Below are 72,089 nucleotides of genomic sequence, written 5' to 3' on the forward strand. Positions count from 1 at the left end.
ACTTCAGCCTCATCGGAGTATTCTTGCTCAGTGGCAGGCCGCTTATATCCATTCCACTGGCCCATCTGAATCTGTTGATTTTTATATCTAGTGAGAATTACATAGTGTGGCAGTACAAATTCATTTCATCTTACTTAGAACTAGTAAGGCAAGATTAACTAACTTCGTCAGATTGATTTATTACAAGGATATTCTATAAGATTAAACAGAATCTGTGAAATTGAGTATTTGATCAAAATGTTTCAATGTTATGGTTCCAAATTTTCTAAAAAACAGTAAGTTAAGCTAAGAAGCCAATCTATTGACAAAACAAACTATAACCCAGCATCGAAAAGTTAAAGACCAAACTTTTGACAGTGCTGTCCCCAAATATGAAATGCAACTAAGATCTTCAGGTGACCTTTTTAAAGTTTGGTAAACTCAAAGAAAACAAACCTTGTGTGGTTGTTGCCTTGGAGGCTTCTTCTTGCCGACAGTCTCCCAACGATCCTGATTTTCCTCTTCGTCCTTCACCATGGATAATCAAATATAACGAAAATAGCCCCTCTAAATTATAATTAAACAGATCATTTTAATAAGACAAACCTTCCTGCGCGAGTAGTTTTGGTTATAACCATGTTGTCCACCATCATTATTCGTTTCATATCCTTCATGCGAAGCCTGCATTTGAGATATCATTGAGAATAGGACATATCAAGCCTTAATCACAAAGTCTTACTTTATTGCCACATCAGATGGTTTACAAAATGCGATTCAAAAAGATGGTTTCCCTAGCATTCTCCGATTATGAAACTACGAATAAAGTCCTCTCATTATATATCCGTAGAATTTCCGATGCAGAAGTCTATATTTTTTTTTTTTCCTTACGCATCAGATGTTTACCTTTCTAGAAAATGTTGTCTTGAGATTTAAAACAAATGATGAAAAACAAAATTCACCTTGTGAGGTCTCCTTGAAGGTTCCGAATCCACATTGTATCCCCCTGTGTTCCCCAAATGACTCTGTTCCTGCAACATCACACAAGCAAATCACATCAATTACACACCAAACCAACCGCGATAATCCAAAACCCCAAAACCCCAATCCAGTCCAATCCAATCCAAACCTGTCTATTCCATTGATTTTGGTTTAACCCATGTGGGCGATCACGATCACCCTCATCCTGCTCCTCCCCGGACACAACCTGCGAATTTTAGCACGCACCAGCAGCAAACTTCAACTCTCTGACTCTTAATCAAAATTAAGAAATTCAAAAGGGTTTTGTTTTGAAGAATACAAGGGGTGGTAGCTAACCTGCGCCCGAGTGGATCTGGACTGTTCCTCCCGGTCCCGTGGAGGGGGTTCTTCGTCCCTATTGTCATCGTGACCGATCACCACGTCGATCAGACCCTTGATCAAACCCTCCATTGAATACTAGAGAGAGAAAGGATTTCAGACAGAGAGAGATCCGAAAAGTTGAAGAAGATGAAGAAGGTAGTTGGGACTGAAAGAGTGGCGGGTAATGGCAAACTTTGTAAATAAGGAAATTGTAAAGTTTGATCGATTTGATTGGATTGGATCGCGTATGACGTTTTTACCAATTATTTAAGGATAAGGATTGTCTCACATCTCACTTTCAATGTCCTCTCGTACCTTCCTTTTTGTATAGTTACGATTAAACGACGTTAATATTTTATATTACTATTTATTTTTGTTTTATAAAAAAATAATATAAAATATTGACGTGATTTAACCGTGATCATACAAAACAGAAGAGCACAGGAGGACATAAAAAATGGGAGGGCAAACAATCATTGTCCATTATTTAATGCATTGGATATATATTTCAAATAATAAACAAATTTTTAAATGCCAGTCCAATAAAATATTTCTCAAATCATTATTTAGAGAGATTTTAAAGTGCATTTAAAACATAGGATGTTACAGTTTATGATGTTATATAAGTGAAAAGAAATTTTTTTTATTTAGCTATCCCTCCATTTTATAATAACATATAACGTATGTGTCCGTATTCTAAACAAATTGAAAAATCTCTGCATTATTCATAACAAACTTAGTTACAAAAAATGTAAATGCTCCTTCAATACAACGATATTGGAAGGACTTGTGCCAAGTTACACTATAGACTAGCAATAATTTAAAAAAAAAATATATATATATATATAAATATATATATCAGTAGACTGTAACATAACACTATAACAAAATTACAAAAATAAAGGATACAAAATTGTTTTTTTTTTTTTTTTTTTTTTGCTTTTATGATAAAAGAATATGTGGTCTACAGGAATTACCTAACTCACACGATGAGTCATCAATGATTTGACCAAACACACTATTATGCGAGTTGAATTTAAAATTTTCAGTAATAAATAAAAAAATAATTAATAAATTGTAATACTGATGACAAGTTATATACTTAATTGAATTAGACATTTTGACAATGTTTTAGATTCAAATATTATTGAATGAAAAAGAAAATGGCCTTTTGATCCTTTTTTATTCTTTAATAAATGGCAATTTTTTTAAAATTGTTTTATTTTTTGCCGACACATTTCCACCATACGAGTGTTGACACGTGCGTGGTGTAGAAATAAACACATTCTCTTTTTCCAGATCGAAGTCGAAGTGCTTCTGCAATATACTTTTAGCCACTACGATCTACGACAACGTGTTGGGTCCTCTTGTAATGAACTCTGTCACATATTCGGAGCCTTCATTTTGTTTTTTTATTTTTTTAACCAATGATAGTATCTACATTAAATAGGGGTACATTTGGCCTTATAATGAGCTAATAATAATATGATTCAAATTCATATTTGACGAAAATCGAACTTAAGATCTCTCACTTACAAGTGAAGAAAAATATCACTCGATTATAATACTAAGTGGCTTCTTTTTGTTTAAGTCTTCATTTTGGTCATCATCATCTTTTTACTTTTTTTTTTTTTAAGGATTTATTTATCATTGTTTAAAGATATTCTTAAAATTATTCATTAATTTGGAAACTGTTTAACTATGCATAGAGTGGAGCAAATCAACGAGAAATTTTTTGGGGTTTTGGTAACATTAGCTGAGCTTGTGTTCCCAGTTCATAAGAATTTTACACCTGTTTGTCTATTTTTTTTACATTTGAAAATGACTCCTATGTCATTTATTAACTAGGGTTTACTCTTGTAAATATATGCTTTTAAATTCCTACCGTCTAATAGATCAAACAAATAATATCTCATTACTATCTTACGTTCTCTCTCGAGTCTCAATGATTTTGAATCTAGATCTTATTTCTTTTGTAGAAAGACAATCTTAAGGATAAACGGATAAAATTTAGGGAACTTTAACGAAAAGCTCCCGGAACTGTTCACTTTAACTAAAAACTACATTTTTACACTAAAAAGTCAATCCTAGTACTATTCATTTTACCCTTTATTTTGTCCTTATCGTTAAAACTCAAAGTTTTCAAGCCATTTTCATTAATTTTCCTTAAAAATTATGGATTACTTTTTGGTTCTTCCAAAGACTAAAATTGCAGGATTCAGCAGTTTACAAGTTTTGTTTTTGTTTTTGCTGTGTATCAAACAACAGTTACAAATTTGGTCATTACCAAAAGTGAGATACAAAGTGAATAAGCAAAAGAAGAAAGAAAACATTGAAGCAAATGAGTATGAATCTAATAGGCATAATTTTCATATCCTTAGTTTATGTAGGAAGTTGTGGTGTTAGTTCATGTGTTTTACACACTTTGGCCAATTTTGTACGTGTGTTTTCAATTTGGCCTATTTGGTTTTGTATTTAGCTTTGTTAGCCAATGTAATCCAATCAATCTAAATTAACTTGAAAATTGTTTTGGACTATTTTATAAAAATTAAAATATTAACTATAGATATTTTTTAATACAATCGATATTTTACCGTAAACTACTTTGATTGAAAAAGTGGAGTTGGCAATACGATAGGATGAAGCAAAAAATACTATCCATATGGCAATCAGGGCCGACAGAAGTACACACCCACCTAGGCCCCCAATTTTTTTTTCTTAAAACACACACAGAGGAGAAATTTTTACAAGTGACGGGAACACCATGACACGTGGTGTTCCCTCACACATTAGGATTTGACATCTTGAATATTTTTCAATTTTATATTTCAATAAATATAAAAAACTAAATCCTAATGTGTGAGGGAACACCACGTGTCATGGTGTTCCCGTCACTTGGAAAAATTTCTCCACACACAGAGACACAGACACAGGGATATATATATATATATATATATATCTAATAGTTATAAAAAAATAAAATCATAGGCAATAATAATTTTTCACAATTTTTTTTTTATACATTTGTTTTTTTTTCTCTCACCCACATGTAACTATAGTTTTACACCTACAAGGAAATTACTATCCTATTCACTCTAGTATTTTCCTTAGCCGTCATATGTAGTCCCTGTAATCCAACTGTTCATTCATTTATTGAACGTAATAAGTAATTTTGTAACAATAAACAATAAAAAAAGATTAGAATTTGGCGTACTGGGTAGTGAGACTAGCGACTCTTCTTTTGGTCAAATCGGTCCGACTTAGTGACAACTGCTAGGCGATATCCTTCCTCTCTTACAGGTCAGGTCACTGCTTTTCTTCTCCAGCTTCCCTTTCCTCTTCTTTTTCCTTTAATTTAATTTGTAAGCTTGTTTATAAATGGAATTAGGATTTTTCAATCTGTGCCCCCTCTAGGGATCTAGGATTTGAAAGATTTTAAGGATTTAGAGATTCAATCAGGTGTTTATGATTACTATAAGGATTTAGGATTTGAAAGATTTTAGGGCTTTTTCTAACTCAATCTTTTAGGCGTTTATGGATTCAATTTTAGGGTTTTATTTTGAAATATTGTTAAGTTGGAAACATAAAAAATAAAAACTAATGATTATCAATGTCATCATCCATTCACAAATTGAGTGCGTTAGCGATGCAAGGTGCAGCGGATATAAATGAAATAAAATGAAAAATAGAATTGATAGGTAGGGTCCACTATCCCTTAGTGCGAGGAGAAGCTTGAAACCTCTATAAACTTTGGTTCTAGTACCAGCCTACAACGTAGACACTAGAAAGAACAAAACAGCAAACTCTTAAACAAGAGAAGGGTAGAAATATGAGATAGAAATCTCTCTGAATATTTCATTCACCATCTAAAATGTTCAACTCCTTCATCTTACAACAAGAAATGGTTTTTATAACCATTTTGTAACTTACATTTAGAAATGGTTTTTCCAAATAGTTTCTAGTGATGAATAGGCTTGGAAAAGTAATCCAAGCTCATAATCAAACTCACCAACTATTTTTTTCCAAGGTTTTCTCATGATGTCACGAGCAACAAAATCTTCCCAAACATAATCATGATACAAATGCAAAACTTTTACCTCTTGATGAAACTGGACATGGAAGTCTTCATCCATTGTAGTCAAAATGTTACTATGGTACTCATCATAAATTGGTGGAGAGTACCAATCAACAAACTTCTCATAGACTTCTAAATCTTCATCACAGACAAAATTATAATCAACTTTGTCGGTAAATTCCATATGTTCAACTTGTGTTTCAAATCCAGTGTCAAGAAGTTTTTCAACCTCAAAACATAAACCACAACAAATGTCACAAGAACCATCTGGACAACTATCGAACTTTGGAGGAAGATCAAGATTTATGAAGTTGTCATCTGAAAATTCCGAAGCAACCATTTCTTTGACTTTCGTTTGTAAAACATACCTAGTCTTAACTATTGGCAGCAGTGACATGCTTTAGTAAAATGAGAATATTGTTTTGCACAAATAACAGATTGGAAAACCGCTTGAAGATTTAGAAACTAAATTGGAAAGGCTTTCTAATGATACATGGCTTGATGGTCAAGTAATTTTTAATGAACTCGAAACCTTGCCCACAATACAGATGATATGCTGGCTTTGCGCATCACCAACGCTCTGTGGTGTTTTGCCAATATCAGTTCACACAAAACTCCGTTTGATGCACAGTTTATTGCATTGGAATTTAGAGTGCTTGAGCCTTCCGAGGATGTATAACTCTCAAAATAAAAGGAAAGGAAAGGAAACTGAACCAGAATTGACGACCAACAGAGATGATGTGCTAGTCTGAAGAACGTCTCAAGCTCTGATAACCAACTGATGCAGGGCGCAGCGGATAGAAACGAAATAAAATGAAAAATAGGACTGATAGGTAGGGTCCACTATTTCCTAATGCGAGAAGAGGCCTGAAAACCTTATAAACTTTGGTTTTAGTACCAGCCTACAGCGTAGACACTAGAAAGAACAAAGCAGCAGACTCTTAAACAAAAGAAAGGTAGAAGGATGAGATAGAAATCTCTCTGAATATTTCATTCACCATCTAAAACATTCAACTCCTTCATCTTACAGCAAGAAGTGGTTTTTATAACCATTTTGTAACTTATATTCAGAAATTAAAAAGGCAATCAACATAAAAACACCTAAAATTGAAAATTACATAAACAAACTCTATTACCAGCCATAAAAACGCCCTAGCTATTATAATTAGCCAAAAAAAGGCCTTGTAATTAACCTTATCAACCATTTGTATTAAAACCCTCTTTATTTCAGCACATGAATTCATCTTTCAATAATTTATGTGCTCCATTCCATATGCATCTGCTCTTTTCTTGTCCTGCATCAGTTAGCTACTTTTTCAATTGAAAAAGAATTAGTTGAAAATTAGATTTATAAACTTATTTAGTACATTTGTGTCTAAAAAGAAAGACATGTAATATTTAAGTAATGTTTACATATCTTTCTTCTTTTGATATTAATTTTTAATGATATTTGATGTAGAGGTAGATTTTTTCAAGTATTTAACGATTTTTTTTTTTTTTTTTGTGTACATACCAATGTACAAAGGTGGAATTTAGAAAACTCTACTGCCCACTTTAAAAGCTCGCCTAGAACCCCAAATTCTCAAGGCCGGCCCTAAGGATAGAATGCCCCACGAGCCCAAATCTGTGGACTTGGTTTTACTATTTCAAGGGCTGCTTAACCTTTTTTGTTACTTTCTATAATTTTCTATAGATAATAATCACACATTTACAACTTTGCCTTGCAATTATGTGGATTAAAGAAATGAGGATAATGAGATTAACGTCTTGGAAAAATTAGGTATCAAACTAATATGCACATATATGCATATTAGGAATTGAACTTTACATAAGATTATTGATTAGGTGTAGATAAGCAAATATATGCATATTAGAAATATATAAGGTTATTAAGTGTACTCAACATATCGACATAGAGATGCGCGCATATGCATATTAGGAATTGAACTTTTACATTAGGAATGAATATATTAAGTTATTGATTAGGTGTATTCAACATATCAACGTACAAATTAAACGTGCATCGAACTTTACATAAGATTATTGATTAGGTTAGGGGTACTCAAACATATCATGTGACATCCCACATCGCCCAGGGGAGTGATCCTTATATGTATATTCCTATCCCTACTTAGCACGAGGCCTTTTGGGAGCTCATTAGCTTCGGGTTCCATGGGAACTCCGAAGTTAAGCGAGAAGGGGGCTAGAGCAATCCCATGATGGGTGACCCACTGGGAAGTTGCTCGTGAGTTCCCAAAAACAAAACCGTGAGGGAATGGTAAGCTCAAAGCGGACAATATCATGCTACGGTAGTGGAGTCGGGCCCGGGAAGTGGTCCCGCCCGGGACGGGATGTGACAATTTGGTACCAGAGCCTAACCCTGGCCGTGGTGTGCCGACGAGGACGTCGGGCCCCTAAGGGGGGTGGATTGTGACATCCCACATCGCCCAGGGGAGTGATCCTTATATGTATATTCCTATCCCTACTTAGCATGAGGCCTTTTGGGAGCTCACTGGCTTCGGGTTCCATGGGAACTCCGAAGTTAAGCGAGAACTCCGAAGTTAAGCGAGAAGGGGGCTAGAGCATTCCCAGGATGGGTGACCCACTGGGAAGTTGCTCGTGAGTTCCCAAAAACAAAACCGTGAGAGAATGGTAGGCCCAAAGCGGACAATATCGTGCTAAGGTGGTGGAGCGGGTCCAGAAAGTGATCCGTTCCGGGCCGGGATGTGACATATCAACATAGAGATGCGCGCATATGCATATTAGGAATTGAACTTTTACATTAGGAATGAATATATTAAGTTATTGATTAGGTGTATTCAACATATTAAACGTGCATCGATGTTTCTCAAAAACTATTTAATTTTTTTCAATTTCTTTAGTCAAAATATAAATTTCGTAGATCTAGTAGTATTATAACAATTAATGTCCTTCTATAAATTAGTAGATTCAGATTAAATTTTAAATCTACCCCTCATTGGTCAATATTAAATACAGAGTCTTTTGGATCACTATATATACCTTGGTCATTACTGTATATATATTTCATGCATCAGAAATGTATTGTTTGGTTTTGATAAAGTTGGAGGTAAATTCTAGTCGGTCGTTGATTTACCAAAAAACTAGATAGAGAGTTGGCATCTTGACTCAGATTTCTGGTAAATCAGTGATTCGATTAGAACTTAATTCCATAAAACTTCATTTTCATGACGAAGTTACTTAGCGAATTCGAGTTCAAGAAGCTAGGACATGAGTTCCAACCTTACACGTGGTGAGATTAGTCACCTACTATAAATTATATTCTTCTAGTAAATTGAAAATTTTACAACAATTCTAGCTGAGAGCTTGTATATTTTCAACATAACTTGTTACTTCTATTGATGAAATTTAATATTTTTCGAGTAAATATATGAAAACTCCATCCCCTGTGATTAGATAATTGAAGCTTAGAGCTTATGCGTATAAAAACACTTAGTAGTACAATTTAGTTGTATTCATCTTCACTTCTTAGTAAGAAATTTTATGTTCGAATTTTACAGATGACGAGTTTGAAACCAATTTATCCCCCCCTCTCCCCAAATTGTATATTGTATATAAATGTGTATAAATAAATGCCAATAAAATTTTCTTTAGACGTCAGACATTCTAAAACAATTATTATTTTTTGTTTATTTTGCTATAATTTCTGCGAATAATAACTACACATTTATAACTTTCTTTTACATTTGTGTGGATATACATCTTCTTTGCGCGGGCGCCCGCGCGGGTGTTGGGTTGGTTGGGGTGGGGATTTGTTGGGGATCACCCTCACTGGGTAAAATGTCATTTGCCAATATACAAGGTTATTGATTAGGTGTATTCAACAAATCAATGTAGATATATTAAGATATATTAACTGTGCATCGCTAGGTTATTAATTAGATGTAGAGATTAAATGTGCATCGCTGTTTCTTAGAAACTATTTTTTAAAGTCAAATCGGATAAGGTATTCGGAAGATAGTCACTGTGCTAAAAAAACTCAGATTTAAACCCCTATGGTGTACTCCGTTAGTAAATTTAGTCCAAAAGTGATTTTTTTCGTTAACTATCTGTTAATACATGGGTAAAATTGTACAAGAAGAATTGAAAGGCTTGAAAGACTGGCCTCTTGCAGGACATGCTCAATGTTCCAGTCCTCTATATCATTGGAGTTTTTTCATGGCAGACTTTAATGTGTGGTCTGCTTGGAATTCCTCCATCAAATGGAGTCATCCCATAGTCTCCAATGCATACAAAGAGTTTAGCAACTCTTAAACACCAGGTAATCACACAAAACCTTTTCTTTATCTTACTGTATGGAAACCAGGAGTCATCTCGAGTATGACAAGAACATAAATTTTGATTTTCAAGTTTTTTGATATATTAAACCTGTGGCTTTGATTTGCAATGGCAAGAAGGCCGTAGAGTGATCATCGTGCTTTAATTAAAACACTTTTGCATTGGAAATTATATGGATGCACCAATTGATGAGACAGTATTTGATATTGAGAAAGAGATTGAATGATTTATTGCAGGTTAAGGTGAAGGAACAGCGTCTTAGTAACCTGCTCCGAGTTTTTTTAGCACAGAAACTATCTTCCGAATACCTTATGACCACATGGATTATTTATCCAATTTTGCCTTTAAAAAAATTCTTTAGTGAACATATAAATTTTATGGATCTACAAGTATGACAATTAATACGCTTCTTTAAATTAGTGTTTCTGATTGAACCCTTTGGACAAACCATAAAATATTTGAGTGGGCACTTTCCATTAGTTAATGACGATAACTTGACTTTCACAACCAGGTTACTTCAGCATGAAGGTGAATCTACCACACCCGATTTGAAAGACTGAACATTCACAGATGAGATCGCTCCCTGCAAAAGCTTGTGACGGAACAAATGATGGCTTAACAAAAAAGTCCGTGACAGGTCTGAATCGATAGTTAATTCTACCACATTCGTTTTTCTACAGAGGTCGAATTGCTGTGTCACTTGACTCATAAGCAGAAAGACTTAAGCGAAAAAATTTCTTTCGACTCCACCAGAATCCAATCGCGGTGTCATACAATAGTCGGTTCCCTTCCCAGGAGAGAGATTCATCATCACCTTGAGCGAGACATCAACCGGTAATTGTTTACAAAGAGATGAACGTGATACAAATTGCACCCAACGCTATACGAGAGACGATATGCTGTACAGTAACACTGTATACGAGAGACCTTTTCTAGCTAGAAAAATTTTGGAAAAGGTCCTTACAATATAAACACACATTTCAGTTCTCTTTTAGAGATCGCAAAAGAGGCTGCGGATCGTCGAGGATCCTCATAGGTTTCCAGTCAGATTCTTCCTTGGTTTGCCTTAGAGCCACAAAGTGAAGCGCGTCGCTTTGGACTTGATAAATGTGACACGCCCACGGGTAAGAATCTGGAGCAGACCAAACCTTTTGCGCTTCGAATTCCGTCTCTTCAGCAAGTGACTCGGACACGCAATACACTTTGTCAAGTTCCGGCTCCCTAAAACCAGCCATAGCAATGCATCCGGGAGACACATATCCCTCCGGAGCCCGAGGATGCCAAATCGATACCGGTGCTGCATAGTCATCCGTGCAGTTCCTCCACACCTGCATATGCACGTATATGTTAACCATTATATAATAGATGACCGTAGAAAGGTCATTAATATATGACAAAAAAGAGCCATCATATAAAACTTCAAGCGAAACAGGACTCATCATGGTTCAATATCGAATGTAATTAAGGCAGGCCGCGCTGACCGGGGTGATAGATTATATTGAGCAAACTTAACCATGATCCAGTTCACGATTACAAGTTTAAAACAAGTTTGAAAATGAGTAAATGGTTTATGATGAAAATTTCCAATATCCCCTACTTTCGTTCCAATCGTTATTATGTGAGAATGAAACGCTCTAGACTATTCCACACGTGATATGCCTGACATATGAAAAGAAAACATACAACTTTCTCCTGATGATGATTAAGTTGACCATCAATAGCTACAATTTGTATGAAGTTTTTCGGTACAATGAGAGAGATGCTATTAAGGCAAACCACAGATATAACACACAAAAATACGACCTCAAAAGTTCTATTAATCCTCACAGACCATCCTAACTAGGTTATAACTCTATTAGTGATTATAAATTCTTACCAGGTCATAACCAACCGGAAGTGCAAACAATCTGTCAATCTTGCGATAAACAGCAGCAACGTTTGGAGGATGGCTGCCAATGCGAGCAATATCACCAATCGAGACATAGCTGAAGAAAATAAAACCACTCATCAATTTTCCCAATGACAACTAGCAAGTTAGTAGCATCTGGTGGTGAAATGCATAATTTCAGGAGACTGAAATGTTGAACTAGCATATGAAACACGGTTCTACTTTCTTTAGAATACGGGGTAAAGGATCATCTTAACACAAACACTTGAGACATGTTTTTCATTTTCGTAAATCACATATATTAAAGGCTAAAGAGAACCACATATGGCCATTTTCGTCTTTTCCTGATTTTTCTCCTTTAATTGGGGAAGATTCGGATGGAGCCCTCGGGGTGGGGCATTAAACCGGTGATATACCATAGCTTTAGCTCAGCTAGAGAAACGTCTAGGAACAGCACTTTTCAACATGCCAGTTGGTCCCCTTAGGTTGAGCAAGAATGTGACGGAGCTTCTTGAACTTCATGAAGTTCAATAACAAATAGCTTTTAAAAGTATCCTAGCTAAAAACAGAAACAGCGCTCTAACTGTTGCAACAGAGCATTCACATGAACAGTCCTGCTCCAAACTAAGTAGGCTCTTTGACTGATACATAGAAAGATGCATTTGTAGTCCGAGACAAAAAAAATATAAAATGCAATGAACATTAATGTTATCAGGAAAAATAGAAAGTAGAAAATCGATAATAATTACCCGTCTGGACAGATGGGTCTCCAAATGCTACATATTACACCATCTTCAGGACCCTAATTATATAAAACAATGATTCATCTTAGACTGCAAAACCATAAGGTGCCAAATCTTGACCAGATAACAAGAAAGTACTAAAAATGGAAACAAGGTAAGCAACGTGAACAGTAAATCACCTGTTTTCTGCACAACGTGCATCGACTTCTGGATTCTTGTTCGCTGCTCCAAATCTTCGAAAAGTTAATACTGTGTTTAACAAATCTACCATCCAATGCAGAATTGTACGATGGGATGTCTCTCAGCCTAGTAATTGCCTTGGTCGGTATACGGTGCTCTCTCCCATCAGCTTCAGACCCAGAAAAATACACATGTCGCTGGCTTGATGGAACCTGAGAATGGTGAACCATATTAGAATTGTGTATATGTTACCTCTTAAAAGAACGAATATTTATGTACAGTATTAACCTTCAGAATTAGGCAGTTCATGTCCGACTGAGATGCTTTCCACATCTTCCGTACTACGGAACAGATCCTAACAGCTTGGGGTTCATTTCCCTCAATTTCTTCAACACTGCACTTTATCACCTGGACAAAATTTTCTGATCTTCTAAAATTTTTGAGGTGGAGGATCAAGTGAGATGGTTGATTGCAGCCTGCTTTTGCCAACTCCACAGCCATGAGCTCTTCCCAAGGTACATCCCACATGATCTTGCAAGGTTTCTTATCCATTTTGTCTGGAGCCAAACACTAGAAAGCAAAGAAAGAAGATTGAATGTCAAGCAGACAAAAACATTGGGCACATACAACAGAAAAACCTATAGGCCATTGCAACACTGCTTGACTAACCTGAAGCAGCATGACTCGCTTATTTGTCACTAAAACAATCCGTTGGTAAGGCACAACAAAATGATCTTCATAATAATCAGACCAAGCAAACTTTGATGGTTCCTTGAATAGTTCAGTACAACCAAAGTGCCGATGTGCTTCAGCAAGGTATAAAATCATCTGCCGAAAAGAAACAAAGAAAGTAAAAATAAATAGGACTTGTACATTAAGATAATAGCGACTTCTTTTTGGTGGAGCAGTGTGACTGTCAAACAAAATTACCCAAGACTCGCAAACAGTTGCAGTAAAAGGCTAATAACTAACAAATACTTTTGATTCGTATTTGAATCTTTGATACATGTATTTCAAGCATCTCAGCAATGTGCCAATTGAAGTGAAAGACTTAAAATCACAAAACTGAATTTTTTACCATCTCCTCCTTATGCATCCCGTATCCTACTCACTCACACTCCCAGGAAAACCAAAGCAAATAGTTTATTTGATCACTAAAGTTAAGAAGTAACAAATTACCTGCCCAACAGCTTCTCTCTCACAATACTCTCTAAGTACAGCATCAGCATGGATTGCTCGGGGATTTCTAATTCTCTGAAAGGTTGTCTTGCTATTGAAAACCTCTAAGCATTTGGAACAACTTGCTCCAATTCCATCAACAGTCAATGAGAAGAAGTCCAATGCCCCACTGACTGGTTGCACTATCACTCCTAGAAAAGCACGCCCAAGCCCATGAACTAGTCCTAAAACACCATTCTGTCTTGCGCTCTCTACAGGCTTTTTCAGCACTCCAGACACTCCAAAGGCGACACCTTGCACAAGTGCTTCTGTACCTTGCATAATTCCATCACCCACCCCAGTTATTCTCCTCGACGTCACCTGAAACCATTTTGAAAAACAGCCTTTCATCATAACATTGCATTACTAATTTTTATTTCTTGGTTAATATGAAAACATTACCTGCTTTGAACGCAGTTGCAGAAATTGTCCATCAGTCGACAGCTCAGCAAACCCATTACTAAGAGAAGCCAATGTTGAACTTGTCATACCAAGTACATCGACTGAAAATATCAAATGTAGAGGATTATGGATCAGATCTCTCCAAATACGGTTACCAATGGCAGAAGCAATGGAACTCTTCCGCATGAATCTGTCTTTGTGCATCACCCTTCTCAAATGCACCTGCAGCAACGACATATTACTGTCATGACTATAGCCTCACCTCAATATTATGATGGATTGGAAACATGTTCCGTAGTTTACACATGAAGACTGTTTACAAGTTTGAGAAACTGGAGAGCAAATCATAGCATCTGAATAGAGAACCACCCAGACTCACCTGAATCTTGAATGCATTTCCAACAGCTGATAGTATGGGGCTCCACACTCCTAGAACCCCATGAGGTCTTTGGGCTGGTGCTGTTTCCAATGACACCTTCAGCCTAACTTCTGAAACGTCTATTAGGCTGGAAAGAGAAGGAAAGAAAAACAGAAAAAAAGAGAGTAAGGAAATAGAACTATTATCCCAAAATTAAATCACAAAAAATCATTCCTGATAGTTCACAACTCATATGGGTGATAATACAACAAATCCTATATGTAATTGCAAAAAGAATTGGCTGTGCTCAGACAGGTAACAAATATTTGGGTGATAATACAACGGGAACATGGAGGGAGGGAGGTAATTGCAAAAAGAATAGGCTGTGCTCAGACAGGTAACAAATATTTGGGTGATAATACAACGGGAACATGGAGGGAGGTAATTGCAAAAAGAATAGGCTGTGCTCAGACAGGTAACAAATATTTGGGTGATAATACAACGGGAACATGGAGGGAGGGAGGGAGGGAGGGGCACCCAATGGGTCTCGGGGAATGGAACTAGAAGGGTATCGATGTTTAGTTGTATACTTATATCTTTCTAAATCATATGGCTAATATTAAAAGAAAAGGAAACGGAATAAATGCTATATCAAATGACATATGAACCAATTTTGATTAATAAAAAGAAGGCCCAATGCCTTAGCATATGAGCTTAACCGCCAAATAAGGACAAAGCAGTGGTGGTCAATTTTTTTCCCCATTACAATTTCTTTTTTTGTTTGGTGAAGGAACAACAGTTCTCTTCAGCGCTCATAACTATATTGCTGCAAATCCAATGAATTGTAGTTTCTGCACACAAACAGAAGTTGTCATACTTACTCAATGCGTATTTCTGGATCAACTTCTGTGACACTAGAACTTTTAGGCAAACGATCCAACTGTAGATTATTGTAGAAATCCACCAAAGCCCAAATTATTGGTTCATGAATATTAAGCCTCCAACACTTATCGGTTACCTATCATGTCATCACAAAAATTTGGGTCAGAACTTAGTTACTTCTCACTGTTACAATTGATAACAAACATTTTAGGCATCGTGTAAAAAGGCATTACCCGTATATAAACATAAGGGTACACCTGTACGCCATCACTATTTTCCTTGCGCATTGTAATAGTCGTTTTGAACACTGGATAATGCATGTCAGAGTTCATTTCTGGAGCCAACAGCACTGGCATCAATGTTAGAGGGAGCTGGTTGTCCAGCTGCAGAAGACCCAATATGAGCTTGAACCTAGAAGAGTGAAACACAAACGTTTGGTGTGTAAAGCATATTATTTAATAAGAAAATCTATATTGGAGTGAGGATGGATCTGAAAACACGGAGTTCGAAGGATAAAAAATTGGACACAGAAAAAGACTCAAACAAATGACAATCACATATGCAGAGAGTTCTGTAAAGTTAAAACAAGTGTTTAGCTTAAAAGAACTTGGGTTCTGAGTCTCTTGACAGAAGATTAAGAAGCAAAAGTTGTTTCATGGACCACGATACTCTACAATAACTTTATTGAATATAAACGCTAGAACTTGGTTTGCTGTAAATTTGAATGAAAACTTATTTTCGGTTTTTAATTCAAACTTTCATACTTACGACACCACCTTTACAGCCACAATTCAATTAACATTTAGTTGTTTTAATTCTATTTAATAGTCATGACACTACTACCAATATGCAAATCACATGATTCTTTTAGGCATGCAAATGAAACAATGCTTCATATTTCTAGTATGTTTTTAACGGTTTCATAAGTGAGGTGATTACAAATCACTAGTCCTCTTTAATGTCATTAATAGCTCAATCTATAGGATAACATAAGTGATAAGAAAAGTTGAAATTTCAGAACTTCACATAACATTACAGCTGAAAGACATGCATAAGAAAATGCTAGAGGAGTATAAGAAGGTTATGCTCTCACCTGGCTGTTGTACCACCATCATAACCGGTCGAATATGACACGAAGACTCTCTCAAAATAAAAGTAGGAGACCTCTTTTGGTCTATGGTCAACAATAGAGATCCCTACAACTCCAAACTCAATTATAAGCTCAACAGGTGAGGCACTATTACTTTGATTGGTGTTTTGCATATGAGAAAACCCCCAATTTCCAGCAATTTGCAAATCCAAACTTGTCCCCGAAGTTGTTGTGTCTGTGAACCTAGCTACCTTGATATCACCAACTTCCAAAACATGAAATTGTAATCCAAGTCCCTCATCTGCATAACATATCCCAGTCCTTTCCAAATCAAGTTCCCAAGGCCCATTGCTAGCACTGTCAACCTCAGCTTCTATGATTTTTTGGCCATAAGGGTCTTCCCAAGAAAAATTCGTTGTTGAAAGAGGCGCTAGGCGAATCCAGGCATCCTCACCAAAAGCAGACTGGCGAATTCTAATTGTTTTGCTGACTGTCCTGTTCTCAATTCTGCTCAAATGAAGCTTCAATAGGTTAGTCACCTATAAAACTCTCATATATATATATATATATAATTATATATATATTATACACACACTACACACACATGGCCCATTTCTTATAAGGGATGCCCTTTTACTATTGATTAAAACAGATCTCAAGTGGGCCCAACCATCACTGCGATTAAAAATTCAACGAAATTGCAAATCATTTAGCCATCTAACTACAACACAACAAATAAATGAGCAAAACGTGTGTAATAACACTACGACATTTTATTACGATGATCAAATAGTAAACAATTTTCGATTCATAGAAGTTTTTGCAGGGGCTTATCCCCGACTGGGGATCTAAAAACTAAAGTTCGAATCGCTTGATCATATTGCACAGAGGCCCGGTCGGTGAACAGGTGTGTGTATCAATGTGCATGTATGCATGTTAACCTCCTTAAGAGTGATCAAAACAGATTAATTGTTGAACGGGATCATTGGGAGGGGTATTCGGCATTCCACAATGTGGGTCAATAATTAGAATAGTCTAGCTTGTAAATCCCATTCAAACAACCATCCCTACAGAGGATCAGACAAATCCTGTTTGACCATTTGACGATCGTAACGATCAATATTTCATCGATCGATAGCCTTTTAGCCAATATTTGACAATATAGTAATATACATACATGTCTGTTCTTTAATACACACCAAATTTCATCGATAAGAGAATATACATATGCAAAGAGAATATATGGCGGCGGATATGGCACCACTTTTTTTACACAACTTCCGACACGTTTTTGTGGGCCCACTTCGCAATGTATTTCAACGATCTGAACCGTCTTTTAGGTCTTCCCTCAAAGATCATATCTAACAAAAATCACCCAAATCTGAAACCATATTTCTTTTGTATGCAATAATTCTTTATAGAACCTTATTCGTTCATTTTCTTCACTACAAATGACTATCTTAATGGTTTTGAATTTGTCTAATTTTTTGCGAAGATGATCTATAAATGATGTTCTAAAAAATAGATGGTTCAGATCGTTAAAATCCATTTCGGAGTAGGCCCCACATTATATGTGTGTGTGTGTGTGTGTGTGTGTGTGTATTATATAATATTATATATATTTAATATTTACCAGCATATAACAAAAACATGATATAAGTACCTGATGGGACCACGGGTTGATCCGAGGCGGAATACAACAATGAAACGTGAACCTTCTTCATAGCCCCGAATCTCTGTTCTCAAAAATCTCCGAGTACCATCATGCTTTCTCAAAACAAGATAAATGGTATCCTCCTTTACAATTTGAACAGGGAATGACCAGTCGGTATCTTCTAGTCGAACCTAACAATGCAACCAAAAAATAGAAATAAGTTTTTCAGAGTGCATAAGATTAAAGCTCGGATCATTCATCTACGTAGATAATTGAAACAAAAACTGTCCAGCATGATTCCAAATATGATATATAATTTATACTATATTTGATCACATGGGACTTGTCAGGGGTCACATGTCCCTTACTCGGTGAAGTATCGTATTGTGAGTAGGTTCTTTAGATCCTTTTAGGGTAAAATGCACCCTGATTTTCCAAAACAATGGATACAGATACAAGGACCATTGTTAAATATGTTTCCTATAAAGAATTACCGCATACACTCCACTAACCTGAAGTTTATCATGTCCTTCTGACTCACGATGTACAAACGAGACCCTTGAATCAGATGCTCGAAGAATCTTTGGTTCATCCTCACTGCATAACTTAATGGATATGTCCCGACCAAGTCTATTGGTAAAAGTCATATATGGTCGGACAGAAATTACCTGGAAAGAGAGCAAAGGGTAAATAACCAGTCTTAAGATTTATTGCAATCTCTAAAAATTAAAATTACCTTTGTGGGAACAGATTGATATAGGCATGGTTTTGTTGTAATAAAAATCCGCATACAATTGCCTTCACTATCATAAGCATAGAGATCCAAAGACCCATCCTAACAAACAAGGAAAGAGAAAATCTTAACGAGATTTGTTTACCAATAATGGATCCATATAAAAAAGACATAGACATCTACCATGTCACCAAGGGGAGAAAGATCTTTGGCAGGTCCAAACTGCTCCTTGCCAGATTGATCAATGGACAATGCAAGGCCCAACAATTTAAATTTCAAAGGTGAAGCAATTGTATGACCTTCATATATTTCCTCTTCAGTTATTTCCTCCAGGATAGTTTCATTGTCCTTTTTAGAATGAAATGGATTACCAACCCTTCGTGTATGTTTCTTTCCTTTGATATCTAAAAGCCTAAGTTTGAGAGGGGGACACCTAGAAATTGAATACCAATAAGGAGCATAGAGCCTAATGATCTTAGCTCGCAGTGGCCGTTCTTTGTCAGAATTCTGTTCAAGAACAATTTGAACAATCCTGCAGAAACAATTATCATGGAACTATCAGACTATAAAAGAAAGGCACTTCAAGAAATGTAAAGACTAAGATACACAATATAATTTATGATGCAGATTATTTGAAACCTTCCAGATATCGAACTTCTCAAACTTATAGTTTTCGGCGGAACTTCATGAGGATGGGAAAAAAGAACAGCTTCCTGCAAAAGAAATAAATGAAAGGGTGGGATATATAATAAAATTTATGTCAAAGAAAAATAGAATCATACAAAAGAAAAAAAAAAGAAAAAAAAAAAAAGGGATTAGTTTGGTCTTAAAGGCTCACATTTATAGGCAGCCACCCTCTTTGTGGAAGCAGTGAAAAGAACAAAGGGTTTCTTATGTCAGCACTATAAACATTGACACTTTTGCCTGGAAAGAATACCCCTCTAGAGCAGGCAAAAAAGTTACCACTATCTTGCATCTCAAAAACAGAAAATTCAGCTGCAAGCGGAAGAAAATTGGAGATAGATAGTGGGGACTTGATTACAAGAGTCCAATCCTGGATTGGATCAGAACGAATATCTTTGGAAATTTCTGTTGCTTGTACACTCATACAAAACCACAACTTATGAGAACCGCTTGAAGAACTACCACTTATCTGAGTGCAATACAACAGTTCCTCTGACTCAGTGAGAGAAGACACACTTATCCCAGAGCATACGTTTGACTTACCAGAGTCCTCTGTTTGTTCAGACCCATCCACCACTGAACTCCAAGAATATTCACTACTATTGCGGAGAGAGGGCCTTAAACGCAATACATACATTCCAGGTTGTGCTAACCCAGATAGAGGAAGTGATACCGAATCTCCAGGTTTCAAAAGTCCAACATATATTTCCTGATGTGTATCATTTTGTTTTCTATTCCTGATCCATCTCCTTTGCCTTCCATAGTTTCCAGATCTTAATGGATCAAATGACTCGGGCCATTTTAAACTCTCAACATCCGGAGCATAAACCCAACCGTCAGCAGTGTTAACGGATTCCATATCCAAATGCCAATCATCAAACCATTCCCAGCCGAGTGGTAACTCAACAGCAGGAACTCCCTGCATTACCGACAATAATCAGAAACAATCTAATAGCTCCAGAATTACTAAACCTGTCTAGTAATGCGACAGACCACAAAAAAAAGGTTTAGTCATCACCCAAATTAAAATACAGCGAATGGCCACGAACATTTGTTACTTCTCATCCAAAAAGAAAGCCGTGCCTCAAAAAGGAAGACTCTGCTCCTTCATTTTCATATCAGTCTGTGTCGTACAAAGCTGTGAGTGGGTTTCTTCTAGAGTTTAGATTGGAGTGGCTTCGACCAAGAAAGTGTAGTTCACCAAAGTTTTTTTTTTTTTGTAGGGAATTAGACATTGTAGATCTGTAGTTCTGGCTTCTGCTTGGACTGTTTTGAGTAAATGTATTAAACAATCTCCAAGCTGGTATACCATTCCACGGTATAGGGGGTTTGTTTTCCAGGTGATCAGGTATCCTTAAGTTTGAGGTCTATGAGTGTAATGGTACTGGGCTGAGTGTTAGAGCGTTAGGGCGTATTTCTTCTATTTTGATATTTATTTTGGGCCTACAGGCGACATTCCACTTGACCATGTTTATAATGCAATTCGGTTAAAAGTTGAACCTTGTTTAATTTACTTTTCCGTCAGGCTCTGATGTTCAGCCGTCAGCATGCCGATTTTGGGCGAATATCGACATCGGGGTGTTGCAGAAGATGGGAAAGGAGGTTTTACAAGTTTTATAAAAGGTTTCATCGCATTAATTTCTCTTTTTATAAATGTTCTTATATCCTAAGTTCCTAACAAGAGAATCACAAATGTTTCTTCAATCCATATAGTATCACTAATTTAGGGACATCGTAGCTACCAATTTTGGATGACAATATGTAACAAAAGTAATATACAACAAAACTATGAAAATCAACATGAAACATATGCCAAGCATGGAAAACTTCAGTCGGAGAGATTTAAATTCAAGGTTCAACCTACACGAGTTATCAACACAAGAACACATGCCAAGGACATCAACTAATTTCTTTACCTGATGAGATCCTGCACTTTCAACGATTTCTTGACTTGGTTGAACCGTGGTGCAAATCCAACCAGTACCAGGGCTGTATTTTTCAGTTTCAAAGAACTCATCGGTCTGAAGTTTCTTAAGATGTACTTGACCTTCAGGGGTACTGGTGTTGTTTTTTAACGTTGCGTCTTCCATGGGAACTTTTGACACAAGGCACAAATCAAGTACAAAATCCGTACTGTTACGTATGGAAACAAGAGACCTAATATTCACATATCGATTGCCATCTTTCACATGTACTTCACTAGCAACAACGTCATTCCCTAACCGCCAACAAGCAGCTGGTGCAGCATAATTAAGCCTCACTGTAGTCCAAGGCCCTTCCCTGCTTGGACTGATCTGAATAAAACCAGATTTTCTGCCACTGTCATCAGTTTGATGATCACTTATCTCAGCTTCAGATATCGGTGACAAAAGCACCGCACATCTGATTTTTCCACAGGACTTTTCACCATTATATCCCTGAATCACAACAATTCACATAAATATTACAAGGTTGATCTACTTGTTAGTAAATTCTTGATAAATTTCTACCCCTAGAACGAGGTACATGTTCTGACACAAAACAGATACAATAGGAAAAATGATATTTCTAAAACATGGACGTGAACTCTACCGCAGAATCTGTTGAGGACAATTCAACCCAGGTCCATTTGTTCACGCTATCATATGGGTATGAATTATCATGGATGATCCATGCAATCTGCTTTAAGGGGGCTGAAAATAATCCAAGAGGGACCCCTAAAATCAAAAATGAAAAGTTAAACCCATCTTGCCCAAAATTGATAGGATAGACAAAAATGAGTATTTCTTAAGTACTTAAAAAACAAAATTAAAAAACAATTTAAGGAGTGCGGAAAATTCATTTACTTTACAGAAAATACATATATATTTAGGTCAAAGTTGAAAAAAAAAAAGATGCACAACAGATAGAAACTAAACAAAAATAAACTATAGTATACAACAGGATTCACAATTTTTTACACGAGGACAGTGGGTAGGATCGAGGCGGTGTAATGAAATCTGAAATACTATGCTTAGTTGGCATTTCTACATCTTCCGTTTCTGAGGTTTCTTTCAGTTTCTTAGTAACAATGGGTGACGGTATTCTGCCTAAATAGTAGACACAGGTAATAAATAAGAGAATAGGATTTACAATGAGAATTTCAATATTATACAGATATGGCATGCAGATAAATAACAAATGCAGAAGGTGATTCCCCATTGTGTATTAACTAGAAAGACCACAGATCAAATAAATAATAAATGAACTACCTTTCCCCAGCTCCGTCACAATTAATTCCACCGAGTAGTAGTCCTGCACAAATTTGGATAGAATAGCTTGAGTGGGAACAGAGACAATGAAGATGAAATGGGATAACCAAGAAGATTACTTATATGGTCATACAACCTCCAAACAATGATATATAAAAATAAACCAAATGGGTTAATACTGTCTAATGAATCATATACATCTACAGGCAGCATTACTATCTATCATTTGAAATTTATGAAGCCGAAATTCAGTAAGTGAAGATTAGAAAATTCACTTAGCATGTCCTAAAAATACATTTTAATTAAAAGATGTTACACAAATTTCATAGCACAAGAATAATTAACGTTTAGAGGCCCAGTAATCATCCTTTTGGTCAAAATCGTAAAATTGAAGTTCAGGTAAAACAGATGTGAAATCCAATGTGCAAAGAATACATGCAAAAGCAGAGCAGTAGTAATTGGGAAAACGTGCTAAACAAAAATATTCTACATACTGGATCGTCGACTTTAAAGAAAAAAATTTCATTCCACTTGACCAACTCAAGCTCTGAAGACAAGTGATCTGAACTGCTTCCGCAAGTACGTGCACTTTGTTGATGGCTCAGTGATCCACTAGGGAGGTTCGCATCAGGACTAAGGCGAATTGCTACGGTATACTGGGGGGATGCTAACCCTCCAACCTGTGGGAACTGCATTTGCAGGTAGAATTAAAATTCATATATTTTTTGTTATAAAATAAATAGAAAAAAAATTGTAAGCAACTTTATTTATTTATTTATTTTCTGAGAAAGACCCTTTTATTATGAAAAGACAATAAAACAATAAGCCAAAAAAAGTGGACAAGATAACCACTGGAAAAGAGAATGAATGTAAGGAATCAAAAGAAACTGAATCCATGAGGAATGAGAGAGTACCTGCCCGTCCACTATGATAACAGTAACCATTGTTCTAACTTTACGGAAATGTTTTCCTTGCAAGTGAGAGTCCAGCATATTCTTGGAAACAGGAACTTTCACGGGCCTCATATCCCCAGGCGTCATCTTAATTATGTTTGCGAGTCCCCTTAATTCTGTAGCTCGAATAAAGATATCCTGACCAAGTTTGTTTTGTGGGATTATATAGAAGTTTCTCTTTTGATGAACGTCAATAGCAGATCTTCCATCATCTGTTGGCGAGGATGCTTCCTACTCGATATCATGTTAAAAGAAAAAGAAAAGGTGAAACTGTAAGCAATAACCGTTAAATGCAGACAGGAGAAAGGGTGCACAAGGAAAACTTCATTTAGTGATGGAGGCAGAAGAAATTTACTCTTTTTCTATCATATTCATGCACATGAATAAGACTGTTCCAGCTTGCATAAGCTTGAATAATCATATTAGCATTAGAGACAGAAACATTCAAGTTCAGATCCCTAGTAGAGGTAAGGCGTAACTGGGAAGCTGTAGTTGTAGCACTCAAATCATATTGGTACCTGTATGTGGGCCGATATTAGTAAATAACTACTGATGTTTCTGAAATGAAATTTTAACCAAATATGAGCATAACTGCATCAAAAGTGATGGGGAAAAAAGAACACAAAGTTTACACAAGATGAGATATAAAATCTTTTCTCTAACCTTTCAACTAGTGGAAACTTCCTAAGCACCAAAGCTAAAAACATTTTTAACTTTTCTTGTTTCTTCTCCACTCTACATTATCAATTAGATATTGGCCTAGAAGATGCCTGATATTTTATATTTTTCGCCTAGAAGATGCCTGACATTTTGTGTATCAAAGTCAGACATTTGGGTAGCAAACCCATGTTTTCAAGAGGTTCTATGTTTGATCGTCATTCCCAATTTCTTTGTTTGTTTTCGGGCTGCGTGGTGGGTCAGCTCCTGCACCTATATATTTCTCTCTTTGTCCATATGTCTAGCTCTCCAGGTGCAGTAGGGGATCCTCATGGGCGAGGGTAGAAGCCTGAGATATACAGTTGGACAGTTCCTCAACAACTTAAGCTTTTGGAGCATGTAAATGAGCAGTTTCCATGAAAATTACCATTGAAATGATAATTCACCCACCGCGACCTCATTTAATCCAAGCATGGTCGACAATAACTAAAACATATATCAATCGCCATATTGTGATATCTGGTATAATTAGGGCGGGATACAAAGTCTTAATGAATTATCTCTCATAACCCACAACCATTGACAGCACCAATGTATTAAAAGCGTGAGGCGTAGGCGAGGCGTCCAAGGATAGCCCAGCCTAGGCATGAGGCGAAGCCTCACGGGACCTAAATTTTTTAATATATACACTAAACGTACACATATATTATATTAAAAAAAAAAAAAACATTATTAATCAATAATCACCCTGAGCACACAGATATATTATAAATACATATACACACATATATATACATATATTATATTATATATATATATATATATATAAAATGGAGGATGAAAAGTACAATGAGCACACATATAACAAATGCACGTAGACAGCACACACATCCATTATATAAAAAAATAAAAATCAGAATAAAAGGTAGAGAGACGATAGTGCAAGGAAGAGGGTATGAGGCAGTTAAAACCCTACCAAAATTTGGACTTGGGAGTTAAATAAAAAATAATAAAAATAAATAAAAATAAATAAAAAAACCCTAAGGTGCCCCTAGGCGGCTCCGGCGACACCTTCCGCCCACTCCCTCAAAACAAAGGCAGCAACCCTCAAGCCCAGCCTCACCGGGCGCCTAGGCGCGCCCTAAGGCGAGCCTTTTAAAACATTGGACAGCACCCACAAAAAGATCCATAACCTTGAGAACCCACGGCCCCTTATTTGATCCTTACAAAATTTCCAACTTCTTTTCCACACCACCCATTATGTATGCTCGACTTTTCTAGCTTCCTAGGTTCCACATGGATTCCTTTTAAACATTGAATTCAGAACTGATAAGCTACCTAATGCATCCTATATGTTTTCATAGAATTTTTTAATACTGAGGTAGAAAAGAAAATTACCGTAAGACACCATCTACTGGCTCAATGAGAGGCTCCCAAACTTCAAACTTATCGTTATATGATCTAGCAGCCAAAGAGAAGCTCACAGTAGAATTCAAGTAGTTGGTTCTTCCATGCAAACTGAACCCAATTCCACTTAAAGAGACATTAAACAATGGAACCATCTGTCATATTCCATGAGACAAAATCATTAGAGAACTTGCTGTAACTAACAGAAAATTAAAGTAACAGTAGGACTTGAGCTTTCAACATAACAACCACCAAAGACAGCATATATTTTTCTTTTCTTCAAAGAAAAAGAAGATGGAAAGCTTAATATTATGTACTTGTGTTCCATGTTCATAAATAATTAAATGCACAGTAAGAAGTTATTATAAGAAGAGACGACTCAACCGAGAAAATACCAGAATTGTCCATAAGGTTAACTTTATGAACATAACAGAATTGTACATAAGAGTAAGTTTTCTCAATTTCTTGACACAACATCGCTAGATAAGATTAGGGGACCATCCATCCCTTGAGCTTGCTTCACATTTTCTTTATTTAGAAATATGGCGTCCAGTTATCACTTATTACGGATGGATAATTGATACGTACAGAGAAAAAGTAATTATTAAAATTTAGACGAAGGTTCCCTAATCCTCCCTTTCATTATTCATTTACAAATCACTACGTTTTATACTCCATATGTGCTATTTTAGTATGAATTCTTACCAAGCCACTATAGTCATCAAAAAGTGCAGCAGAAAAAGTTCTGAATTCTGCATCAATTACAGTATCATCTGAACCACTTGGTACATTTGACTCGGCCAGCTTTAAAGCAAACCTTCTTGGAGGTTTTTTGAACCCACCACGAACTATAAAGGTCCCCAACTCATTTCCAGCTGACCAGATACTAAAAGAATCTCTTGTAAGCTTGGCATCAGATGTATCCCATACACTTTCGTCCAAAAATTGATCTCCAGTGACCATATCACTGCGTATGCATCTTAATGAGCTGAAATCAGATTGCTTTGGTGTTCCCTTGCATGCAATACAACCAAGGGAAACAAACCCTGGAGGAGCCTGAGGAAGCCAGAAAGATATACTCTCCGTTCCCCTTTGTTTCTTAACTTGCCCAACAAGCTGGAAATCAAGAGGGGCTTTGAAGATCTTGTCACCCCCTGTTTCATGAAGAACAATGCAGGTATTTGGGGGCTCGTACCTAAGTTTAGTAACCATCAAACTTATGTTACTTAAGATATAACAGAAAAAGACATGCACAAAATCATAATGTTATAAAGATAAGATATCCCTCAACACCATTATCATATACCCGTTGATTGCAACATCACCAAAATATACCATCCCCTGAGGGACAACTGGACGCCATATAGACAGTTTCTTCCTTGAGTTTGATCCCTGATTCCACCATATCAATTGGAAACTAGCAACAGCTTCGTAACGCCGCCCAGAGCTTACGGTTGCCAACCCTTCTGATTGGACGTCATGACTTTGAGCAGAAGTATCTTGGACATCAAAACGATTAGATGATTTCTCAGGTGCTTCTGAAAATCCAAATATCATGTGACGCAAATCATAGGCTGTACCCATTACACTAGACGTATTTGGAGCTGCTGGCAAAAAGGTGCCAACAGAATTATCCACACGCCAGAATGCTAAATTTGACTGATACCTGCATTTTAAAATGGAACAAAAAATCACGTTTCAATCATTTTTACCAATGTAAACAGGCCAATTTAGTTGGAGACCTAACAGAAAGTGAATTTGGACCCAAAATCTAATAACAGATTCATGACAATGCATTAAAAGTTTGAAGCCAATAAAAAATGTATTCCACTACCTCTTCGTATGGAATAGACATAAACCATCAAATATGTTCAAGTATTGCCAAATTTGGTACTTTTGAACCTCAGTGTAAACTATTGGCAACTTTAGTGTAATCTGAAATTATTAGAAGTGAGAGAGTTTGAAAGCACGACATACGGATTGTTGGTACTGATTGCAATGCAATCCCTTAAGGAAGAAGAAGAAACTAATGAAGCCAAGATACAAAAAGCAGAAGACAGTGGTGGCTGTGTTCTTCCAGGGGAAACGACACAACCCAATGCAACATATTCATTAGGTGCTTCAGGAAACCAAATGGAACAATTAGCTCCGTCAGAAAGGACATCATTTGGTATTGAATCAGAATCATTTACGCTATCAACAGACGAGCCCTCAGAAGGTAAAGGTGGCCAAATCAGCTTAAAAGATAGGGGCTTCTTGACTCTAGCAAAATTGGTATTTACAGCAAGAACTGCTTTTGTAGGCGGCTTGTCCCTGTCATAAGAAAATGGTATTATCAACATCCAAAACTATAAAAAATGAAAACAGTTGCAATTTTAGTAAACTGATATTTAAAGAGTACCATGAGCTACAACTAAGATATGACACTAAAACCATTAATATCAAAAGAAGCCGTTTTAAAACAGCATCCACTAACAATGGTGTCAGATAATCGCCAAGAACTGCAAAACCAGGAGGTGCACGAGGCCTCCAAAAAGCATATATTTGATCACTGTAGGGATCTGAAAATGTGAAGGAAGCAGGAAATACGTCATCAGCATGTAACTTTAGCAAGTCAAATCCTTCTTACAATATAGAAAAATAAACAAAATAAAACACTCTGGCCTACTTTGTATCGTTCCAATTTTGTCAAACTGCGAGCAAACCACTGTCATTTTCTTTGATGTTGTCCTTAAAAAAGCCAAGATATCCTCTTCAACTGCTATAAAAAGTCTGAGGATGCTGAATGAAAAATTCATAAATACATCTGAAACACTTAGACGTATATTGGTCTTTCCAGAAGCATTTGAATATTTTACAGAGGTGTCGAAAGGCTCCAGAATCGTGATTCCATTACTCTCCATAGTTAAACCAAGCACATTTGCATTCATCTCCATGGTATCACCCTTCATAACAAGCCTGGAGGCAGAAAGAGCATGTATATAACGTCACTTTTCCATTACATTTCTGTAATATTTTAAGCATTCAGAGCATGGAAACCGATGCAAAAGTGATATAGGCTATTAAGTGAATCTCAGGATAAATGCACGTCTCAGCAGACTCATATGCATAGAGAGAGAGAGAGAGAGAGAGAGAGAGAGAGATGTATGTATGTATGTATGTATGTATATTTCAGAAACATTAAAATATTTGTCTGAAGTTCAATCAATAAAACACAGTTTATAATCCATCAATTAAACATGAAAATTTCATAGAGCGGTATACCATTGTAAATATCTCTTGATAATTTTATTTTTCTTCCGGACAAATGCCCCTCCCAAAAAAAAAAAAAAAATAGAGAAAACAAAGAAAACAAAAAGAAAAGACAGAAGGTAAAAGGAAAAGGAAATCCTTGGGACCCATTTGAGAAACTATCCATAGTTATTCCTAACTAGAAGATGAGCACACACTTTGTGTGTGAACAATTTCATTTTCTTTTTTGTTTTTGATTAAGGAATGTGATTAGTTTTTAAAATTTTTAAAAAGAGTATGAGACAACGATGATGGGATCTCTTAATAAGGGCATATTTTTCTTAATGTTACATAATTACCATTTTGCCCTCTTTATGTAAATATTGTGCATCAAAAGGGAGGGTAAAATAGGAAAATGGGGATAGGATTGTTATTTTCTCAAAAGATACAAAATTACTATTTTGCCCTCCTTATATAAGTATTGTGTATCAAAAGTAAGGCCAAATTTGGAAAAAAAAGGGCAAAAAGTTGACAAGGAGGGTTCTCTTAATAGAACAGATAATATTTCTTGCTACAGAAAAAATGGCAAAACACATAAATAACATCAAACATTCATAAAATCTGCACACGAATTATACTAGTACGTCTAAAGTTCTAAACAACGATAAAAAAAAAAAAATTGACCTGCAGAATCCATCCAACTGTGCATGCAAAAGTTGGTTAGAGAGCACAAGTATCCATAGTTATTTCTAATAATATTTCTAGCTACAGGAAAAATGGTAAAACACTTAAATAACATCATTCATAAACTCTGCACACAATTTATACTAGTACGTCTAAACATGATAGCAATAATAAAAAAATTGACCTGCAGAATCCATCCAACTGTGCATGCAAAAGTTGGTTAGAGAGCACAAGTGATTCCCCAACATCTTCAGAAGTATTATAGAATGTCAGCTCTGGGCCAACCAACTGCAGCAAAATATTTTAGTTACAAAATAAATTTAGCAGTTCCAGAAAATGAGCCTGAAATTGGGAAAAAAACAAAGGCTTATTTTTTGCTATGCCCCCCGGAACTCGATGATAATCTCATTTTCTCCTCTGAAACGCAAAATGCGTCACTAAACCCCCTGGAACCTCATTTTCGTCCCATGTTGCTTGATTCTGTCATCTATGTCTTAAAATCTGTTAAATCCTCTTCCGTGGCTTAGCGGGCTCGAATTATTTGATGATGTGTTTACCATGTGTGAAAACAATAACAAAAAAATTTAAATGAACAAATTACAAAATATTTAAAAAATTATTTTCCTCCCATGGTCCCACCCTTTCTCTTCTTCTGTGACTAAAACCCCACCCACCATCTCTGCCCATCAGTGCAATTCCAGCACTGTACCCATCCACCCAATTTTTTTAGAAGAAACGATAGATTTTTATTAAAACAATACAGGGAATTACAACAAGTGGATAAGAAATCCACCAACTAGCAAAACTAGCTAAGACCTCTCACGTAGGACTACTTTACAATTAACTAAAGCTGAACCAAATTCATTTTACGGCTGCTAACACATCCATCACTATATAGGAAAGAGAACAATCCCTTGATGCCCAGTACCTTACTCTACCCCATAGTTCCTCTAGTCCCACTCCCTTATAATCGTAAAAAATTCTTCTATTACACTTCAACCAAATGTTCCAAAAAACTGCCAACACCAAACAGCCCCACAAAGGTTTAGCTTTCTTCTCCTTTCCTAAAGACTCGAACTGGGTGCTTAGAAGCTCGAAACAACCCTTTGGGTTACAACCCTTTGGAATAACCCAACTAGCTCTAACTTCCTTGAACAATTTCCGCCACAGCTCTACCGAGTAAGAACAATGGAGTAAAACATGATTAAAACTCTCCTCAAATTTACACAAACTGCACCACTGGGGAGAAATGCAAATAAAAGGCCTCGCTTTTGAACTTGATCACAGGTGTTGACCTTCCCAATAGCCACTAATCATGCAAGAACTTTGAATTTTGGAGGAGCTTTTGATTTTCAAATTTGAGAATAGGATGCAAAATATTGCACACTTTCATTATTGCACAAGAAAGAAAGAGCTACACGATCTGCAAGTGAACAATCCTGATCTGTCTAGTTTCCACCACCTATTATCCACTCTTGATTGAAAAAAAAACGAACATTTTCCACCTTCTCTAATAACCCAGCTGCCTCTGCTTTCTCCAGCTGATTCAATTTTTTTCTGAAATCAAAATTCCAACTCAATGATTGAACAGAACAAATCCACAAAACTTGAAATTCTTTGATCATTCTTTCTCGATAACAAGAGTAATGTAGGATATCGCTCTTTCAACGGTCCATCCTCCAGCCAGCCATCCTATAAAAACCTCACCCTCTCCCCATTGCCCACCTCAAACTTGCAACACTCTAGGAAAGGACCTGATGAAATATCTATCCATGGACTACGACTTGAACCACGCAAGAAGGGTTTGCGTCTGACCCGTTAGCCTCCTGAAGAAGTTGAGGGTCCACCATAAAACCAATTGGCAATATGGAGAGTAGCCCAACTAACTCATAAGCCCATGCAAGGTCCCTCATTCCATCAATGTGAGATTCATTCCCAACACGGCCCCATGTGCGGCGAATTTTCAAGCCTAACAAGTGGACAACACAACGGGGGGACGTGGAGCGATTGTGGCCGTTTGGCTCCACACGTGGGACAATATGCTCTGATCCCATGAAGAAGTTGAGGTTTAAGCCCATGCAAGGTCCCTCCTTCCATCAATGTGAGATTCATTCTCAACACCTCCGACCCCGTACTTGCTCCTTATCACCTTGTGCCAAAGAGAATTTGATTCCTATAGGAATCTCCACAACCGCTATGCAAGTAAAGCATTATTCCGTAAACCCCCTTCCTCCTTACTTTTGATCACTACCTCCCACTTAACTACATTGGTTTTCTTTCCTTCCTATGCCTTTTCCCAAAGAAACCCCTTCATTAGTTTTTTTCAACTGACCAATCACCCCACAAGGAATTTTGAACAAAGACATAATAATTTGGAAAACTTCCCAGAACAACTTGAATCAAAGTTAATTTACCCCCTCTGGATAAGAATGCCTTCTTTCACAAGCATCACCCGTTGAATGAAAAGTCTCCATAAACCAGAGATGTTGAGGCAACCCCTCTACTGCTATCTAGCCTCCATAACTGACTACCTTCTTAGCATTCATCAAAAGGCTTGCCCACCACTCTAGAAGATATGTTTGGCTGGCCTTTAAAAAAAGATCCCAACTGTGCAATCCCTCCAACCTCCCCAAAGTTTTGACATCTGAACATAGCCTTATTACTTTGAAACAGATAATGTTTTGTTTCCCTTCCAAGCAACTCCAGTAATGAAAATTCAATCTTCTTCCAAGGTTGATGAACCACCTGTCTCTCACATACCACCACACACAAGAGTTTGTATTCGGAACTTGGAAGCTTTGTTTCCCCCCAGATAAAATTTCAGTGAAGAAACCTTCCAAACTCCTCCACCCTACAGCATTCTAACAAAACCATTGACCTCGGTTTTGAAGAGTCCCAGGAAAGACCCATTGTTGTTGATGAAGCTTTTCATCCAAAACTAGTAGTTATGGCTTCTAAACTTTCTGAAAAAGCTTTAGTCTCTAGCCTCCACAACAATTTTCAGTTGGTCGATTAGCCACGAAATACATCCCAAATCAGCAGATAACTGGTAGCTTCTAAACATGTTTCTCTCAGTAATTCGCTCGCTTTCTATGAACGACTCCTATCTCCAGAGTTCAGAATGATAACCTTCTGTCCAATTTTGAAATCTCTTGCTAAATGTCTATATCTTGCATTCCCTGCGAAACTAATCGCTCTAGCCCTCTCCCTTCCTCCCCACTCCTTCACTGAACTCCTAGAACTAAAGTGCATGTCTCTCTCTCTATTCCTCCTTTTCCCAGTTGGCCTAGTATTTCAGACATATTTCCTAAGCACATATGAAGGCAAAGAAAACTGCCAAAATAGAGTTAATTTCTTGATGTATTCATCTCCCAATTGGAGGATTTATATAGGAATACAAGCAATGATGATCAGGTATGAAACCAGTACAAGAAGTCATAAAAACACTACTGCCTATACCTAACTTTACTGTTTACAACTACTTTATTAATTACAATGGAACTCATGTCTAATTTCCTAATTCTTAAGTCTACAATGGCTGGCTGCTATGGCTGCTTAAGTCCACAATGGCTGGCTGCTTCAGTTAACACTCCCCCTCAAGTTGGTGCATAAATATCTCGAATGCCCAACTTGCTGAGTGCAAGATGGAAAATCCTACTTGACACTGCCTTTGTTAACATATCTGCTAGCTGGTCATCACTCTTCACATAAGGCAAGTTAATGCTACCATCAACCAACCTTTCCTTAATAAAGTGCCTATCCACTTCAACATGTTTAGTACGATCATGTTGAACTGGATTATGAGCAATGCTAATGGCGGCTTTGTTATCACAATAAAGATTTGATGGCTTTGTAGAATTGAAACCCAATTCTCTCAACAACATATTGAGCCATAACAATTCTTGCACGCCGTGTGCCATACCTCTAAATTCAGCTTCAGCACTGGATCTAGCCACTACATGTTGCTTCTTACTGCGCCAAGTAACTAGATTTCCTCCAACAAATGTAAAGTATCCAGAAGTCGATCTGCGATCAGTTACTGACCCAGCCCAATCTGCATCAGTGTATCCTTCAACTTCTTGATGTCCATGATTGGAAAACATCAAGCCTTTTCCAGGAGCAGACTTCAAATACCTGAGAATGCGTTGTACAGCATCCATGTGGGCTTCACTTGGCCTATGCATAAATTGACTCACCACACTTACAGCATAGGCTATGTCAGGTCGTGTATGAGACAAATAAATCAACCTCCCAACTAATCTTTGGTATCTTTCCTTGTTAGCCGAAACTTGATCAGGATAGTCTCCTAATCTATGATTTTGCTCAATTGGTGTGTCTGCAGGTTTACAAGCTAACATCCCAGTCTCAGTTAATAAGTCTATAACATATTTCTTTTGAGAAAGAAAAATGCCATGCTTTGATCTTGCAACTTCAATACCCAAGAAATATTTCAAAGTACCCAAGTCCTTCATTTCAAATTCCTTGGCTAGATACATTTGAAGTTTTTGAATTCCCTCGACGTCATTACCTGTAACCACCATATCATCCACATAAACAATTAAGGCTGTAAGTTTACCTTTATCATGCTTAAGAAATAAGGTATGGTCAGCCTGAGTTTGCTTGAACCCATAACTTCTCATGGATTGAGTGAACCTGCCAAACCATGCCCTTGGTGATTGCTTCAATCCATACAAGGACTTTCTCAACCTGCATACTTTGCCAATATCACAAGTGGTAGTGAATCCAGGAGGAAGATCCATGTATACCTCTTCATCCAAGTCTCCATGTAGAAATGCGTTTTTCACATCAAACTGTCGTAGAGGCCACCCCAGATTTGCTGCCAATGACATAAGAACCCTAATAGTGTTGATCTTTGCTACTGGCGCAAATGTCTCTTGATAATCAATGCCATAGGTTTGAGTATAACCTTTGGCTACCAATCTGGCCTTGTACCTCTCCACTGAACCATCAGCTTTATGCTTTACTGTGAACACCCATCTACACCCAACAGATTTCTTGCCTTCAGGAAGTTTAACCAGTTCCCAAGTGGAGTTTTTTCGAAGAGCTTCCATCTCTTCAATCATAGCTTTTTTCCATTTTGGATTTTTAAGAGCATCCTGTAACTTATTAGGAATTGAGACTGATGACAATTGGTTTGCAAAAGCTATATAAGAGTCTGACAAGCGATGAGATGAAACAAAATTAGATATAGGATATTGAATACCCTTTGTGGAAGAATAACCATAACGAACAGGGGGTATCCCTCGATTTTCTCGAATAGGATAACGAGAACCAGACTCATGATGTGGTTCATTTGGATCAGCACTTAATGAAATCTCATGATTGGACTCATCAAATATAGTAGGCTGAAGAGAAGGAGAATGAGTGGTTACCTCAGGATAATTCGTATGAGTAGCAGCTGATTGGTCAGAGAGTTGGTCAATGAGGGGATCTATATGTGGGTGGTCTATCTCATCAGCCACTTTTTCTTTTTCTTTTCCTTTATCTCCCCTTTTTCTTGTCCTCTCATATACCTTCAATATTTTTCCACTCTTTGCCTCATCATTAGGCAAATTTGGACCATCACCGGCATCAGACAAGTGTTCATCCGAAAAATGCATACCACCAATGTCAAGTGGCCACTGCTCTTCCTCCTTACTCCCCATCTCCCCCTGAAGAGAAGTGACCGAATCTCCGTCTGAAAAATAAGCCTCTTGTTCCTGAAAGGTAACATCCATAGAGACAAAAAATTTCCCATTGGGAGGATAGTAACATCGATACCCTTTCTGAGTAGCAGAATAGCCAATAAACATACATTTGATGGCTCGAGGATCCAACTTATCACGATTTTGCATGTGGACATGAACATAGCAGACACAACCAAACACTTTTGGAGGAATATGAAGGAGTGAAGGAAGAGAATGATACTGGGAAAGGGTTTGGATAGGTGTTTGAAATTGGAGAACACGTGATGGCATGCGATTGATAAGAAAAACAGCTGTGTGAATGGCATCACCCCAAAAACGTTTAGGAACATGCATAGCAAAACATAAAGATCTAGCCACATCCAAGAGGTGACGATTTTTACGTTCTGCTATACCGTTCTGTTGAGGAGTATGTGGACAAGATGTTTGATGAATGATACCTTCTTGTTGAAAAAATGTTCCAAGTCCATAATTCAAATACTCTTTCCCATTGTCAGATCGAACAACTTGAATTTTAGCATTAAATTGGGTTTGAATCATTTGATGAAATATTGGAAAAACAGACATAACCTCACTCTTATTTTTTAGTAAGTATACCCAAGAAACTCGAGTGCAGTCATCAATGAAAGAGACAAAGTATTTAGCACCAGTATGAGTAGGAATATGAAATGGTCCCCAAACATCAGAATGAATAAGAGAGAAATGAACATCACTTTTATTGGAGCTTAAAGGAAATGAGACACGATGATTTTTAGAAAAGATGCAAGTTTCACAATGGAAATTAGAAACCTTGACTTTAGAAAATAAAGAAGGGAATAGATATTGCAGGTACTGAAAGGAAGGATGTCCCAATCTTTTGTGCCATAACCAAATTTTTTCAGAAGCTTCAAATTGTTTAGCTTCCACTTGACAACTGTAACTTGCCTCTCACAATCTGGTGCTTGTGATCCAACAATGCTTTTCTTTTGATTTTCCTTCTTTTGAACCCACCAATCAGGATATCCATGCAACTTAAAACAAGTGTCTCTAGTATGCTTATCCTTGTCACAATAAGTACACTTCCTTGTATCAGTAACTTTAGATCCACCTGATCGAGAATTCGAGACTCCACGGGGAAATCGAGACGGAGCAGCTACCATGGCTGATCCTTCCACTTGTGGGCCAACCAACATAATGGTTTGCCTACTTGCTTCAGCATTCACAAGAGCATAAGCAGCACGAACAGATGGCAAAGGTGTTTGAGTCAAAACTTGACTGCGAACATGATCTAAATGAGGATCAAGGCCAGCCAGAAAATCATACAATCTTTCTTCTGAAATTTCTGTCTCTCGAGCAGCAACATCATCAGCACATTTCAATTTTCCAGGACGTAAGAAATCTATTTCTTGCCATGTTTGCTGGAGTTTACCATAATATGCAGATAAAGGCTCACCATTCTGGCGAGTCGCCAGTGCTTGACGGCGAAGTTCATATAATTTTGATGCATCTTTTTCAATTGAGTAAGTTTGGGTAACAGCATCCCAAACATCTTTTGCAGTAGAGAGTCGGAGAAAAATGGCCCGCAAATCTCTAGTCATGGAGTTGAGAAGCCAAGATTGAACCATGGCATTCTCTTCCTCCCATATAGCATACGATGCATCGGCTTCTGCTGGTGCCTTCTTTTTTCCACTGACATAAGACCATTTGCCTCTGCCAGTGATGTAGATGCGGACACTTTGGGACCACGAGGAATAGTTGGACCCATCCAACTTGTCTGGGGTGATATGCAGAGACATATCATTTTGTGTAACAGCAGCTGAAACAGTGGTCTTGGAGTCACCCATTACTACTGCAACGAATTCTCTTTATTGAAACAATAGAGAGTCAGTCTCACTGAGAGAGATGCAGGAACAAAATGCAAGGAGGAAGAGGCAATGGCACGGGTTTGTTGGGTGATTCCAACGGGTATGGTTTATAGGGTATGGGGTAGTATTTAGGTAGAGATGCAGCGGAATATATATGGTTAACAAGCTCAATATGGGTAGTGATGTTGGCAGATATGGCCAAAGAGAGATCGGATTCGTATGAAAGTAGAAGGCCTGCTATTCTGCAGGTCTTATGGGGTAGATGGCAGTAGTGCCAGTAGGTTAATCAGAATAGAAACTCCTTTTGGATCAGAATGGCTCTGATACCATGCCAAAATAGAGTTAATTTCTTGATGTATTCATCTCCCAATTGGAGGATTTATATAGGAATACAAGCAATGATGATCAGGTATGAAACCAGTACAAGAAGTCATAAAAACACTACTGCCTATACCTAACTTTACTGTTTACAACTACTTTATTAATTACAATGGAACTCATGTCTAATTTCCTAATTCTTAAGTCTACAATGGCTGGCTGCTATGGCTGCTTAAGTCCACAATGGCTGGCTGCTTCAGTTAACAAAAACCTCCCTTCTTCGTGTCTGCACTACCAGGCCGCTATCCCACTCTCAAATGCCAAAATTTGAGAATGACAGTTGGCAAACTTGATGAAGATAGACGACTGTCAAGTCATCACCTTCATCCATGGAAGACGGTTTTAGTAAGAGGTGGTCATATGTGGATTAGTCAAGTCATCTTAATCCAATGAAGGCGGTTTTAGTAAGAGGTGGTCATATGTGGATCAATTGATGCCATCGTTTCGTCTATTAGGGTTTGATTGCGATGGACAAAGAGAAGCTTAGATTTTTGTTTTTTTGGGGGGGTGGGGGTGGTGGTGGTGGTTGGGAGTAGATCTAATTATTGAATTGGGAATTTAGATCACTTTGCTATGTTTGGTTATGTAAGGATATTGAAATGGATAGAGGGGGAGAGAAGTCAGGTTGGGCGGAGTAGGGGTTGTTTGCTTCTTTAATCAATTTTGTATACGTGGCAATAATGGGTTACCGCATCAGCAACCAAATGGGTCCCATTAATGCCACGTACAAGATTTTTAACAGATTTTTTGCTAGAAATGACAAACTGCATGCTTGTTGAAAATCTAGTTTCAGGGTGTTAAGTGACGCATTTCACATTTCAGGGGGGAGGGGGAAAGTGACACTAACATTAAGTTCCACAGAGCATAGCAAAATATAAGCCAAAAAGAAATAAAATGAAGCAAACACCTGCAACTCAATAACAATCTCTGTCGACCTGTCGGCCACAATACTTTGAGGTGGCACATTATTGACACCTTCTGTTGAGGAATTCATATTAGAATCTTCATTCCCTCCCACTAAGGAGACCTGATCTTCCTTCAAAGCTGAATAGCTACTGTTGGATCCCATAGAAACGCATGAATCTAGGTACAGCCCATTCTACACCCACAAAAGTCACATTAGTAATTCAAATATCATAAAAAAATTTTAGGTACTAGCATGTGGATAAACAAGAAAAGATGATATCGTAATGGGAGAACCTTGATGACAACATTTCTGAATTGCAACCTCTTCCCATCTCCTATATATATTATTGGCTCTGTACTAGACCTGGAGAGATTAAAACCCTGCCTATCTTTCAAATATAGTGTACCACCATTGCCATCATAAACAAAATGATCATGCCTTCCATCATCAGCTATTAAAGGTCTTAGAGGAGAAAGAGAGAATTCAGAAGAGGGTTGCTTGTAAGTTGACTGATCCAAAATCACTGCATCCATTCCATGGACGGAGTTCTTTACTTCTTCACTTGACAGAGTATTGCTGATTGTAGGTACAAAAAACTCAAAGACACCCAGCAGAAAGTCAAGTGCAACAAGCAGTTGCGGCCTTTGGATGCATAAAGAAACAACTGTTGACAGCTGAGAAAATTTTGCATCAAGAATGAGCATCGAAGGAACTATTGTCAAATCATTCAGTTCCGTATCATGTGCTCTGGAGATTTGTTGAGCACCATCATGAGTCACAAAATCTAGGGGACTTGAACCAACACATTCAGGCTTTCCTACTGCCAACCTAAACTCTGGTTCAGTACCCTCACGATCATCAAGCACAGCAAACCCCTTTAGTGTTGCTGATAGGAAGCCTTCCCCTAGTGTATTTGATTTGTACAGTAACCATGCACCACTGATCTGTACGAGGAAAGGAGGTGGTGGCATTATAAACCGAGAAGATATATATGTACATATAACATCTATTCTTTTCTTAAAATGGGGATATCCACCATGGTTACACACACATTGTACTATGATGACATAACTCCCTTGATTCCAATGACCATACACGTTAGAGAACCTCATACCAGTTTCGACAAGAAAGCAATATATCTAAATGGTAGACGGTACTTTGAATAAACTTGAAGAATCCAATACGGTCCTATTAAGTTCCAGTCTGCAAATTTAATATATCCTACAGTTACTATTATGAATTATGAAAAAATCAACAGTTCAACCATGTCCACAGTTGATTATTACCTGTGTATTAACATCACCAAATGCTTTTTAAATAAAACAGTATTACTTTATTGAGAACTCTATATAGGAAGAGATAGCGGTGGCTGGCTACTAGCTTTACTTTTTCCATTAACCCTGCTAATGCTAGTAGTTAGCTTTAGGAGCCATTTTCAAGCTGTAGAATAGTGAAATAGCATTGCTTTAGTAGTTGTGTACAACGAAGCAGGCAAGGAAGAGAAACTAAGGGTTTACAGGTTGATTACCTTGACCGTTTTACATATCCACTCCCTTCACATTAGTGGAGTTTTTTTCTTCTTTTTTTTTTTTTTTTTTTTTTGTGAAATTAGTGGATAGTTAATTAATTTTGAAATTAGTGGATAGTTAATTAACTGACTTTGGTTGAACATTGTGGTGGTTTGAAACGAATATTGGGTATCACATCTATATGTGACACCATTTCTATAGGGGAGTGACTTACATCCACCATTTTTATCTCGCTATGCACCCCTATTTATTTTTGGCCTTCGATTGAAGAAATCATAGAAGAATCTAAGGACATACGTACAGGTGCGCAGAAATCATTCCCCATTTTAACTGCATGGAAGAATATTAGGTATAATGGTTGGTTAAGATTGTTGATGAATGAAGACCCTGTTGGTCATATTAAAATAAGGGAGACTAAGCTGGATTTTAATTTTCATCTTTCTTAATGAAGAAATCCTGTTTGCCAAAATAAAGTGTAAACCACTTAAACAAGGAATGTCCAAATACTGTATACTGGACCAGAAAATTTGAACAGAAAAGACATTTATATAAATGCAAGGCTTCGAAAATGAATTTCAATAAAGATGGATGTATTGATCAATCAATGATATTAAGGGGACTTGCAGGGGCCAGCTCAATATGTTAAAACCGAATATATATAAATACCTCCAATTTTCAAGAGACCGAATATAGATGCAAATATTGTAATCAGTTAAAAAAATCCAAATTAAGAAACTACCTGTACAGTGGCTAGAGATGCATCTCTGGCTACTCCAGTATGCAAGCACAATTCAACCAAATCAATAACAACAGAGACTTTCATCATAACCCAAGCTCCCTCATTTGCATTTCGAGATTCGACACCAACAGGGTCCTGAGGAGTGACGTGCTCTTCAACATCAACTGATGATGATATCATAGACTCATGGTTCAGAGGAGGTATAATATGTGGAGTTTCAGAAATGTTAGACTGTGCACAATCAGTGATAATCTGATATTCCCTGTTTGACAAAGCTGCTTTCAATTTCTCCATCTGAAAAGCATGAATTATAAACCTTTAGAATGTGACCTCTCTTATAATGCGTTTTTCAGAAACACACCCTATACTTACACCAGCAACTTTAACAAATAATGTACAAGGGTGCACGGAATAGAAAAAAACTTGGATTCACACACTGGTTGATGAATAAGTGATGCATTACCTTGATTACGACCTCAACACTTGGTATTTGATGCAGCAAATCTCGAAGTGACCTTCGAATCACAACAGAAACTCCCTTCACATCTTGAATTATACTTTCACCCAACTCTGCTTTAGTGCCAACATTTAGATTGATGTCCTCAACCTACATCCCCCCATCGATGAAGATTAATTAACATGAAGAGAGTAATAAAAAATTACGATGCCAAGCACTCCAGGGTTTTAAAAATCCATTTCAATTGGAACCTCCATATCCTTTTCCAGCCACTACTCCTCAAAACAAATAAATAAAAATTGAGGATAGAGTTTAGAAGGTAAAAGAAAAAACATCAAATGTACTCAATCACCTGAACTGTTAACACTTCCATATGAACAGCATTAATTTCACTTCTATTTCCACCAAACCATTTAAAGGTGTTCCGGACAGTAATATGAACAATGTCAAGCTTCAAGTAGCTGAAATAGAAAAATTCAGAGAATTAAAGAACGTACATCAGAAATATCAAATAAAGATATGAATTATATTGGTGCACCAAAGGAGCCTAAATTCAAAATCTAAAACTAAAATACAGAGTCTAAATTCCAAAGTAAGCATACTCAGGACTGTCGGTTTTCCGAGGCATCAAAATAATAGGCTTCCTAAGAGATACATCCAACTTCAGTGCAGGTGATCCCTCAAAATCACTAGTTGTAAACAATTTCTCTGAATTTGTGACTTGATCTTTTAGCTTGACAACACCTTTTGAATTGTTGGGAACAAGACCCATGAAGTAACTAGCCACCTACAAATGATTTTACAGACATAAGAGAAGTGGAAACGAACTAGAGTGCATAACATACAAAAGAGAAGTTAAATGTAAATTACCTCCTGTATAAACCTATTCAAATAAACAATGCGTACTTCTGAAAGCTGCCCATAAAGGCTAAACTCATAACCTTCATAATCTTCCTCGTCAACACTGAATGAAGTAAGCACCAACTGCATCATAATGAAAATAGGTGTAAAAATATCGATGATAGCCAATAAAAACAATTGAAATAGGAGAATAACAAAACAGCATAAGAAAAGAACATCTGGCAGAGCCGCGAACACAAGTATATATTACTGTCAAAATAATGCAGAAACCCTATAATTCTTTATATATTTACTTAATGTTAACTATATTGCTATTCAAATTTCTCTATCAATGCTTACAAAACAGCAGCGCGCAACAAGAAGTCAGAATATTGTTAACAATCTGATCTTCCCAGTATCAAAATTCCCTTTTTCCCATCTCCCTCAATAAAATCTCACATCAAAATTATTTATTTCTTCCCCAATCATCCCCTTGTCGTCATTGTATTTCCAGTCACTCAATTCCAACAATTTGATCATATTCATTTTCCTCCTCACATTTACCATCTTATCAACTTTTTGGTATTCAAATCGCCCAATTTTTCCCAAGCCAGTTCATCATTTCCCTCCACAAGATTTCCTTGAAACAAGCTATTCATATTTTGATCTTAACTTGCCCTCTCCCATCGACCAACAATTCCTCCCAATTTAAAATTCATCAAGGAACACTTTTTAAATTTTATTTGGTCCATTGATCTATTCAATAACCATCCAACAAAATACACAAGATTACGAAGAAATAAATCTTAAATTTAGAAACCTCCAGAGGGATAAAGAGAGAATGGAATACCTCAACAAATGAACTGCCTCCTGGATTTCTCATGTCACATGCCCAGAAATACATATGGCTGCTAGGAAGACTCTCATCACTTATTCTAAGATTTCCAAGGGCTGCCTTAATACTAAAAGAGGATGGAAATACCTGAAATACAAGGAAGTTTAGTAAGCACGAATCAGGTAAGTTCAATAAAAATGGAAACTCTTCCAAAGATGGGAACTTGAAAAAAACCTTAATATCGGTAACCAAATTATCTTGTGACAAAACAGCAAGCTTGCTTTCATCTTCATTCATTAATATAATTTGAGCACGAGCCATATTTAATGTTAAATTAAAAACGACCCTGGACTTTCCCTTTCCCAGCAATCCTTTAATAGATGGCTCACTGATGGTCACTGGTCGTGGATCATCAACTGCATCATCTCTGGAGATGTCATGTTTCACAATAGCTGCTGAAGAACTGTCACTGAAAGATTCACAGCTTTCATCCTCAATGGTAATAGCATTAACAAATTCCATGATGGCAAGAATTGTTGGTCGACGACAGAAAAATGATAGGGTAGCCAGGGTGACCGAGACCTAAACATCAATTTAAAGAATAATTATTCAAACCACAATGCAAGGGATTGATGTCCAAATTTAATGCAGAATAACACTCACCTGCATGTCTATGTTATGGTACAGAGGAGAATTTTGGTCATAGATAACTATTTGAGCTTTCACAAAACTATCCAACTCATCATCGAGTTCAATGTCCTTCTCAGTTGCTTGAAGGCCATTGCCAGGGAGTAAACCAGCAATACGGGTAAAACGAGGGGATTTCAACAATAAAGTTTCGGGGTCAACCAAATTTTCTGGTGCCTCATAGAATTCATCTCCTTCATCCAGGATTACATCACTGCCATCCAAATTTTGATTCCCAGTGGCACCAGGGGTTAAATTTGTTTCTGCATTGCCGATAAATGATCTTGCCAGATAGCAAGGCTGAGGCATTCTGTGACCAGAAACTAAATCTTCAATCTCCAAAGATTTCAAAACAGTTCCGATGAACATGTCACTTGCTCTAACCGATAGCTCAACCTGTATCCAAAAATACAACTCTCTGGAGTTGGCAAAACCAATTGAAAACAGTACAACGACAACAACCAAGCCTTATCCCACTAAGTGGGGTCAGCTGGACGAATCCTAGAATGCCACTGCACTCGGTTTTGCGCCGATTGAAAAACAGCAAAATAAAACATTAAAATAAAAACCGATTTGTCTAAATCAATTGATTTATTACCTGGCCACCTATTGCTCGAAATTCAAATAAACGCCTTTCTTCAGTTAGGAGCACTTTCATAAAATTCTGGTCATGCTAGAGAAAGTAGCTCTTAGTTAGATCTGTCCCTTACAAGGAAACTTTTGTCAAGTATATAGTTGAGGCTTACCTGACAACTATAACTGAAGCAGACCTTGAGTTCATCAAGAACACCAGTAATAAATGCTCTCTCCATTTTTGATATATCAACCAGATCCTCACTGGAATTAAGCTCGATTACTGAATCCTCAGACTCCGATGAAGTTTCAGTTAGACCAGTCACAGGAGCAGAACCCTGCATATAAGATTACTTAAAGACATTGTTTATGCTTTTCCTTACAGTTGAAAGTGCTGCAATTTGTGGGAGTACTCCCTAAGAAATACCAAACAAGTTTCATAAAGTAACACTTATAAGAGAGATTGCCTAGCAGGAAAGTAATGACCAGAAAATGCTATATTCGAGGACAGAAACAACCTCCATAATTATGTCAGTACCAGTAATTCTGTGAATATGTTATTCGGTAAAGAAAATCAGGAAAATAGGAACACAAATCAAACTAGATAAAGAGAGGAGGACGAAAGCACTGCAACAAACGTCAAAACACCTATCTGTGACCGCAGAATCCAGGTCTTTGTGAACGACAATCCCAACAACCTAAACGACATTGGGCTGAGACCTACAAGAGAATTCTGATTCTAGCAGTATGGACCTTATATTGTGCAAGTTAAAGGTTTATGGCGGATGGTAAAAATCATAAAATACAAATTTCAATCAGCAACCACACAAGAATTACCGATGAACGATAGACAGCCCCCTGCAACCGGCTCTGCCAAGTTTTCTTCAAATCATCAGAGTCACATTGCAATATTAGTGCATTTGCATCCTCCACCACCTATATAAAAACATCAAATAAGTATAGTCAACAAAACAATTTTATAGGGGGCAACCGAACTAATTTTCTTAAACTATAAAGATGGAGCTACAACTTTGGCATTTGCTCGTGCAGCATCACAGACAGCCAATACAAGATCAGCACCACCAACAGACTCTGGAGGAACCTGATATATGTGTTTTCCACTTAACCTGCAATAAGCATATGGTTCCAAGAATCAGTTACAGTAAGAACAAATTCTACCAAACAACATTTCATTTAACATAAACTATTACATTAAATAAGGCATTGCTTATGAATTATGATGTACAGACATGAAATACTGAAAACTATTTCATAATTTACTAGTGCAACAATCTAAATAGCAGTAAATTTATGTGTCTAGAAAGTTAGAAACAAATAGAGGTAGTGGCAAAACAGGACAAAGACCAGTAACAAGTCTAAGATAATTTGGAAAACTAAGGTGCATTAAAAATACCCCTAATAAAAGGAAAAGGATTAACAGCATCTCTATACGCAAATATGTCTATTTTTGTTTTTCCTAACATACCTTACTTTTAGATAGATAGACAGATAATATCAAGGAAAAGTTGGCATCAGAACCTGATATACTGTTTGTACGATTTCGAGCTAGGGCTCTCAAGTACATAAAGGAAAGGCCCAACTAAGCATAGGTAGCGCCGCTGCCACACTGCTTCCCTATTTCCAAGACCCTTCACATTAAAATAAATAAATGAGTGTAGATATTCAAACATAGCACTATAGAATAGACATGAAACTTTTTAGAAAGTGTTCGTTTGTTTCGGGGATGAGTGGGAAAAAAGAAGGGATAGATTGATTGATTGAAAGACAGCACGAGAGAGAAAAACCTTCCGTGTCAGAAGACACAACCACCCCTCAAAGTCAGCCTCATTCCAAGGGTAAAGAAGATCTGAGTCCTCACTATCCTCCTTCTCAAACATCTTGACAATTTGCATCAATCGATGATACCTAGCTGGAGAGAAGTGAAACCCTAATGATGGCAGCCGTACAGCGACTCTTGTTGACACATAGGATGGGCGCTCTAATCTAATCTGGATAAAGTGACAAAATAAAAATAAAAACATCAGAAACAATCTTTTCACATTCAACAGAAAAACATGCTTCCATTTTAAGCTAAAAAGGTCCCAGCGTATACCTGTTGAAGCTTTACATTGACCCCGCACTTATCAAACAAAGGCAACAAACTAACACCATTTGTAACACCATTCGAGTTGGCAGAACTAGAAGACTTCTTTGAAGGAGATTGGCTCCAACAGTAGTCACCATCAACCAGAAAAGCAGATACGTCGCTTAAAACTAAATTAAACTGCAGATACAAATCTAGCTCCTCTTGTGATCCATCTTCACAGCTATCCTGCATGCATTTTAAGCTTGATGTAAATTTTTAGAAGAAACAAACTTTCCCAAGTCAAGCATGAGCTTTGTTGTTAACCTTGGTACCAATAACCAACTTCCCCAAGTCAAGCATGAGCTTTGTTGGATGTGTGTTGTCAGGACAAAAATCAGTAGGAATTGTAATCTTGGGGGCTGCAATATCCAAGTCCAACAAAAACCTAACAGAAGATAATAAATGATAAAGAATATAAAACATACATTAATAAAATAAACATAAAGAAGCTAAAGCATCACGTACTTTTATTAAGAAAATTATTAGAAATCACAAATAGATGGGAAGTCCATCAAAATAATCATCAAGCAAGAAATTCAAAAAGCCCTGAAACGCATATGAGGTTCTCTAAAAGTCCTAAAATACATTAACCAGAAGCCAAATGAGTGTACAAATCTAATTCTACTCCATAGTGATCCCACTTACAACACCTTTGCATAAAAATAAAAGAAGAAACTATATTGATTTCCAAGCATACAGTCCAATCCATGTAGGTCAATAGCACACACTATCAAAGAAGAATTGCCTTTTGTTGGCTCCAATGCCCAAATCATTTTCCACTAGAAAGCTATAGCAACTATGAGGCCAACCCCACAGCAGTCTAAAACCTATCCCACGTGACACGAGTATATATATACATACACACACACGGGTTAGGATCAAGGGACACCCATTTTTTGGCACACATTTGTAGGACCCACTCCTAACATTTTTTCTAGTATCCAATGAAGAAAGTTGAGGTTCCACCATAAAACCAATTGGCAATATGGGGAGTAGCCCAACTTACTTATAAGCCCAAGCAAAGTCCCTTCTCCCATAAATGTAGGATTCATTCTCAACATGCCCCCCCCTCATGTGTGGTGAATTTTTGAGCCTAACATGTGGACAACACAACGGGGTGACATGGAGCATGTGTGGCCGTTTAGCTTCACACATGGGACAACCTGCTCTAATACTATGAAGAAAGTTGAGGTTCCACCATAAACCAATTGGCAATATGGGGAATAGCCCAACTTACTTATAAGCCCATGCAAGGTCCCTTCTCCCATCCATGTAGGATTCATTCTCAACATCCAAACCGTCTATATTTTAATTCATCATTCATAGATCATCCTTCATAAAAAATTAGACAAATCCAAAACCATTAAGACATTCGTTTGTAGTGAAGAAAATGAACGATTACAGTTTTGCAAAGAAACACTAAAATGACTATCATTATATCCAACGGTCATACATTTCGTGATTTTTGGTAGACGTGACCTTTGAGGGAAGACCTAAAAGATAGGCAGTTCAGACTGTCGAAAGACATTACAACGTGGGCTTTACAAAATGGGTGTCAAAATGTGTCTCCTGGTCCTAACCCTATATTTATATATATATATATATGTCCACCTAAGAAGGGCCCCTACTATACTGTATATCTGGGTATATATAATCAGCACTTCCAGAGCCCTTTACAATTGCACAACTATCCCACACTTGAAATGATCAATACAAAATTTAACAGGAAGAACTCAAGTTACTCCATAAAAAGAAACGAAGAACCTAATTAAAAAACCTGGAATGGTCCTTCAATGCTCTATTCACTTGTTGCTGAGCTGTGCGCTTGACTCCATTGATTGTCATCTGGTACAAAATGAACAAGACAGTTTGTATGTCATTAATCCCAAACTTGACCACCATGCTTGGGAGAACAGAATAACAGGCAGCCACAGGTCAATGAAGCCATGGTAAACAATAAAATCACTGTTTCACTAAATTCTTGCTAGAACATTCCACCTTGAGCATGTTCCACCAAAAAATAAAAACAAAGCATGCAAATTCTGTACTTCATTTAGCATCCTCACAATATTATGTACATTTTCTTTATCTTTGCATTATGACACCAAGGGAAAGTCAGAAGTGACATGGCATAAAAACATGCTAAAGAATTTGTCCAATGCATGCATGTTTCCCTTGAATATTTAATATTATTTCCCTAATTTCTTCCACGTATGTCCTCTAAAAGTCTCCCGGTATTTAACCCCATGAATTACATGCCAATCTAATAATTCAGATTTAATACTTTTGGAAGTTCAAACAACAATCTTCAAATAGAAGGAACACACATAGACACACAATGACTGGAACATTTTAACATGTCCAACAGCAGAAAGCAAGGATACTAGTTTAAACAACTATTTAAGCATATTTCAAAAATTAGCACAAGCTAGATAGAACCTGCACTGCAGCTGCAGTTTCCAATGCTATTGTCTGACTGACAGCTGTATTACTTCGAAAGAATTTGATAATTTGACCAATTACGTCCTTTAGATACTGCCAAATAGATCAAATCGGTAAAAAATCACAACTTAGAGGAAGAAATAATTCAGGCGTAGCAGAAATCTACCGTCACGTAACAAGGAGAAGCTTTAGCAACCAAGCTCCAGTCCACATTTTTGTTTAAAGGCCTATAACAGAATGTGCCAACTAAAGAATCATAGGCACTCGCACTCTGCAGGGAAGTAGATGATATGTGGTTTTACTAATCATGTAGGGAACTAAGCCACAAATGTTGATGGGAAAATGACAAAGAACACATCAGGATAAAGGCCTACCTCCGCAAGGAGACCACTCGGCGTGGATAACTTGTATGATCCTAATTTCATGTCAAAAACTTTTGTCTCTGGATAAAGCTTTATAAAGCAATCCAAGCCTTCACATGATAATTCAGCAAGACACTCCAGGGACTCATCAATAAGCTTAGTAGCATTATGTTTCATGCAAATGCTCAAGGATGTCTGAAGGGCATCCACCTTGCCATTACTTAAAACTGAGAGACTATCATCACTTTCCTTATACCCAATGATGCTATTTAACTGCTTCCAGTCTTCCTCACTGAAACTAAATGGCTCACTCTCATCTATCTCGGACTGACTCCCCCTGGAACAGTAGATAGAATGAATGCAATGAAAGACTAATATCAAGCTACGGTATATGCAAACAAGTAGGGTCTCGAACAAGGAACAACCTAGTTTCAAATTTTAAGGTAAAATTATTACCATCCCAACGACCACCAAGATTTCTTTGCTTTCTGTTTCCTCAAGTCAAGATCTGACTCTAATGACTGCTCTAAAAACTTATGAGCCAACATCCTGCACGAATGATACCACAATACCATCAAAGTCCATCTGACATAAAACCATTTCAAGTAACATACAGAATCATAACTAAGCAAATAAACTTAAAGCCACCAAAGCAGTTAAAAATGTTGTATAGAAACAAGACAGTTTCAACAAGTACCAATAATTATCAGAAGAGTATCACTAAGCATACCGCATTTTAATACCACTTGACAAGTGATTTAAACAATCAATATCCAAGAAGATGATTCCACTAAATGACACGGCACATACACTTCACTTGCCACATGATGTGCTACTAGAATATGGTACAAACACGTGCTGTGTGTAGCAGTATTACCATCAGAAACTAATAAATAATACATTTACGCAGAAAAGAATACCTCCACTGGAGTATGAGTTCAATATCAAGCCCACGATCTAGCTCCTCGATATCTTGGTTGTCGTCAACTACTACCCGACTAGGATCAGATCTAAGAAGTGAAGCATATAGAGAGATATATCTTTTACGCAAGCTTGCATACTTCAGAACATGGTCCCAGGACAATCTCCCACTGCCACAAAGATATTACTTTAAGCAAATATAAAAATATAATTCTAACTTTTGTTTCAGAGCATACAAATGAAGTTCACTGTCAGTTTCATTACATGAACAAAAATTGCACAAATTAGAATGCATTGAAAAATATAAATGGGCAGTGTTATTGGCACTCCAAAAATCTCAGTGTGCACTCCTCCTAAGTGTATTTTGTTCCTAAGTATAGAAGTTTGGAGTGCACAATGAGATTTTTGGAGTGCCAATAACAATACCCAAAAAGAAAAACTAAATTAGCTGGTTAGATAGGAAGCCCTTTTCTTTATTCTTTCAAATGAGTATTCCAAAATTGTGGGAGAAAATGTCGGCTTTTTAGCCTATGGCCAAGAAATCCATCAGAAACACAAGTTACACAAACAATTCATATGGGAGGATAATTAAAAAAAAGAATTAAAAGAACAGGAGCTGATACCTTGCCTTCTTCATTTGGTCAGCAACAACTCTATAAGCATACTTCCACCAAGATCTAGGGTCAGATTTTACAGAGACGTGTGGACGATAATGAGCATATTTCAATCGCTGATTAAATGCAGCAAAATTATCTGCTAACTTTAGCGCATCCCTGTATCCATCCTGAAATAAATAATACTCAACAGCTTTTAAGCGAATCAAATTACCTCCCAGCACCAAATCTGAAATGATTGAAGTAAGATGGACATTAACCTTTGGCAAACAGAGAGTCACATCATCCAAATTAACTGCTGCTTTGTGTAAAGGCTGGCCGCTATCAGCAAATTCATTTGGACGTAGTTTTGAGTACTTGGCATTTCCAGACACAGGTTCCAGTATATAAGTGTGCCTTTTGGCTAATCTATCCGCTGGTTTACCATATTCAGTACCAAATCTAAAAACCTGAAGTGCCAAAATTAATATAATAAAAGTGTATGCACATGTACATGCAGGTTCGTCTGCTCTATTTAATATTTATTAGTATTAAAAGGGATTCCTTGAGCATATACCTGGACCCACTCTGATGGAAGCAAATCCTCCCATGGTTTGTTAACATGCCATGGAGCAATATCAGAATCCAAATAAAGTGCAAGCTGATCAAGTTGAACAGACTGCAAACAATGCCAGATCATAGTGTGAACAAACATGGTAGGGACCAACATATTGATGAAGCCAAGTGATTCACAAGTATAAGAAATTTTTTCTAAAATAGACGGTTTTAATCAGTCATTGAAACGATCCCAGGAATGTAAGAAATCAATATAAAAAAACCAAACAAAACATGAAAATACAGCAACATTGCATAACATTTGTGGAAGTTTGGATGGAGTGGCATAAGAGAATATTACATAACTTCGGCATCATACGGGCTGCTATGGCTTCAGAGTTGGGACTATTCTGTTTCTGTTATTTTGTTTATTTTCTTGTTACATTGTATCTTCTTTGTTTGTTTTATTGTCTACAGATTTTTTAGCTTAGAACAGGAGGTCAGTGGAAACCCCTTTCTATGTAATGCCTTCTCTCATTTTCCATTGACGAAAGTCCTTTTTTCTTACAAAAGTATATGTACTTATAACATTTTAAACGTGGAAGAGTAACTGAATATTGTGTGGCAATTATAATGTCATATGACATGATAATAAGAAACCTTCTGTATACGGTCTAGAGAACCCCCAGTGACAAATGTTTCCATTCCGTTGTTATCAACGGTCACAGCGGAAAGACTTTCCAAGGTTATGCCTGCTGAAAACGGATGGCCCGGATTGCTACAGCATAAAAGACATAAAGCATAAGCCCAAGACATAGGAATTAAAAATACCAGAACACTCAAAGAGGCTTTTTGTTTCTTTTACCTTTCAAAATCCTCATATCTGATGTGAATATTTGATATTGAAAGTTTCAAATTTCCAATTATTGTACTGATCAGGGATCCCAACCATGATGTATTCTTCAAAGAAAAACAATTTATAAATAGTAGAACTATAAAACATAAAGAACATAGAAATTCCAAATACATGGAAGATAAAGTTAATTCAATATTGAGCATAATCATAATCAAGTAAATATTGAATTTCAAACAAACGTGTAGGAGCAAGGACAACTAAGATAAAGGTAAAGCCATATTCTGAAATGGAAGAAAAAAATGGATGTATACAGCGTACATTATACATACGCAGAGGTAAAGCCATATTCTCAAGTGCAAGATAAATTGGATATGTGTACGCTGTACAGTGTACATTATACATACGTAAGTACACATGCAAACCTACTAATATAAGATTTTAATAATGGAAAAATTCAGTCATGGCACTTGGATTATGGTCAATCCTACCATTTCTGACTTTAGTTGCTGCGCCCTCTCTAACAGCTTCATTTCCATTTCCTATTTACAAGGGAAAAGTACAAAATGGTCACTCAGCTATTGGCAAAGAACACTATACATTCCACAAACTGATTACTATGTCTCACCCGAATTCGGTTTTTCTTAGCTTCCTGTACAGCGTCCTCAGTGGATCCTTCAACTTGAGTTTCAGGTTCAGCTAATAGAAAGATGCGGTCCAGAGAAACTAAAACTGGATCCTGGCCAAGCCTGCTCCATGGAACCTTGGTTCAAGAAAATAAAATAACCTCATTGGAGAAAGGCACTTAATTACAAATATCATAAGTGAAAAATATTCCACACAAACAAAATATTGCCAGTAACTTCGAAAATGAAAAAAGCTTGTAATAAGGAAGTAAATAGGAGGTGAAAATTGCAATCATCCAACAATATGTTCATCCCAAAGTTATAATACATCATCCATTAACATAACATCTTTTGTCACTTTTGAAATTATGCACCAATCCCTTCACCATTTTCACCAAAGAGAACAGAAGAAAACACAAATTGAAGAAAAAATATTAATGATAGATAGCTATCTATAGAATACTATCTGTAAATTATTACAGTGGAGGATTTTCAAAAACAATTAGTTAAAAATAATATCACTGCAAGTAAAATCAATTAAACAGGAAAACAAAAAGCAATTCAAGCCTGCAATGAATGGAAGAAAAAGAGCACGAAAAAATTACACACACATATATATTCGCACCAAATATATACTGCAGAAAATATTGAATTCCACTGACATCACATCTTCCAAACCAAAAGACTGCGAATTGCCAATTGATGACATTCCCGCACGACTAATAATAACTACTACAATTCAAGTCATTCGGTACCCTTACAGCTCCAAAGAAACTCTTTTCCTGTACCTCATTTAACTAGGAAACCTTATGTGAACAATCTTTTGAATTATATACTGCATCGAGCATCTTGACATCTCTGCTTACATTTCCAAATTGTTCCTTGAAAGCTAATGAATGGCATCAAATAACCTTGTTTTATTTTTAAATAAGCTAACAATTTTTTACTTAGCAAATTTACATCATGGTGGACCACTGACCCACTTCTGTAAACAAGACAAAACACACAACATGGAAACCTATATACAACCGTTTCCACTTCCAAAATGGTCCCCATTCCCAACCTATATGGCATCCTGCATCTTTCCACTACAGAAGAATAGCAGAAAGGGGTTATCCTCGACTCTTTCATGACTGAAGGCCATAGTGAGAACCAACACTTAACCTTATCAAAAAGCTTATCCAACCCAAATTAGTCAAAAAAAAACCTCTAAAATCCCACATCCCCACTATACTTGACACCCTTTCCTCCCTGAATTACTGCAAAGCTTTCACACATAAAGAGTAGCCACCAAGATTACTTATATACACAGGTCCATTTTTATTATGAGACCAAGGCAATGATAAAAATTCCACATATGAGTAAATTTATCTTGTAAAGCCACCAAATGATATATACATGAGTTCAATTTTATTATGAGATAAATCCAAGGCAATTACATGAGACTTCCAAACATAATACAGACAATTATGAGAATGAAGCCAAACTTCTCCACTATTGTCCAATAGGGAGCTGATGGACATTCCAATAAACAAAGAAAATCAACACAATCATAAACATTAATGTTAGTCCCGCACCTTAAGTTTCACTGATCCAAGAAATCCTGCCTTAACCTTCACTGGTAATTTTAGTGCATTGAGTGCCTCAGGCTTCAACTGCATATTTTTTAGCTCCACATCACCTGATTCACATTATAGCAAGATGTACTTAATAAGGTTCTCAAGCTTTACCATAATATTTTTTTTTTTTTCCTTTTTGAAACAAAAAGATGAAAGTGTAATACATAAGAGAAACTGTACAGTAAAGTGGATGAGTAATCCACCATGAGTATAGAAGCGAACGTTAAATCAACAAACTACACCTAGCTTAAGAAACCATAATTAGTCATGACAATATAGCTTTCCAAGCTAGAATAGATCGGATAGTGATCTGCTCCTAAAAATAGGAGATACAGAAGCCCAAAGCACTGGCCAAAACCTGACCATAAGGCGGGCCCTGGAAAGTTTTAACATAAGCAGAAGGGATTCGCAAATCCTCCAGATTATCTCCCGCATGTCCTCCACTTCCAACCCCCTAACATCTTCAAAGATCCGCTGATTCCCTTATGACCAAGGGAAAACTGGAAGAGAACAAGACAGAGGACAGGGTTTCTTCTGGCCCAGAAGACCTAACTTGCAATCACTCAGAAATGAATAAACAGCCATTCTCAAAGTAAACTACAGCCAAGAAGCACACACGACAAGAACAAGACTCTAAGACACAGTACAGCTTCCCACACGACAGTGTAACAGGAAAACCATAGTCTCTGAACAGTGGAAGTATCGAAGCCCATTAAGCATGCCCAAGATTAGACTCTGTGTCAATTAGATATTTAATTTTGTTATCGTTACTCATATTTCTGCCCAAAAAATTAAATGTGCATTTATATGCATATATATGCGTCTGTATTTTATATGCAGTGACATTTCATTAAGGACTTATCCTGAAGAGTGAACTGCCCCGCCCTGTATCCGAACTCTACATCCCTCAGGCCCCCTTCATTTTCCCTACAATGGTAACCAAACTGAAAACCATGTAGCCATCTTAGTTTAGTAAAGTGAATAGATGGACATTGTCCTTCTTAGTCCTCACAAACACTGAAATGCTCATCGTTATACCCAAATGGCTAAACCATTTCTGATGTGACTAATTTTCTTCGGCAACGAAATGGACAGTTGGTACAATGTCATTGACACTTAGAAACCCATTTCCCATTTTTCCCTATTGGCAGTGGCAAGTTGGCAACCGACCCCAAGCATCTAGTAGAGTGTCACTGCACTACACTACAAAACCCTCCCCTAAAACCCTAAATATACCCTAGCATTCAATCGACACCACTCGAAACGCATCGTTTCGAGCAATTCCCAATTCAATCCACAGAAACCAAAAATTCAGTAAATTAAACCAATCAAAGCACAAGAGTAAAACATTTGCAAAAGAAAGAGAAGAATCAGGAAAACCAAGTAGGAGAAGCAGCAGCAGCAGGAAAAGGAAGCTTCTTGTCGAAGGAAGGAAGGAACGAACCTTGCCAGACGCTGATCTTGAGGGCCTCCTTGTTGAGCCCCCTGACGTAGTTCCCCAAGTACCTCTGGAGGAGGTTCGCCACCTGATCCTCCAACATCTTCTCTTCCTTCCAGAATCCAAATCGCTATCTCATTCCTCCGCGATTTCTAATTTCCGACTGAAATAGGAAGAGGTTTCCAGACCACGCTACCTACGTACACAACTGGAAGGTGCGGCCCGGATCAGAGATTCTCTGTTGCGCGGAACATGTTTTTATCGTGGTCCTACCAGTGCGATGTCGCCGTGTGTATGGAAGGGATCTATGATCTTACGTGGCGGGAAGGCAAATGGTTTTGGAGGTAGATTGTCAGTTGGGTTCTCGTCTTCGGCGGTGGATGCTTTATTAAAGTGACGTCGTTTGGCTGGTCTATATGGTCTGTGCGGCGGGTCTCTTTAGACACTGCCACGTGCAATAAAAGGCCCCAAGCGTTAAAAAGATTACCTGCCACCTGGGCCTCTCACCTGCTGACCGATGCGAAACCCAATGTTTTATTTTATGTTTTGGGTCAAATTTAAAAAAATAAAAAAAATAAAAAGGTGAGAATTCTTTATGGCTTTGTAGATACCTCTTTGCACAAGCAAAAGACCATTCCCTTGTACCTTCATTCCTTTCTTCCTTTAGAGCAATTCCACCCCTAAAGACTTTGCGCCAGCATCCAGCGCATTTATCCACTCAGTGAACAGTGATAGATTCCAATGAACAGTAATAGGTCAAGAGCATCTCCATCCCTAAAAAAAAATAGCCTAGTCAATTTTATTAAAATATTATTATTATTTATTATAAAATAATAAAATAATAATTGTATTATAAAAAAAAAAAGATAAAGTCATCTTTCCACTAACCCTCTGTACTCTTCTTACAATCCCAACCGGTTCTCTCTCTCTCTATTTTCTCTCCCTCTCTCTCTTTTCCAGCTCAGTCCCGTGAGCTCTCCTTCTCATTCCTCTTCAAACCTTCAACAAATCAAACACAAAATATTATTTTTGTAATCCCTGGAGCTCAAGGAACCCAACCATGGCCTTGCATGCGGCATCGGTGCATGGTGCGAGATTCCACCATTGAAGCCGAGAGCTTGAGCTCTTAATCTCTAACCCAAGCGATGTTTCTATCACTGTATTGTGTTCTTGAGCTTTAAATCCTGTTGTGTTGCAATTTTTGTGGTTAATTTGAGGGCTTAATTCCTTGCATGTGATTCCGACAAAGGAAAACGGACAACTCCGACGAGTTCAAGGTCCAATCTCGGTGAAATCTCTTGCATTTCACCTGGGTAAGTTCTCAATCCTATTCTTATGGTTTCTAACATATAAATCGTGTTGGAAACCTTTGTGTTGATGCAAACTTGCTGTCAGTGCATTTTTTTTCAGATTTTCCGTCGAACTCGGGCCATCATTTTCAGGCCATTTGCCTTCTCCCTCCGTCGCTCCATCCATCGCTGACATCACCACGGCATCATATGGGCCGGTCCCAAGGTCTGTCAATTTTGGACTGGCCTGGAGACCAGCTTGGGCTAGGTGCCAGGCAATCCCGTGGGCTGGAGAGACTTCCCTAGGTGCCGGGCCATTTTTTTGACTGTGTGCCGGCCTATCCCACCCCCGGTGGAAGTGCTCTAAGCTCATTGACTTCTTAACTCCTTGGATTTGGATGATTGAATAGAATATCCAAGGTTTAATGGACTTATTTTGTTGTTTGTCGGAAAATCATTCTCACAGCAATTTATCATCTCACATGGAAATCTTTTCTGAAGAAAATGTAACTTAAGCGATTTGGAACTGAAAACATATAGTTCACAATGCTCATTCAATAGATTTTGTAATGGTCTTGTTTTGTTGTTTTTATGATATGCAGGTCTAATGGACTTGTTTTGTTATATTGTCCAAGGGCATTCTCACGGCAATTCATCATCTCACAACATCTATATTTAGTTCTCATCCACTAATTTTTTTAAAATTTATGCTTCACACTACCTCCAAATTTGGTTTGTAATATTATTTTTGTTTTGACTACCTCTAAATTATCTCTACTAATAGAATGTTAGAACCCCAATTTGGGTTCAACGGTGCTTAGCTATATTTCTATGCTAACAAAATTATATTGTCAGCAGCATGGATTAATGGTGTTCTCTTGTGATATATGTCTTATTAGCATAATGCAGTTCTAATATCAACATGAAATTAAAATGTTGCTTACATTTCCAAAATTTCGACCGATTTTTCTTCATTAATTTTTTGTTTTAAATAAGCTTTTGGAAATGATGAGTAGTTATCTTAGATTTTAGAAAAATTCTTTGAAAGGTTCTTCAAGTGTCTAGAAAAGTTCAAAAGCAAAAAATAAGAATGAAATTGTTCTGGATAAAGAATATTTAGCAACTTCAACACCATTAGTAAAACAGCCTACTACCTATAATTCACTTTTTTCCTTGGCCATTTTTTGCGATGCACAATTACTATTTCAAGCCTTAATTTGAGATCCACGGCCTTCTTCGTGATCACCCCCCTTTTCCTCGTCCTTCTCATGGGATGCGCGACCTTCTTCATGATCATCCGACTTCTTAAGTATACAATCTTATTCTTGGGTGACCTACTTCTGTATGCATCCAACAAAATTTAATAAAAGAAAGAAAAGAAAAAGCAAGATGATACTCAAGTGATCAAATAACTCATTTGGGGAGTTGTGTCCTTAATACAAGGTTGGTTGCATGTTAGGTTGATATTTTACGTATAATACGTAAAAGATGAATTGCATGAACAAAAATATGGCATTGGAGGCTTAAATTGGAGAAAACCTGACGAGTTATTTAAGATGGGTTGCGTGGGCTTCATTATACCTGTGCAATATTTGATTTGGAGTCAAAGAGAAGTCAACCCCATGATGGGCTAGTGCAAATTAATTATGTTTCCTAACCTAATTGGCATGTGTGGGGTGATTAAAAAAATATGCTTATTATGTTTATGAGAATGATTGGTTCTGGATGTTGTTTTACAAGAGGAGTTGCGGCACAAAGAAAAAATGGGAGATCAAGAGCCTATTAACCACCCAAAGCCGCAAGGAGAGAAGGCTACAGATTCCCAGCGCATACTCGCACACAAATACAAAATTGGAGATTTGGGTTTTCTTCCATATCATCGAATTCATCCATGTTTTTCATTAGTTCAATCATGAACTAAGTCCTTTTGTTAGGGTTAGGGTGTATTCTTATCATGAACATATAATTCTAGTTTTTTATTTTAGTCTCAATTATTTTCCATGCTGAGTAATTGTTATTGTGCTTTGTTGTTATCAATAACTAGCCATTATTTGTGTGAAGAACTAAATTGTAACTGATATGTTAAGTTTAGTGGATCAATTCTCATAACAATTACCATGAATTTCGTAGCCGAGTAGACATACTAGTTATAATTTGTGTAGTTTTGTATCATTATCCATTGAGTTTTGGCATCTTTGCCTCGTTGTGGGCTTTCATTGTATTTAGGCATCTTTGCCTTGGTTATTTATCCAATTTCCCATTAAAAAAGAATAGAGTTTCATATGAATAAATGAATTTAAGTGAATCAACTTGATGTTACAGTCTCATGGTATTTATGTCACATATCGACCCGGGCCCCCATCACATCCCGGGCCCGACTCTACCGTAGCACGATATTGTCCGCTTTGGGCCCTTACCACACCCTCACGGTTTTGTTTTTGGGAACTCACACGAGAACTTCTCAATGGGTCACCCATCCTGAGATTGCTCTCGCGCGAACTCGCTTAACTTCGAAGTTCCTACGAAACCCAAAGCCAATGAGCTCTCAAAAAGCCTCATGCTAGGTAAAGATGGGAATATACATACAAGGCTTACATGATCCACTCCCTGGGCGATGTGGGATGTTACAATCCACCCCCCTTAGGGGCCCGATGTCCTCGTCGGCACACTTCCGGCCAGAGATTGGCTCTGATACCAAATTGGTATTGTAATATCCCACATCACCCAGGGGAGTGGATCTTGTAAGCCTTATATGTATATTCTCATCTCTACCTAGCACCAGACCTTTTGAGAGCTCATTAGCTTCAGGTTCCATCGGAACTCCGAAGTTAAAGCGAGTTTGGGCGAGAGCATTCCTAGGATGAGTGACCCACTGGAAGCACGAGGCCTTTTGGGAGCTCATTGGGTTTGGGTTCCATAGGAACTCCGAAGTCAAACGAGTTTGCGCGAGAGCAATCCCAGGATGAGTGACCCACTCGGAAGTTCTCATGTGAGTTCCCAGAAACAAAACCGTGAGGGTGTGGTATGGGCCCAAAGCGGACAATATCGTACTACAGTAGAGTCGAGCCCAGGATGTGGTGGGGGCTCGGGCCGAGATGTGACAATTTATCTCATATAACATATAAGTATGAGTTTTAAGTTCGATTTGTATGTTCACTGAGCAATGCATTATAATCTAATGTTATTATTTTTCACTTGTAAGTTACAGGTCTTAGTTAAGTTTGAATCTCGTGAGGACGATTTCTATATATCCATTTATAGATTTATGTGAAAAATAGGATATTTTCCAAATTTAGAAGATGAAGTTTTCATTTCTAACTGTGCACCTTCCATTTGTAAATGAGAATTCTCAACTTACATAAGTTACAAGTTTCATACCCATTTTCTTTTATAATTTGTTATTGATACCACATTGCGCGACTTTGATCATTAAACTTTTTATCATGATATGAAAAAGAAAAAAGAAGTATCGCCAATTGTAAGAGCATATCCAATGAGAGATGTAAAATGGTACATTTTTTGTTAGCCAAAAAACTGTGTAGAAAGATGTAAAATATCCATTTTGATCGAAAAATGTAAATAAAAACTCACGCCTATCAATGAGAGAAAATTCAATAGAATCTCAAATTTACATCTTTCTCATTAGAGCAAAACTCAAATTTACATCTTCTAAAAATATAAAATGAGATGTAAATATAATTTTTGCATCTCAAATTAGCATTTTCCCATTAAAGATGCACTAATGGCTAAATAATTTCCAATTAATGAGTGTAAGACACGACACAAGACACCACAACAATGTGAATGTACCTTGTTTCAAAGAGGAGGACTTATACGGAATGGATTTACTATCATGTGACTTTTTTGTCCAATAATACATTGGTATGTGCAAGTTTTTTTCACATATTAATAGATAACTCATTTTATATAAATTGCCCTTTGTTTGTGATGGTATACGAGTACAATAGTTAACTTTTTCTCAAATACGGATTTAAATCCCTGCAAATAAGGGACCTGTACTCCTCTAAGTCTTCTCCTCTCTACAATCAGAACTCATTAACCTTATGAAGGACTCCTCACCTTTTCTCAACTTTCTGATTTCTAAACTAATCTCCTAATATTATACAAAATGCTTTGGATGCTAATCATACCATATCCTACTTAATGTACTTGAACACTAACAACATATATATATATATATATGTGTGTGTGTGTGTGAGGCTTTACGTGAAAGAAAATGATCCCCATCTTCTCAAAAAGTTAAGAATTCACAAAACCAGTTGAAAATCTAATTCCAAACACCCACCAAATGATTTTGGATAAAGTTCTAAACTGAATACATGTTACTGATTCATAAGACTAAAAAGTAAAGCATGAAAATTTTAAACAAAGGGTGAATCTTGCTCTTTGTTGAATCACATTTTGAGCTTGTTTACTTTTCAGTTTCACTATATGCTGAGATTTGTTCTTCTTTGTGAGTAAACCTTCTAACCTAACATCCATTAACAAATATAATTGTCCCCAGCTACACTAACACAAATCTAAAATTATATATATAGTATCTAAATGTAAATCAATTCTTAGCTAACAACATGTTCAAATCCTTATTTTCTTGTATGATTATATAGCAATAGGAGTAGGCAAATCTTTAGCTAATTAACATGTTTAAACTCTCACAACTTTTCCATAAACAATGTGAATGCAAAAATATATTCCAAATATGATTAATTATCAAATTTAAAGTGTAGAATTTATTTCTTAACTTTATTTTGTTTGTTCCAAAAAATAGTGCAATATGTTGCATTGCCTTGCAAGACAAAAATCGACTCCCCTTAATGGCTCACTTGTGAAACACTCAATTGCACTTATGTTCCAATCATTGTTAGAACTATTGCATTATAAATTATAATGTCCGAGTTAGGGGGTCATGTCAAACATGATTAGTACAAAATCATTTTCTGATGATCTCTAAAAGAGAACAAAAGTTCAAGTAGTCTAATTAGAGTGAAAAAAATTATGTTTCATTGCATTCTATAACTCCAATTACATATAGAAAAGTGGTTTCTAATTAAGAGGTGTAGTCAATTTGGATTTCAAAGGATTTTAAAAAGACTTTATAAGTGGCCGATTTCAACGGATTTTAACAGATTCTATGATTTTATATGGATTCTGACAGATTTATATGAATTTGTATTATAAATTTCCATGGATTTTTATGGATTTCTTTCATACATTTCTTAGGATTTCAAAGGACTTTCAGAAGCTTTCAAATGGACAAACTTGTCTTTTGAGTTTCTTAATCAGATTTAACAAAGAGGATCTAGTTGTTAATGATTCTTTTTGATAAAATTAAGTAATTGAAGGAGACAATATCAAGCATAGTAGTTGGGAGTCTTCTAAGAATATGATCTTTGTGTCACTTGACAAATTGTGCTTATTTACATTATACGATTTATCGCATGATCATGATATGTGACGAGTGTTAGATTTTAGAAAAATTCGTTGAAAGTTTCTTTTAGTGTCTAGTAAAGTCCAAAAGCAAAAAATAAGGATGAAATTGTTATGGATAGAGAATATTTAGCAACTTCAACACCATAAGTAAAATAGCCTACTACCTATAATTCACATTTTTCCTTGGCCTCTTTGTGCGATGCATAGTTATTATTTCAGGCCTTAATTTGAGATCATCGGCCTTCTTCATAATCACCCCCCCTTTTCCTCATCCTTCTTGTGGGATGTGCGGCCTTCTTCATGATCACCCGACTTCTTCTGTACACAATCTTATTCTCGGTTGACCTACCTTTGTATGTATCCAACCAAATTTAATAAAAGAAAGAAAAGAAAAACCAAAATGATACTCAAGTAATCAAATACCTCATGTGGGGAGTTGTGTCCTTAATACAAGGTTGGTTGCCTGTTAGGTTGATATTTTACGTATAATACGTAAAAGATGAGTTGCATAAACAAAATATGGCATTAGAGGCTTAAATTGGAGAAAACCCGAGGAGTTATTTAAGATGGGTTGCGTGGGCTTCACTATACTTGTGCAATATTTGATTTGGAGTCAAAAAGAAGTCAGCCCCATGATGGGCTAGTGCAAATTAATCATGTTTCCTAACCTAATTGGCATGTGCAGTGGTGATTAAAAAAATATGCTTATTATGTTTAAGAGAAGGATTGGTTGTGGAGGTTGTTTTACAAGAGGAGTTGTGGCACAAAGAAAAAATTGGTGATCAAGAGCCTATTAACCACCCAGAGCGCAAGTAAAGAATGCTGCAGATTTCTAGTGCATATTCACACACAAATACAAAATTGAAGATTTAGGTTTTATTCCTATCATTGAATTCATCCGTGTTTTTCATTAGTTCAATCATGAACTAAGTCCTTTTGTTAGGGCTAGGATGTATTCTTATCATGAACATATAATTCTTGTTATTTTATATTAATCTCAGTTATTTTCCATGTTGAGTAGTTGTTATTGTGCTTTATTGTTATCAATAACTGGCCATTATTTGTGTGAAGAACTAAATTGTAACTGACATGTTAAGTTTAGTAGATCGATTCTCATAACAATTACCATGAATTTTGTAGTCGAGTATACATACTAGTTATAATTTGTGTACTTTTGTATCATTATCCATTGAGCGCAAAGGGTTTTGATTATTTATATCTATGACTAGACATAGCATGGGTAGATAACATTGTTTTAAAAGGTGAATGCGTAGGCGAGGCGTTTCATGGATAGCCTCGTCTAGGCATAAGCCTTGAAGCGTGAGGTGAACCCTCACAAAGTCTAAGTTTATACACACACACACACACACACACACACACACACATGAAATGGAATTACTAAACCGAAATAGGTGAAGTCTACCGTTCCCGGTAGGTAAAATGGTGGGACAAATTCAACTATCAAAAAATCATCAATCTGGTTTCCACAGAATTTCCCATTGTCCATGTCCCGATGGTATCTCCACCACCAACAACAAAGGCATTGCCAGAAATTCCATAACACAAACCATCTTTATCAGACATTAGTCCATCATCTTCCCTTAAAGGAAAATCTAAATCATCAAAGTCATCTAGTTCGAAGAAAAAAGAGAAATCCTCACAGCTCAAAGAATTAGCAGATAAGCTCATGGCAGAAGCAGCTTTGCTGCATAATGAAGATGAAGAATCAAGTTCCGACTCATCAAATGCTTCGTCACAACTTCCCGCCAAATGGTCGGATTATCAAGATTCTCATAATCTATTTGAAATTTGAATTTCACAATGTAATAATTTGTAATCATTTCGGGTTTTTACCCTTGTAAAACACATAGTAGAAGCCATGTAATTTTATCACCGAAAGCAGCATTAACAGTAGTAACAATCATTCAGACAACATACTATTCATCAACAGTAGCAACAGACAAATCACTTTTACTATTCATCCATCATTTTAGAAGCAGGAACGTGAATCCACAATAAAAAACATCATCATTCGCTACCCTTTACATCTTTTAGCACATCCAAAACGGGAATCCTGCTTCAACAACCGGGTCTCATCTCCCTAAAAAAGAAGAGCTCATTCTTAGAGCAAGCAGGCTATAGCCAAAGTTGAACTTCTGCGTATTCGAAAGAACAGAAGCTAATATTCAACTCCATCCCATATCCAATCAAAATATCAAACACTTGTATTTAATTTTCAATCAAGGATGCCTACGTACACTACTGTTTTTCTTATCAATCGTCAATAGACAAAATTGTAAGTTGGTTTCCAATTTGAAATAAAATTATTTTCAAGTATATATATGCATCATTAATTTTAATTCATTATTTTCATTATAGAAAATATTTTATCATGACTAATTTTGATTCTCTTGCTCCTAGACAATTCATTGAGTTTCTCAAATTCAAGGTAAATACCGATCAATCTTTTGTTCAGTTATTCCCTTGCATCTATAGCCTTTGGCATGATATCTGTACTCCCCCTCATCATAATGACTGTAGTCTTGAATGTTGTCCTCATAATTTCTATATATAGGCCTTTTAAGGAAAGGGATCCCCATTAAAAAAAAAAAATATGGGGACACCTTCTTAACCATTAGATTTGGCTTTAATGAAATTTTGTGGTTGAGATTAAATCCCCATTTTTTTTGAAAAATGGGGATCCCTTCCCTCAAAGGCTTCATGTGTATATATATATAAAGTCTTAAAAGAGAAAAACAAAGAATAGAGCTTTATATGAATAAATGAATTTAAGTGAAGCAACTTGGTGTTACAGTCTCATAGTATTTATTACATATAATATATAAGTATGAGTTTAAAGTTTGATTTCTATATTCACTGAGCAATGCATTACAAACTAACGTTATTCTTTTTCACTTATAAGTTATAGGTCTTAGTTAAGTTTGAATCTCATGAAGGACGATTTCTATATATCAATTTATAAATTTGTGTGAAAAATAGGACATTTTCCAAATTTAGGAGATGAAGTTTTCATTTCTAAAGGTACGCTTTGCATTTGTAAATGGGAATTCTCAACTTACATAAGTTACAAGTTTCATACCCATTATCTTTTATAAATTGTAATTGATACCACATTGCGCGACTTTGATTATTAAACTTTTTATCATGATATGAAAAAGAAAAAAGAAGTATCGCCAATTCTAAGAGCATTTTCAATGAGAAATGTAAATAAAAACTCACGCCTATCAATGAGAGAAAATTAAATAGAATCTCAAATTTACCTCTTTCTCATTAGAGCAAAACTCCAATTTACATCTTCTAAAAATGTAAAAATGAGATGTAAATATAATTTTTGCATCTCAAATTAGCATTTTCCTATTAAAGATGCGATAATGGCTAAATAATTTCCAATTAATGAGTGTAAGACATGTCACATGACACCACAACAATGTGAATGTATCTTGTTTAAAAGAGAATGACTTATACGGAACGGATTTACTATCATGTGACTTTTTTGTCAAATAATACATTGATATGTGCAAGTTTTTTCACATATTAATAGATAACTCATTTTATATAAATTGCCTTCTATTTGATGGTACACGAGTACAATAGTTAACATTTTCTCGAATACAAATACAAATCCCTGCAAATAAGGGACATGTACTCCTCTGAGTCCTCTCCTCTCTACTGTTAGAACTCATTAACCTTATGAAAGACTCCACACCTTTTCTCAACTTTCTGATTTTTGAACTAATCTCCTAATATTATACAAAATGCTTTGGATGCTAGTCATACCACATCCTACTTAATGTACTTGAACACTAACAATACACACACACACACACACACACTCACACACTCATATATATATATATATATATATATATAGTATAACCAGGATTAAATATGTCATGAAACCAACTGTTATAAACAAATAGAAATAATTGAACAAATGATCGATCATTGATTACCTTGAATTTGAGATACTCGATGAATTGACTGTTAGTAAGAATTTTATGCCAATTAAAATCAGTTGTTATGAAAATATTCTTCATAATGAAAATAATGAATTCAAAGTAATGATGCGGATATATTTGAAAATAAGTTTTATTGCAAAACTTACATTCAAACTTACAATTGATTTACTGACGATTGAGTCAGTAAATGAGAGAATAACTGATGACTTGGAAATTGATAGTTGAATATTACTTCTGTTGTGATATTAGAATACGCAGAAGTTTCAGTCTCCTCTCCATGAGACCTGAGCTTTGTTTTTGTAGACTTAGAGAATTATTGAATGAGATGATTGAGGTCGGGAATCTCGTTGTCTTGCGAGCTAGAGGATAACGATGAACGCTGATGACTTGTTCAATCACGCGGCTTCTGTTGGGAAGCAGAATGATGACTTGCTTTTACTGTTGATGAATAGTGAAAAAAGTGATTTTACTATTCATGAATAGTGATTTGTCTGGAATGATTGCTGATAATTGCGACTGCTTTTGGTGCTGCAATTGACATATTTCCTATTGGAATCACATGTTGAGTAACTGTTTAATCACAAGGCTTGATTACAATTCAAATGGGTCCTAGGAATCCTGATAATCTGCCCACTTGGTAGGTTGCTGCGAGGATGCATCTGAAGATTTTGAGTCTGAGTCTTCTGTGTGGAGCATCGCTGCTTCTGCAAGTAATTGCTAGGCCAGGTCTTTGAGCTGGGTGGATTTTTCTTTCTTTTTTGAACTTGATGACTTAGATGACTTGGATGTACCTTTGAGAGATGATGAAGGACTAATGTCTGATAGGGATTGTTCTAGGATGATTGTCAATGCTATTTTTTATTGACCCGGAATAGCTGTAGCTGGAGCTGTTGGGATAGCTTGAGATGAAGTGATGGGAAATTCCGAGATGACTAAATTGATGATTTTTTTTATGGTTAAACTTATCCCACCATTTGACTGATCTTGAACGGTAAACTTCTCTTGTTTCAACTTCATAATTCCACTTCATAATCCACAAAACTTTGTACTTGGCCATGAATAAGGGGAGAAGTGTAATCCTGTAGTTAAACCAGCTTCTGTCAAATTTTTTCTGGAAACCAGCTGAGAGGACTTGCATAAGTTCTTCTGGTAGGAGACTGCTGTTGGGTCATGAACTGACCACCATTTTGGAAACCATGCAGGAAAATTGAGTCTAAAACTTCTGTCAAAATTAATAAACCATGAATGACTAAAGTCTTCCGTTTGATGGAGGAAAATGTTAGTCCAAGCTTGAATATAATCAAATTAATTGTAATGGAGGAAAATGAGAACATGCTAGGTATGAAGGGGTTTAGTCTGATAAAGGGGGAGTCCCCAATCTGATTCAGTTAAAAACTTTCCAATGTATAGAGAATGGTAAAGGATTTTGTTTTCATAGGTTTAACTATAAAGTGGTTTAATTGAAATGGATTCAGTCTCACTGAGAATGGCTTGGTAATATTTAAGAGTTTTATATGATTTAGTAGGCTGATAATGAAAGTTGGGAAGGAAAACTGTTTTGGCTATTTTCTCAAGTGCTTGTTCTTGGTGAATGTTGAAAGGGAAGCTGAAAAGATATTCGCTGGGGTTTTTCTTGACATATGGTGATGTTTTAGTGTAACTAGCTGATTAAGATGATGATGATATGGCTAAGTTGAATAAAGGTCATACTAACTGAATAATGCTGTTTGGTAATTGGGACGTGGTGTTTGGTAATTTGGTTTGAGGTTTCCTATCATGGAACCTAGGGGAGTGAATTGGTTGGTAATGGTTAAGGCCAATGAAGAATCTTTGTTTAATTCTTGTTTTACTGGTGGTGGTAGAGTGGCTGGAAGTTTTCTCTATTCAGTTCTTTTGTCTATCATTCTCCCCATACAAAAATTCTCTAGTTAGGAAATCAAGGATGTAATTTTAGCTGCTTTTAATATATTCAATTTCAAAATAAAAAATACTTAATATGGCTTGCCATTGTGCAAAAATTTATTTTGATGCAATATTTTGAACATCCTTTTGTAAAACATGTTTTGTAGATTTGCAATCGACTCTGACTAAAAACCTTTGATTTAATAAATAATCTTGAAATTTGCTAATGCATAATACAATAGACAATATTTCTTTCTTAATAGTAGTATAATTACTTTGTGCTGGATTCCATACTCCTGAATGAAAACGAATAATTTGTTCAGGAGATCCGGAAGTAATGGACTGTTTGAGAATACCTCCGTCACCAATTTCAGAGGCATCAGTTTTAACAATTTTGAATGAATTAAGGTTTGGAATGTCAAGACAAGGCAAAGTCTTAACATGTGATTTGATTTGCTTGGCTATGGAAGTATGAATATTGGACCATGGTGAAGGATTTTCTTTAAGATGATCAAACAAAGGTTTGCATTGTTGTCTAAGATGGGGATAGAATTCGGCAACATAGTTTAATGATCCTAGAAATCTCTGTAATTGGGTTTTGTCAGTGATTTCATCTGGAAACTTATCTGCAAATTGAATTACTCTATCTATTGGTTGGATGGTTGATTGGTGGATATTGTATCCTATAAACCTAATCTTGGTTTGGAACATCTTGATTTTGTTTACTGACACAACTAATCCATTTGACTTAATTATCCTAGTAAACATGTTTAAGTGTTTCCAATGCTTATCTATCGATTTGGAATAAATGAGAACGACATCAATATAAACAATTGAGAAATGACTATATTGATTAAATATTTCATTCATGACATTTTGAAATTCACTAAGTGCATTCTGAAGACCGAAAAGCATTACATTCCATTCATAATGACCAAAAGGAGTGACAAATGCTGTTTGTATTTATCATTCTCATGAATTTGAATTTGCCAAAATCTAGACTTTATGTCAAATTTTGAGAAAATTACAGCTTGACTGAGTCTCTTAATTAAATCTCTTTTGTTGGAAATTGGATATCGTATCTATTCTAGGACTTCATTAAGAGGTTTGTAATTGATGACTAACCTAGGGGTTCCTCGTTCTAATTATGATCATGGTGATTTGTTTTTTCTAATTATTCCTTTATTAAGAAGTTCTTGAATTTTTGTTTTGCAGAATTCCATAACTTCTTGACTCATTTGGATCGGTCTGACTTTAGTGGCTATTTTCTTTTCATCAAAGTCCTTAGTGCAAGGAAGTTTGACAATGTGTTATTTTCTGTGCCAAAAGGCGTTGGGAATATCCGAACAAATTTCATTAACAAGTTTCTTTTGAAAGTTGTCAATGCTTTGTAACAAAGATTTGTTTGTTAATTGTTCTACAACTTTTTTGTAATTAATTTCTTCTTTTAAGAAAATAATTTGTTGTGATTTTTTGGTGACTAAATTGATGGTTTTTGAAGTGCTATCTTTTTGTAATTGTCTTAATTTTTTGAGGTCTGTTTCCGTGCATAACTCAAAAGAGCTATGAAAGGGAGACCTAAAATGACTGGATCTGAAATGTTTTTTATTAAAATGAATGGGGTTTTAAAACAGACTTTGTTTTGACAGACATGGGCTTTTGAAATTTCGTATTTTAATTGCATAGGTGATTGGTTTGCAGTACTAAGTATCTCTGTTGATTTATAAAAATACTTAGTAGGAATTAATCCTTCTTGAATACAATTCAAGTATGCACCTGAATCAATCAAAGCAATTGTTTCTAAGGGAAAATGTTCAATTATTATTTTGATTTTAGAATACCATTTGGATTCTTATCTTGTTTAATAATCTTAATATTAAATCTTTTGATGATTTTTTTTCAGACTAAGAATCTGAATTGTGAATTGAGGAAGAACTAGTGTGTTCTTCGTCATTATTATTGACAAGTGTTTGTGTCTGAACTCTACTAAGATATGTACGAATTTCTAGGTTTTCTGATCTTAGAATCCTAATTTCATCTTTGATTTTATTGACTTCACTTTGTAAATCTTTGACTGTAATTTCTTCTTTGGATTTATTGAATCTTTCTAAGGTTGTGCTAAGACTGATTTTTTGGGATACCTGAGGCTGACTAGTACTGGTCTCTTCCTGGGAGACTAGTTTTTTAAGTTTCTTTAAATAAAATGACTTTAATTTAGGGGTCATCTACTTTGCTGATTAGTTCAATAAGAATATTTTCTTGCTCTTCTTGTCTGTTAAGGACTGAAATCTTTTTGCATCAAGTGTCAGTGCATCCTATTTTAATGTCAGGAGATGAAAGACTACTGGATGAATTGTTGGAAGAAGACAAATTAGAACTTAAATCATCTTCGGATTGACTATGGTATGTGTCTCTTAATTCTAGGACTTGGATTAATTGGGCTTTCTCTTCCTTAGAGATTTTTAATTGGTTGATTGTTTTCTTGACTCTACATTTATTTGCATAATGACCAAATTTGCCACATTTATGGCAATTACCTTTTTGTTCTTGTTTTTTGGAGTGGAATTTTCCTAAGGGTTTCTTCTTCCACTTATTGGACCTGAGTTTCTCGTAAAATTTATTTGTTTCAAAATTCTTATTTTTTGAATTTGTTATATTTGGGATACCTCTTATTGGAGTACTTATTTGTGTACCTATTGTAGGTTTTTGATTTTTTTCTTTTTGTTGGATGGAGCAATAGGAGGTAATCCATATTGTTCCCAAAATGTACCTAATTCGTATTTGGCTATTGATTTATCTTTATTAACTTGTTTTGAGATTTTCATATCTATACACATTTTCAATCCTTCCTTCTGGATAATATTAATTATATTTCCATAAGTAAGGGTATAATATGGTATGATACATTCTTCGTTAACTAGAACATTCCTAATTTTATGGGCAAAAAGGTTTGGTAATCCATTGATGAATTTTTCTTTTCAAAATGGCTGATTATTATCTTCTCTAAGCATGACTCTAGATATAAGAACATCTTTGTACCATCTAAAATCGCTTAGGGTTGGACATCTTAAATTACTAAGTTGATCATGAATTTTGGAAGTGACATTGCTAGGTGTTCCTATGAAATGTTCTATAATGGTGAAAAGTAGGGTATTGGTTGTATCTGGGACTCCTTGTCCAATGTGTTCATCAAAGATGGGCTTAATTTCATTTCTAGACTGTTCAGTGAGATGTTTTTCCCACCAGGAATGAAGCATTCCTGTGAATCCAGTGACCAAAAGGTCGACAACTTGTGTTTGACTAAGGTTATGATTGGTAATATAACTATTAGCAACCATAGAGATGTGTTGTAGTTTGTTCAAGAGTTCTTGTTCTGATAAACCATCTATATTCCATTCATAGAGTTTATCAGCTAAGACAGAGAATTCATTTTGGATGTTTCTTTCCTCAAACTGAATATCCGGAGGTGTTGGCCTTGGATACCAATTTTTGGTAAGAGTTGTTGGATTGACTCTTTTGTTCGTGATTCGTTTTAGTTCAAGATTTTGAAAAGCTTGTTCTACTTTCCTAATGGATTTGGTTTCAGTTTCATTTTCTGAATCACATACTATAGAAATTGTTTCTACCTGAGACTCATCTCGATGTTGTAAAACATTGACTGTTTTTTCTTGTTTTAATTCATGTAACATTTGATCTATTTTTTGGCTTATAGACA

The 72,089-nt window shown here is 36.4% G+C and overlaps 2 protein-coding genes across 2 annotated transcripts in view; both read right to left on the reverse strand.

Annotated features, from left to right (window-relative positions):
* The window catches only part of LOC137722389 (uncharacterized), a 3,000-nt gene extending 1,397 nt beyond the window's left edge, over positions 1-1,603 (reverse strand). The window contains exons 1-6 of the mRNA XM_068461380.2: positions 1,294-1,603; positions 1,106-1,183; positions 939-1,007; positions 586-660; positions 436-507; positions 1-71 (exon numbers count right to left, since the gene is read on the reverse strand). The exon at positions 1-71 is cut by the window's left edge and continues 538 nt beyond it. Of these exons, the coding sequence (XP_068317481.2) occupies positions 1-71; positions 436-507; positions 586-660; positions 939-1,007; positions 1,106-1,183; positions 1,294-1,407 (479 nt within the window). The 5' untranslated portion in view covers positions 1,408-1,603. The remainder of the gene's footprint in view (positions 72-435; positions 508-585; positions 661-938; positions 1,008-1,105; positions 1,184-1,293) is intronic.
* An 8,699-nt stretch (positions 1,604-10,302) lies between these two features.
* Positions 10,303-55,940, reverse strand: LOC137722422 (pleckstrin homology (PH) domain-containing protein). Its single transcript, XM_068461419.2, has 64 exons — positions 55,759-55,940; positions 54,273-54,376; positions 52,698-52,832; positions 52,561-52,611; positions 52,082-52,176; positions 51,877-51,994; positions 51,239-51,340; positions 50,943-51,131; positions 50,692-50,852; positions 50,068-50,238; positions 49,604-49,696; positions 49,160-49,484; positions 48,952-49,056; positions 48,783-48,878; positions 48,121-48,188; positions 46,608-46,728; positions 46,311-46,529; positions 46,003-46,206; positions 45,737-45,846; positions 45,228-45,324; positions 45,035-45,133; positions 44,371-44,535; positions 44,223-44,297; positions 43,601-44,020; positions 43,172-43,519; positions 42,953-43,084; positions 42,133-42,246; positions 41,865-42,049; positions 41,615-41,723; positions 41,269-41,412; positions 40,806-41,099; positions 38,831-39,481; positions 38,538-38,729; positions 29,888-29,991; positions 28,457-28,746; positions 28,265-28,349; positions 27,766-28,101; positions 27,095-27,454; positions 26,494-26,983; positions 25,780-25,943; positions 24,080-24,242; positions 23,686-23,955; positions 23,266-23,460; positions 22,772-22,814; positions 22,113-22,237; positions 21,458-21,958; positions 19,696-20,460; positions 19,497-19,570; positions 19,041-19,389; positions 18,861-18,959; positions 18,637-18,792; positions 18,134-18,315; positions 16,474-16,977; positions 15,614-15,791; positions 15,380-15,516; positions 14,520-14,646; positions 14,141-14,362; positions 13,700-14,059; positions 13,190-13,348; positions 12,809-13,090; positions 12,520-12,732; positions 12,347-12,399; positions 11,586-11,694; positions 10,303-11,037 (listed from the first exon to the last, which is right to left on the reverse strand). The coding sequence occupies exons 1-64, from the start codon at positions 55,853-55,855 to the stop codon at positions 10,690-10,692; spliced, it is 13,032 nt and encodes a 4,343-aa protein (XP_068317520.2). The 5' UTR covers positions 55,856-55,940; the 3' UTR covers positions 10,303-10,689.
* Positions 55,941-72,089: the final 16,149 nt, after the last annotated feature.

Source organism: Pyrus communis, chromosome 4, assembly GCF_041283825.1.
Source record: "Pyrus communis isolate YQ-2024b chromosome 4, ASM4128382v1, whole genome shotgun sequence".
NCBI classification, from domain to species: Eukaryota; Viridiplantae; Streptophyta; class Magnoliopsida; order Rosales; family Rosaceae; genus Pyrus; species Pyrus communis.

Coding starts and splice junctions, on each gene's coding strand:
- LOC137722422 (XM_068461419.2), bottom strand. CDS start 55,855: ATGTTGGAGGATCAGGTGGCGAACCTCCTCCAGAGGTACTTGGGGAAC. Junction 49,697..50,067: donor GAACTCATACTCCAGTGGAG/GTATTCTTTTCT, acceptor TCATTCGTGCAG/GATGTTGGCTCATAAGTTTT. Junction 12,400..12,519: donor GCACGTTGTGCAGAAAACAG/GTGATTTACTGT, acceptor TTATATAATTAG/GGTCCTGAAGATGGTGTAAT.